This window comes from Mercenaria mercenaria, unplaced genomic scaffold (assembly GCF_021730395.1).
Source record: "Mercenaria mercenaria strain notata unplaced genomic scaffold, MADL_Memer_1 contig_2129, whole genome shotgun sequence".
Lineage (NCBI taxonomy): Eukaryota > Metazoa > Mollusca > Bivalvia > Venerida > Veneridae > Mercenaria > Mercenaria mercenaria.
In genome coordinates, this window is record NW_026460168.1 from 1 (window position 1) to 68047 (window position 68047).

General features: G+C 36.0%; 1 protein-coding gene across 1 annotated transcript; it reads right to left on the bottom strand.

The window, feature by feature from the left end:
- Window positions 1-7260: 7260 nt before the first annotated feature.
- LOC128552193 (uncharacterized) lies at window positions 7261-39839 on the bottom strand (the record flags this gene model as incomplete). Its single annotated transcript, XM_053533216.1, has 3 exons — window positions 39664-39839; window positions 23944-24280; window positions 7261-7596 (listed from the first exon to the last, which is right to left on the bottom strand). Coding segments are annotated over exons 1-3 (817 nt in total), but the record flags the coding sequence as incomplete, so codon positions are not given.
- Between the last annotated feature and the right edge of the window lie 28208 nt (window positions 39840-68047).

Sequence of the window (68047 nt, forward strand, 5' to 3'; positions counted from 1 at the left end):
AGAGAACCAATAGAATACAGTAATGTAATAAAAAATTATTTGCAGGGTTTGCCTTGAATAGTATATGTAGTTATATTCAGTAAGAATCAATTCATTGAAAATATTGTGGGTTAATCAATTGTAACAAGAGGGTCATGATGACCCTGGATCGCTCACCTGAGTAATATGAGCTACATGTTTCAAATGTCAAACTGATAATAAAATATTAAGAAAGTCAGTAGGTCACATTCATGGTCAATGAAGTTCAGTTTTTCGATTTGTGTGCAAAACTGTGTATGTCATCAAATTTCAAGGCTGTATCTTAAAAAACAAGAAAGAAGGTCAGTAGGTCAACGTCACAATCAAGTGACCCCAGGGGCATAATTTGATCAATTTTGGTAGAGGACTACTAGACAATGCATCATACCAAATATCAAAAGCCTAGGTCGTATGGTTTCAGACAAGAAGATTTTTAAAGCTTTTTCCTATATGTCTATATAAAACTTGGAACCCCCAGGGCAGGGCCTCTTTTCACCCAAGGGGTACAATTTGAACAATTTTGGTTGAGGACCATGAGACAATGCTACAAACCAAATATCAAAGGTCTAAGTGTTGTGGTTTCAGACAAGAAGATTTTTAAATTCTTTTTCCTATATAAGTCTATGTAAAACTAGGGACACCCGGGGCGAGGCCATATTTGACCCTAGGGGGATCATTTGAACAATCTTGGTATAGGAACACTAGATGATGCTACATACCAAATATCAAAGCCCTAGGCCATGTGGTTTTGTATAAGAAGATTTTCAAATTTTTCCCTATGCAAGTCTATATAAACCATGTGACCCCCGGAGCGGGGCCATATTTGACCCTAGGGGGATGATTTGAATAATCTTGGTAGTGGACCACTAGATGATGCTACATACCAAATATCAAAGCCCTAGGCCATATGGTTTTGTACAAGAACATTTTCAAAGTTTTCCCTAATTATAAGTCTATATAAACCATGTGACACCCAGGGCGGGGCCATATTTGACCCTAGGGGGATAATTTGAACAATTTTGGTAGAGGACCACTAGATGATGCTACACACCAGATATCAAAGCCCTAGGCCCTGTCGTTTTGGACGAGAAGATTTTTAAAGTTTTTCCTTTCGGTTGCCATGGCAACCAGAGTTCTGCATGGAATTCAATTCTTTGAATGAATATGAAAGGGAGCCATCCAAGGATCATTCCTGTGAAGTTTGGTGTAATTCTGCCTAGTGGTTTTCAAGAAGAAGATTTTTTTAGAAATTGTTGATGCACTACGCACGACGGACAACGCACTATGCACAACGGACATCAAGCAGTCACAATAGCTCACCTTGTCACTTCATGACAGGTGAGCTAAAAATAACTGGATGCGTGTCCACTGGTGCCTCCACTTACCGTCATTGTATGGCCATATGTTACTTACTGATAATGCAAGACAGTGCAAACCTTCATATTATCTTTTGCTGGAGGGGAGGGGGGATTAGAGATACTTGAAAACAAGAGGGTCATTGACCCTAAAGCGCTCACCTGTGTACAAGGCTTCAAGTGTGTTTGTATAAGTACAGTTAGGTTTCTTCTATGTTAGCCTATATTATTATACACATGTCACAAACACTTTTGAACCTAGGGCAGTAATTTGAACAATTATGGTAGACATTACAAATCTGATATCACACGCCATGTATCAATGCTCTAGCTATTATTGATTCAGAGAAGGAAAGTGACCATGCCCCCTGGCAGCCATGTTTTTTGACGAATCGGAATAACTTGATCTATTTGGTAGAGGGACACACAAGAAACATTCGTGTAAAATTATTTTAAAATCAGGCTTGCAGCTTCAAACAAGAAGATTTTTAAAGTTTCCACTATATACATATGGGGAAAAGTGACCATGCCCTCTGGCGGCCATGTTTTTTGACAAATCAAAATAATTTGAAAAATCTTGGTAGAGGGTCACACAAGAACTATTTGTGTAAAAATATTCTAAAATCGGGCCAGCAGTTTCACACAAGAATATTTTTAAAGTTTTTACTATATACATATTGGGAAAAGTGACCACGCCCTCTGGCGGCCATGTTTTTTGACAAATCAAAATAATTTGAAAAATCTTAGTAGAGGGTCACTCAAGGACCATCTGTGTAAAATTACTATAAAATCTGGGAAGCAGTTTCATACAAGAAGATTTTTAAAGTTTCCACTATATATATATATATATATATATATATATATATATATATATATATAGGGAAAAGTGACCACGCCCTCCAGCGGCCATGTTTTTCGACAAATCGGTATAATTTGAACAAGGCAGTCTGAAAGACAGCTAAATCCCCTGCCACTGCTATGGATAGTGAAAGGGTAAACCCTTGACGTTTAGCTGTGACCTGGACCTTGAACTGACATGGCTGACTCATGAATTCTGCGCAACGGCTGGATGAGGTGATCATTTGACCCAGGTTTCATGAAAATCCTTCAAGGGGTTTAGGAGATACAGACCTCAAACCTTTGACCTTGAGTTGTGACCTTAACTTTGAGTTGACATGGCTGACTCATGAGTTCTTGATGAGGTGATCATTTGACCCAAGTTTGATGAAAATCCTTCACGGGGTTTAGGAGATACAGAGTGGACACAAAACAGAAGGCTCAAACCTTTCACCCGAAGTTGTGACCTTGACCTTGAGCTTGACCATGGCTGACTCATAAGTTCTGCACATAGTTTTGATGAGGGGATCATTTGACCCAAGTTTTATAAAATTCCTTCAAGGGGTTTAGGAGACAGAGAGCGGACACGAAATGGAAGGCTAAAACCTTTGACCTTGAGTTGTGACCTTGACCTTGAGCCGGCATGGCTGACTCATGAGTTCTGCACATCGCCTTGTTGAGATCATCATTTGACCCAAGTTTCATATGAATCCTTTAAGGGAACAAGTGAATGAAGTATTGCCATGCAATACAAAGTCCCCTACTGGAAGGCACCTAATTTTCTCTACTGCAGTATAACATCATGAACTGATATCTGTCAATGACGTATAAACAATATTGTACTATTATATACAATATGTTATAACAACACACCTGGATTAAAATGTGCATATATAAAAACCCACAGTTGTTTTCATATTGAAATGTTTTTGCTGATTATAAAAAAGTTATCATATAAGTTATTTATAGTACCAACAAAGGGAAATTAATCTTAAAAAAAAAAATCTATATAATATAAGTCCACAAGAAACTCTTTACCAGGTAGAGATAGGTCAAAATACAAAAAATGGATGTAACATGCATGTTGTACCACAGAAAAGTGGTCTCGATTTTTCTCTACAGCCAATAATAAAAAAGTTACAATAAAATCTATTTATAGTAACAACAAAGGGACGTAATTCTAAAAACAATGGTGCCTCATGGTGGTGAACATTTGGTCCAAGTTACATCAAAATTCCTCAATGCATGAAGAAGAAATGCTCCGGACAAAGTCATTCTTGAATTTGACCTTTGACCTCTAAATATGACCTTGACCTTAGACCTAGGGACCTGGTTTTTGCGCATGACAATCCGTCTTATGTTGGTGAACATTTGTGCCAAGTTACATCAAAATCCCTCCATGCATGAAGAAGAAATGCTCTAGACAAAGTCATTCTTGTGTCTGACCTTTGGTCTCTAAGTGTGACCTTGACATTAGACCCTGGCTTGGGTTTTGCGCATAACATGTTGTCTCATCCAGGGGAATATTTGTGCCAACTGATATCTAAATCCTGTTTTGCATGACAAAGTTTTAGACTGGACAGGAAAAAAATCCTACTGACCTTTGATCTCAAAGTGTGACCTTGACCTTTAAGCTAGGGTACTGGGTGTTGTGCACGACATGTCATCTCATCATGGGGAACAATTATGCCAAGTGATATTGTAATCCCTTGATGGATGACAGAGTTCTGGATCGGACAGGAAATTTTTTTTATTGACCTTTGACCTCCAATTGTGACCTTGACCTTTGAGCTAAGGGTCCGGGATTTGCGCACGACATGTCGTCTCATCATGGGGAACATTTGTGCCAAGTAATATTAAAATCCGTTAATGAATGTCAGAGTTATGGACCGGACACGAAACAGACCCTGTTCATGCTATGTTAACATTTGACTGCAAAGTGTGACCTTGACCTTTGAGCTAGGGATCTGAAAGTTGTGCATGACACATCCTCTTATTATGAGGTACATTTGTGCCAAGTAATATTAAAATCCCTTCATGGACGGCAGAGTTATGGACCGGACAGGAAAAAAGCCCTGTTGACCTTTGACCTCAAATTGTGACCTTGACCTTTAAGCCAGGTGTCTAGGTTTGCGCACGACACGTCGTCTCATCATGGGGAACATTTGTGCCAAGTAATATTAAAATCCCTTCATGGATGGGAGAGTTATGGACCGGACAGGAAAAAAGCCCTGTTGACCTTTGACCTCCAACTGTGACCTTGACCTTTCAACTAGGGGTCCGGGTTTTGCGCAAGACACGTCGTCTCATCATGGGGAACATTTGTGCCAAGTAATATTAAAATCCCTTCATGGACGGCAGAGTTATGGACCGGACAGGAAAAAAGCCCTGTTGACCTTTGACCTCCAATTGTGACCTTGACCTTTGAGCTAGGGGTCCGGGTTTTGCGCATGACACGTCGTCTCATCATGGGGAACATTTGTGCCAAGTAATATTAAAATCCCTTCATGGATGACAGAGTTATGGACCGGACACGAAATTGCGGACGGACGGACGGACAGACGGACGGACGGACGGAATGACGGAAAAGCGCATTCCTATAGTCCCCGAAACTGGTTTTCAACCAGTAGGGGACTAATAAGGAGATACAGAGCAGACACAAAATGGAAGGCTCAAACCTTTGACCTTCAGTAATGACCTTAACCTTGAGTGGGCATGGCTGACTCATAAGTTCTGCACATCGCCTTGATGAGGTGATCATTTGACCAAAGTTTGATGGAAATCCTTCAAGGGGTTTAGGAGATATAGAGCGGACACAAAATAGAAGACTCAAACCTTTCACCCTAAGTTGTGACCTTGATCTTGAGCCGGCATGGCTGACTCATGGGTTCCGCACATCGTCTTGATGAGGTGATCATTTGACCCAAGTTTTATAAAATTCATTCAAGGGGTTTAGGAGATATAGAGCGGACACAAAATGGAAGGCTCAAACCTTTGACCTTGGGTTGTGACCTTGACCTTGAGCCGACAAGGCTGGCTCATGGGTTCTGCATATCGTCTTGATGAGGTGATCATTTGACCCAAGTTTCATGAAAATTCTTCAAGGGGTTTAGGAAATATGGAGCGGATATGAAAGTGTTACGGACAGACGGAAGGACGACGGAAGGAGGGACGGACGGAGACCATTCCTATAACCCACCACCACTTGTGGCGGGGGATTAAAAATCTTGGTAGAGTGTGACATAAGGACCACTTGTATGAAATTATTTCAAAATTGGACCATCGGTTTAGGAGTAGATGTCGTTTGAAGTTTTTTCTATATTTAGCTCTGGCAGCCCCTATGTGCAACCAAGCAGAATCATTTGAACAATTTTGGTGAGGACCATTCAAGGAACATCCATGCCATCAAAATCCATTCAGTTGTTATGGAGGAGATGTCGTTTAAACACAAATGTTGACGAGGGACGGATGACTTGACGCACGCACGACGGACGACTGACACAGCGTGATCGCAATAGCTCGTCATGAGCACTTTGTGCTCAGGTGAGCTAAAAAAACATCAAGAAACACAAGATACAAGAAATCTGGAAGGTTAAATAAGAGCTGTCAGAGGACAGCAAAGTTTGAATTTTCAACAACCTTGTTGATTGAATGAAAATAAGTCGAAAAAGGAGCATGATTTTGTAAAAGTGTAAAACAGAGCTATGGAACCTGTTTAATGCATGTAAACTCATCACAGTGGATAAGTGTGTGAAGTTTCAATCCATTCCCATTAGCAGGTACTTACATACAAAAATTGCAGAGTCAAGAAAGGGGCATATCTTTTTAAAAATGCAGAACAGTTATGAACCCTGTGCAATTGTCAGTCCAATCCAGTCAGTGGGTACTGAGATACCAGCTTATATACAAATATTAACCAAATCTGGGCGCTGACGCACAATGTCGTGAATCAAATAGACATACTTATACAATCCAGCTAAAAAATTCGTTTTTATTCATCAGTGAAGAGGAGTAGAGTGGTGTGTTTTAAGGTAAGATTTTACTAGTTCAAAGGCTGTAAGTCTGGTTTCCTGAATGAAACTCCAGATATAACCCCTTTGGCACAACTTCATATGCTGAATAAAACCCTTAAGGTTTCATGACCCTAGGTCAAACACTCCTTGAGATGCATGTGACACAAACTTTTAGGCCATTTTATACAATATTGTTTTTAATAAGGGCCATAACTCTGGTCTGGCGGTGTAAACTTCCAAATGAAACCCCAGGTGCACATAATCTTCCTATTAGGTTTCATGAAACTCAGTCAAATAATTTTTAAGATATGTGAGACAAACTTCTAGGTACTTTAAGATTATTTTTTACTAATTCAAAGGCAACTTAACATGCTGAATAACATTCTAATATGTCTGATGATGGAAGGCCAATAATTTTGAGATAAGTCGAGCACAACCTTATACTGTAAGTCCTTTATTTATAGTTTTGACTAAATGAAATGCCGTAACTCTTAACCTTATTGAGATAAATCCGAAATAAAACCACAGGTACACAACTTCACATGTTAATAATGTTGGTTATATCAGTAGGTTTGATGATTGGAAGTATCAATGTGTTGTTTCTTAAGATACAGCTTGATAATTAGCTGCATGCTGCATGCAAAACTTTAACCAATTTTAACAAAATGTTCTAAGTTGAAAACGAGCTGTAATTTGTAGTCAATTCAACCAAGAGTTATCTAACTTTATTATTTCAGTAGGTATGATGACTAGAAAGCCTTGTGTGAAGTTTCTTTCCAATACATATAGTGGTCCCACAGATACAGCTTCAATTAGATGCATGCAAAACTTTTAAACATGTTAAATAGGGTCATAATTTAAGTTAAACCTAATTTAACAGTTATCTAACTTGGTTATTTCAGTAGGGTTGATGACTAGAAAGCCATGTGTATAGTTTCAATGCAATACATGCAAAAATTTAACTAAGATCAGATGCTGACATGCGAATGAGTAGAACAGCTCTCATTATTTTTGAAATAGTCAACCTTGGAACTTACTATGTAATGGCATTTGTCCATCAGAACATGGATTAGGCCCATTAACACAAAAGCCAACAATGTTAAACTGGAACTGTGAATCTGCTTTGATGAAAGACTTGTTTTCTGGATTAAAGTCACCAGTAGTAAAGTCACACATGAAAAGTTGAGGGTGACTACTGTCTCCTTCCCTGTAAAGTTTGAGTCCATCTGGAATACGATCAGGTGCGAAATGTTCGTCTTTGCACGCATCATAGCATCTTGATGGTGTTTCCTGGTAAAAACCCACCTGACACTGTCCAACAATAATTCCAACATAACCATTGCTCATGTTAGATAATATTCTCCAACCAATCCCTGTAAAAAATTTAGTAACAAGTAAAGTTCTGCATCTGCTAAAAATTTCTTTGTCATAAAATTTCTATTATAACAGGAGAGCCATAGTGAGCCTTATATCCCTTACTAGTTCAAAGCTTAAACAGGTGAAACATTGAACATTTCATCAAATTACTTTGAAAACTGTTCTGCAGATTCAGAGGCTGGTCTTTTTCTACCTGTCCCACAGCTAGGTTCTTAATGCTAATTAGGATAATTTTTTCCCAATTTAAAGCAACCAATTTTAAGTCCAAAGAAACAAGAAAATATTGGTAACTAGAATGTGTCTGTAGGACACAGGGTGTGCCCCCCACTGGTACATTTGTCACAAATAAGGGGCAATAATTCAAATGTTTGCAGTCTTAATGGGGTAAAGCCTCAACAATTATTTTATGCAAAGGATTCATTACTTTTGAGCTATGAGCATCACAAACAAAAAATCCACTATTTTGGCTATTTCAAGGGCCATAACTCTGTAATAAGAGCTAAGATTCTCAAGAAGAATGCCAAGTGTGCAAGGTCACATCACGATAAAGACTCCAGCAAGGTTTCCTGAATTTACATCTAATACTTTTTGAGCTAGGCACATAATTAGGTGAAAAAGTGCATTTTTTTACTATTTCAGGGGCCATAACTTTAAAAAAAAAAAGGGGTGAAGCCAGCCAAAAAATTAGAGGTGTGGAAGTTTATATCATGATAAAGACTTAATATGCAAGTTTACAACCATTTATATTAAATACTTTTTGAGCTAGGTGTGTCACAAGGTGAAAATGTACATTTTTGACTATTTCAGGGGCCATAACTCTAAAAATAGGGGGTGGACCCAAATAAAAAATAGGAGGTGCGCAAGTTCATATCATGATTAAGACTCATGCAAGGTTTCATGAATCTATATCATACTTTTTGAGCTAGGCGTGTCACAAGGTGAAAATGTGCATTTTTGACTATTTCAGGTGTCATAACTCTGAAAGTAGGGGGCGGACCCAAATAAAAAAATAGTAGGTGCGCAAGTTCATATCATGATTAAGACTCATGCAAGGTTTCATGAATCTATATCAAATATTTTTTGAGCTAGGTGTGTCACATGGTGAAAATGAACATTTTTGACTATTTCAGGGGCCATAACTCTAAAAATAGGGGGTGGACCCAAATAAAAAATAGGAGGTGCGCAAGTTCATATAATGATTAAGACTCATGCAAGGTTTCATGAATCTATATCAAATACTTTTTGAGCTAGGTGTGTCACAAGGTGAAAATATGCATTTTTGACTATTTCAGGGGTCATAACTCTGAAAGTAGGGGGCGGACCCAAATAAAAAATAGGAGGTGCGCAAGTTCATATCATGATTAAGACTCATGCAAGGTTTCATGAATCTATATCAAATATTTTTTGAGCTAGGTGTGTCACATGGTGAAAACGTACATTTTTGACTATTTCAGGGGCCATAACTCTAAAAATAGGGGGTGGACCCAAACAAAAAATAGGAGGTGCGCAAGTTTATATCATGATTAAGACTCATGCAAGGTTTCATGAATCTGTATCAAATACTTTTGAGCTAGGCATGTCACAAGGTGAAAATGTGCATTTTTGACTATTTCAGGGGTCATAACTCTGAAAGTAGGGGGCGGAGCCAGATGAAAAATAGGAGGTGCGCAAGTTCATATCATGATTAAGACTCATGCAAGGTTTCATCAATTTATATCAAATACTTTTCGAGCTAGGCGCGTCACGAACTTCGGACGGACGGATGCATGGACAAGACCAAATCTATATGCCCCCACCACTCATGGGGGGGCACAAAAACCATGGATGCTCCCCAAAATAAGGTTATTGTGTATTAAATGAACAGACATGAGAAAGAATTGACCTCATGACTGATATGGCAGAAAAATCAATATCAGGGGAAACAACAGCTATATGGTATTGGTAATGGGTGACTGGCATTGCGATGTCAATATCTATTGCCTCTGGGTATTGTCACCAGGATGTTTATTTGAAGAGGTTTTCCATAAGAAATTAAACAAGCATAATTGACATGCACTTTTAGTTACAAACTTTGTAAAAGAAGGGACTTTTCATAAGAAATTTAAAAAGTAATTTTTACCAAAACATTACTTAATATATAGTTTCTTAAATGTTATTTTGTATTTGTCTTTCAAGTCACAAAATATCAATAAATAAAAAAAAAAATTTTTAGAACTGACATTGTAAAATCATGTCCATTTATAATAGTTAGTTCTGCCCTTTTTCTGAGTGACATATAGTACATGTTATCATTGACAAATGTGTGAGACCCCAGCTTAAAATCCTGATAATGACCTTGTTATATTTTTTACAACCACGTCAATTTTTTAAGTCATAAAAATACATTATATAAGTTGTGGTTATTTATTGTTTTTTTTGAAATGGTTGATCACAATTTATACTATTACATGTGTAGATTTTATTTGATTTTTTTTTTTTTTTTTTTTTTACTCTAAAATGGTTCGATATCATACGAATATCAATTAAGTAATTCTTTATATATCAGGAAAGTAAGAAATTAAATGATTAAAAAAATATGGTACGTTTGTAGAGTAAATAACATGGAGACTTGTGTTACCATTGGTCAAATTGATCATTTTCTCTTTCTTTTAAAAAATATTGGCAATCAGCGTGGTACAGGTAATTTGCCATTTTCAACATGAATATAACTACACAAATTTTAGCAAACTGTTGCAAAATAATAATTAAAGAAAAAAATGATGCAAGAAAGTAAAACGGCATTACAATTATATTCAAAACGCATTTATAGCCTTATCAGTGTTGTATGTCTGTGTTGTTTTAACGCTCCTTATTTAGTGGTAATTGGGGGGGCTAATAAAACGGATATATATGCGTGATGGATCAACAATTTGTATCAGCTTTCATTCATTAAGATTACAGTATAGAAACGACATTCATGTAAAATCATTTTAAACTGAACATGTATAATGACAATTTTCATGGTAACTGAAAAAAAACAAGAGGACCATGATGGTCCTGAATCGCTCACCTATCCCCACATGACCCAGTGTTGAAATGAGTATGACGTCGTTATTTCTATTATTTGACATAGTGACCTTGTTTTTGAGCACGTGACCTAGATATCATCAAGATAAAAAATTCTGACCAATTTTCATGAAGATCCATTCAAAAATATGGCCTCTAGAGAGGTCACAAGGTTTTTCTATTATTTGACCTAATGACCTCGTTTTTGAAGGCATGTGACCCACTTTTAAACTTGACCTAGATATCATCAAGGTGAACATTCTCACCAATTTTCATGAAGATCTCGTGAAAAATATGGCCTCTAGAGAGGTCACAAGGTTTTTCTATTTTTCGACCTACTGACCTAGTTTTTGACCGCACATGACCCAGTTACGAACTTGACCTAGATATCATCAAGCTGAACATTCTCACCAATTTTCATGAAGATCCATTGAGAAATATGGCCTCTAGAGAGGTCACAAGGTTTTTCTATTTTTAGACCTACTGACCTAGTTTTTGACCCCACGTGACCCAGTTTCGAACTTGACCTAGATATCATCAAGGTGAACATTCTGACCAATATTCATGAAGATCTCATGAAAAATATGGCCTCAAGAGAGGTCACAAGGTTTTTCTATTTTTAGACCTACTGACCTAGTTTTTGACCGCACGTGACCCAGTTTCGAACTTGACCTAGATATCATCAAGGTGAACATTCTGACCAATTTTCATGAAGATCCATTGAGAAATATGGCCTCTAGAGAGGTCACAAGGTTTTTCTATTTTTAGACCTACTGACCTAGTTTTTGACCCCACATGACCCAGTTTCGAACTTGACCTAGATATCATCAAGATGAACATTCTGACCAAAATTCATGAAGATATGAAAAATATGGCCTCTAGAGAGGTCACAAGGTTTTTCTATTTTTAGACCTACTGACCTAGTTTTTAATCCCACGTGACCCAGTTTCGAACTTGACCTAGATATCATCAAGATGAACATTCTGACCAATTTTCATGAAGATCCATTGAGAAATATGGCCTCTATTGAGGTCACAAGGTTTTTCTATTTTTAGAGCTACTGACCTAGTTTTTGACCCCACGTGACCCAGTTTCAAACTTGACCTAGATATCATCAAGGTGAACATTCTGACCAATATTCATGAAGATCTCATGAAAAATATGGCCTCTAGAGAGGTCACAAGGTTTTTCTATTTTTAGACCTACTGACCTAGTTTTTGACCCCATGTGACCCAGTTTCGAACTTGACCTAGATATCATCAAGGTGAAAGTTCTGACCAATTTTCATGAAGATCTTGTGAAATATATGGCCTCTAGAGAGGTCACAAGGTTTTTCTATTTTTAGACCTACTGACCTAGTTTTTGAGCGCACGTGACCCAGTTTCAAACTTGACCTAGATATCATCAAGGTGAACATTCTGACCAATTTTCATAAAGATCCCATGAAAAATGTGACCTCTAGAGTGGTCACAAGCAAAAGTTTACGGACGGACGGACGGACGCACGGACGACGGACGCTGCGCGATCACAAAAGCTCACCTTGTCACTTTGTGACAGGTGAGCTAATAATCATAAAACCAGTTCAAATTTTCACGAAAGTAAAATTATATTTCCACACAATGAAAACAAAATGATCATGATCATTTTTTTTCTAATTTCATAAAAAGTTAGTCGATATCATGAAAACATACGTATTGCTGATGCAGTTTAAAACACGGACTAAAATATTTTTATATTTATCTTGCATTCATGGAAAATTTATCTATTAACATGATATATCTTTAGTTTTTATTAAAACCGTCATTATTGTTGCAAAAGTTTCATGAAAGTTAAATGGTGGAAAATCAATTCTGTTTTAAAACCAGGCATTTTATTTACAACAAAAAACACACTCTTGTACATGAAAATCCTCCGGACATAATTTCTGCCTTTAATTTGACCTATTATCTTTTTTTATTCGTTTTTATTTGGCATGACTGACACTGATATATAAATGAAAATTAAAAAAGGTAAGAACAACAACATAAGAAGAAATGCGCATTTCTTTCTTTTTAGAACTAGGATATTAACTGCAATATTTAATTGAATTTCTCATGTTGTAAAATTTGTGATATTAACACAAACAGACTAATTCACAAAGTAAAATTGATTTAAAACTTACACTCACTGTGTCGAATAAAACATTCAATCACACATTAACTAAACTGATTAAATCATATACTTTAACCTTTTGATCACAATACCGCATGTTCACGTGACATGTCGTCTGCACATGATGCTACAACAACAACTTCGCAAAGAAGTTAATTATTTTTCCAAATTAGTGGAAATTAACCATCTAAGAACGAATCAAATTTTTATTTCACAAAAATGAAATAAATATCATTCAAAAGATAAATTTATTGAGAGCAAGAAACCTTTTGCACCTAAGCTTTCATATTAATGGTTTTATCCAAAAAAATTACTTTTAAGAAACGCACAAATTATTATGACATTTTTACAAATTTTATATGGAAAATAGAAGGGGAAAGATGACGAGATGATGGCATTAAACATCATGTTAGGAACGAATCAAAAATAAAACTAAAAATTAATTTAAAAATACCGTGTGATGAATCAAATGTTGAACTTTGGTAACATTTTTGCACCTAAGGTTTCTTATTTTTAGTAATTTTGTTATTAAGTAAAATGTGTACGTGCCCTTCTTATTTCTATATAGAAAATCTGACCGCTATCGATTATTGGCCGGAGGAATATTCTTCAGTATGAGTGGAATTTACTGACTGGGTACATATCATTTACTAAATTAAATAATTTAATGTGAATAATCAAAGGGCAATATCTCATTGGAAAAGCATTTCACCAGAACATGAAGAAAATATGTGCACATCCTCGAGTGATGCATCCTATGGATGTTCACTGAATTCCAGCCAGTGGTTGCTAAGTATTACTCCTGACTAGGATGCCGCTATAATTTACTAATGTTGAATAATTTAAGGGCAATAACTCTATTAAAACAGGAACATGAAGATAATATGTACATCTCCTCTTGAGAGTGAAGCTTGCTAAAAATAGAATTCCGGTCACTGGTTGATGAGGACTACTCTATGGTACCATATTATACTAATGTTGAATAATCAAAAGGCAATAACTCAGTGAAAACTTTTCCGACCAGAACACAAGGACAATATGCACATCTCCTCTTGATAGTCAAGCTTCCTATAAATTTTGCCTAAATTCCTTTCTGCTATATCCATAGAGCAGAAAGTGACCTACCCCCTGGTGGTAATATTTATTTTGGCAAAACTGTATAAATTGAACTTTTTTTCGTTTTTTTTTCTATTTATAGCAACAGTTACCTTGACCTTGATACCAGCAGCTCAAAATATAACTGCAGCCTCTCTCCTAACAATAGTCACTTTTCACTTTAAACTTGACCCTAAAACAAAATTCCAAGCTAGGTCATTGTATAAAATTCCTACACACCCAAGTTTAGTAACATATTGTCCAGAATCTGTTTTCTATTTTCAGTACATGTAATAGTAACCTTGACCTTGACCTCACCAGCTACAAATACAATTTCAACCTTTCTTTCCTCAAAGGATGTCAATTAGACTGAAAACCACCTGCTGCATGCTAAGTGTTACACAGACCAACTTACGAAGTAATACTGGGTTATAAAAGGAGGGATCCAGCCTGCATAGTGACCATTTCCACTGTATATAATACCTACAGTACTGTATACCATACTAAGTGTCTAGGTCTTTTCAAGTTTACTCTCCATTTACACAACATAAGGTATTTCACATTGACAAAGCCAATTTAATATATTGCATCAGCCAAATTTACCTACCTACAACTTTTAGTACACGACTGTAATTTGACTTGTTACTACTTACCAACTTTCATTCAATAATCAACCGTGTTAGTCCTGGTTAAAAATTAAAGGTGCATTTATGGCTTTGTTATGTTTGTTTCACTTTCTGTAAACATATCAATTACTGCAACAAGCTTACATTAATTAAAACATTAAACACCAAACAAGAGGGCCATGATGGCCCTATATCGCCCACCTGAGTTTAGTTGCTTACTTGAACAAATTCTTTTCTAAAGCTTCAAAAACAGAAACTAGTTGTGTAGGTCATGGTTAAGCTTATTTAAGATAACTACTGAAATCTGTTAAACAAAAGGACCATGATGGTCCTGAATCGCTCACCTCTTCCCACATGACCCAGTTTTGAGTATGACGTCGTTTTTTCTATTATTTGACATAGTGACCTAGTTTTGAACTTGACCTAGGTATTATCAAGATAAAAATTCTGACCAATTTTCATGAAGATCCATTGAAAAATATGGTCTCTAAAGAGGTAACAAGGTTTTTCTATTATTTGACCTACTGACCTAGTTTTCGAAGGTACATGACCCTGTTTTGAACTTTACCTAGATATCATCAAGGTGAACATTCTCACTAATTTTCATGAAGATCTCATGAAAATTATGGCCTCTAGAGAGGTCACAAGGTTTTTCTATTTTTATACCTACTGGCCAAGTTTTTGACTGCACGTGACCAGGTTTCGAAACTGACCTAGATATCATCAAGGTGAACATTCAGATCAATTTTCATGAAGATCCATTGAAAAATATGGTCTCTAGAGAGGTCAAAAGATTTTAATAATTTCAGACCTACTGACCTAGTTTTTTACCGCACGTGACCCAGTTTCAAACTTGACCTAGATATCATCAAGATGAACACTCAGACCAACTTTCATACAGATCCCATGAAAAGTATGGCCTCTAGAGAGGTCACAAGGTTTTTTTTATTATTTGACCTACTGACCTAGTTTTTTAAGGCACGTGACCCAGTTTCAAACTTGACCTAGATATCATCAAGATGAACAATCTGACCAATTTTCATGAAGATCCATTCACAAGTATTGCCTCTAGAGAGGTCACAAGGTTTTTCTATTTTTAAACCTACTGACCTAGTTTTTGATCGCAGTTGACCCAATTTCAAACTTGACCTAGATATCATCAAGATGAACTTTCAGACCAATTTTCATGCAGATCCCATGAAAAATATGGCCTTTAGAGAGGTCACAAGGTTTTTCTATTATTTGACCTACTGACCTAGTTTTTGAAGGCACGTGACCCAGTTTCGAACTTGACCTAGATATCATCAAGATAAACATTCAGACCAACTTTCATACAGATCCCATTAAAAATATGGCCTCTAGAGAGGTCACAAGGTTTTTCTATTATTTGACCTACTGGCCTAGTTTTTGGCGGCACGAGACCCATTTTCGAACTTGACCTAGATATCATCAAGATGAACATTCTGACCAATTTTCATGAAGATCTCATGAAATATATGGCCTCTAGAGAGGTCACAAGGTTTTTCTATTTTTAGACCTACAGACCTAGTTTTTGACCGCACGTGACCCAGTTTCGAACTTGACCTAGATATCATCAAGATGAACATTCTGACCAACTTTCATACAGATCCCATGAAAAATATGGCCTTTAGAGAGGTCAAAAGGTTTTTCTATTATTTGACCTACTGACCTAGTTTTTGACGCCACGTGACCCAGTTTCAAACTTGACCTAGATATCATCAAGTTGAACGTTCTGACCAATTTTCATGAAGATCTTTTGAAATATATGGCCTCTAGAGAGGTCACAAGGTTTTTCTATTTTTAGACCTACTGACCTAGTTTTTGAATGCACGTGACTCAGTTTCGAACTTGACCTAGATATCATCAAGATGAACATTCTGACCAATTTTCATGAAGATCTTGTGAAATATATGGCCTCTAGAGAGGTCACAAGGTTTTTCTATTTTTAGACCTACTGACCTAGATTTTGAAGGCACGTGACCCAGTTTCGAACTTGACCTAGATATCATCAAGATGAACGTTCTGACCAACTTTCATAAAGATCCCATGAAAAATGTGACCTCTAGAGTGGTCACAAGCAAAAGTTTACGGACGCACGGACACTGCGCAATCACAAAAGCTCAGCTTGTCACTTTGTGACAGGTGAGCTAAAAATTATACAGGTGGTCCATATCTCTTTGCTGTAGCTTCAAAAACAAGAAAGTAGGTCAGTAGGTCAAGATTAAAACTATTCAAGATGAGTATTGAAATTTGCATTAAACATTATACACATGTGGTCCAAATTTCTTTGCTGTAACTGCAACAAGAGGGCCAAGATGGCCCTAGGTCGCTCACCTAAGAAACACTCCATAACAGTGTAAAACATGTTTGACCTAGTGATTTCATGGAAACAAATAATCTGACCAATTTTCATTAAGATTGGACCAAAAAATTGGTCTCTTGCGATAAAACAAGCATTTTCTTAGATATGACCTAGTTTTTGACCCTAGATGACCCATGTTCAAACTCGACCTAGATTTTATAAAGGCAATCATTCTGACCAAAATTCATGAAGATCAACTGAAAAATACAGCCTCTATCACATACAGAAGTTTTTTCTTTGATTTGACCAAGTGACCTAGTTTTTGACCTCAGATGACCCATATTCAAATTCGACCTAGATTTCATTAAGGCAATCAACCTGACCAAATTTCATAAATATCAACTGAAAAAAACAGTCTCTATCGCATACACAAGATTTTTCTTTAATTTGACCTAGTGACCTAGTTTTTGACCTCAGATAACCCATATTCAAAACCGACCTAGTTTTCATCAAGGCAATCACTCTGACCAAATTTCATGAAGATCAATTGAAAAATACATCCTCTATTGCATACACAATGTTTTTCTTCGATTTGACCTAGTGACCTAGTTTTTGACCCCTGATGACCCACTTTCGAAATCAGCCTAGATTTTATCAAGGTAATCATTCTGGCTAAATTTCATGAAGATCAGTTGAAAAATACAGCCTCTATTGCATACACAAGGTTTTTCTTTGATTTGACCTAGTGACCTAGTTTTTGACCCCAGATGACCCATTTTCGAACTTGGTCTAAATTTCATCAAGGCAATCATTCTGACCAAAATTCATGAAGATCAATTGAAAAATACAGCCTCTATCGCATACACAAGGTTTTTACGTGATATGACCAGTGACCTAGTTTTTGACCCCAGATGATCCATTTTCGAACTCGGCCTAGATTTCATCAAGGTAATCATTCTGACCAAAATTCATGAAGATCAATTGAAAAATACCGCCTCTATCGCATACACAAGGTTTTTCTTTGATTTGACCTAGTGACCTAGTTTTTGACCCGAGATGACCCATTTTCGAACTCGGCCTAGATTTCATCAAGGCAATCATTTTGACCAAAATTCATGAAGATCAATTGAAAAATACAGCCTCTATCGCATACACAAGGTTTTTCTTTGATTTGACCTAGTGACCTAGTTTTTGACCCGAGATGACCCATTTTCGAACTCGGCCTAGATTTCATCAAGGTTATCATTCTGACCAATATTCATGAAGAAGAATTGAAAAATACAGCCTCTATCGCATACACAAGGTTTTTCTTTGATTTGACCTAGTGACCTAGTTTTTGACCCGAGATGACCCATTTTCGAACTCGGCTTAGATTTCATCAAGGTTATCATTCTGACCAATATTCATGAAGATTAATTGAAAAATACCACCTCTATCGCATACACAAGGTTTTTCTTTGATTTGACCTAGTGACCTAGTTTTTGACCCGAGATGACCCATTTTCGAACTCGGCCTAGATTTCATCAAAGTTATCATTCTGACCAATATTCATGAAGATTAAATGAAAAATACAGTCTATCGTATACACAAGGTTTTTCTTTGATTTGACCTAGTGACCTAGTTTTTGACCCGAGATGACCCATTTTCGAACTCGGCCTAGATTTCATCAAGGTTATCATTCTGACCAATATTCATGAAGATTAATTGAAAAATACAGCCTCTATCGCATACACAAGCTAAATGTTGACAGACGACGGACGACAGACGCCAGACGACGGACGACGGACGACAGACATCGAGCGATCAGAAAAACTCACCTGAGCATTGCTCAGGTGAGCTAAAATCAAGAAAGTAGGTCAGTAGGTCAGGCTTAAGAAAATTGAAGACAGTATTGAAATCTATATAACAAGAGGGCCATGAAGGCCCTGTATCGCTCACCTGACCTATTGACCTAAAGATCATCAAGATCAACATTCTGACCAAGTTTCATTAAGATATGGTCATAAATGTAGCCTCTAAAGTGTTAACTAGCTTTTCCTTTGATTTGACCCGGTGACCTAGTTTTTGCCCCCACATGACCCAGATTCGAACTTGACCTAAAGATCATCAAGATTAACATTCTGATTAAGTTTCATGAAGATACAGTCATAAATCTGGCCTCTAGAGTCTTAACAAGCTTTTCCTTTGATTTGACCTAGTGACCTAGTTTTTTAACACACCTGACCCAGATTTAAACTTGACCTATAGATCATCAAGATTAACATTCTGACCAAGTTTCATTAAGATATGGTCATAAATGTGGCCTCTAAAGTGTTAACTAACTATTCCTTTTATTTGACCCCCGTGACCTAGTTTTTGACCCGACATGACCCAGATTCGAACTTGACCTAAAGACCATCAAGTTTAACATTCTGACTAAGTTTCATGAAGATATAGTCAAAAATGTGGCCTCTAGAGTGTTAACAAGCTTTTCCTTTGATATGACCTCGTGACCTAGTTTTTGACTCCATCTGACCCAGATTTAAACTTGACCTAAAGATTATCAAGATTAACATTCTGACCAAGTTTCATTAAGATATGGTCATAAACGTGGCCTCTACAGTGTTAATTAGCTTTTCCTTTGATTTGACCCGGTGACCTAGTTTTTGACCCGACATGACCCAGATTCAAAATTGCCCTAAAGATCATCAAGTTTAACATTCTGACTAAGTTTCATGAAGATATAGTCATAAATGTGGCCTCTAGAGTGTTAACAAGCTTTCCTTTGATATGACCTAGTGACCTAGTTTTTGACCCCACCTAACCCAGATTTGAACTTGAGCTATAGATCATCAAGATTTGACCAAGTTTCATTAAGGTATGGTCATAAATGTGGCCTCTAGTGTAAACTAGCTTTTCATTTGATTTGGCTTGGTGACCTAGTTTTTTATCCTACATGACCCAGATTCAAACTGGACCTTAAGATCATCAATATTAACAATCTGACCAAGTTTCATGAAGATACAGTCATAAATGCGGCTTCAACAGTGTTAACAAGCTTTTCCTTTGATTTGACCTGGTGACCTAGTTTATGATCCCAGATAACCAAATATCGAACTCGTCCAAGATTTTATTAAGGGTAACATTCTGACCAAGTTTCATTAAGATTGGGCCAAAAATGTGACCTCTAGAGTGTTAACAAGCTTTTTCTTTGATTTGACCTGGTGACCTAGTTTTTGACCCCAGATGACCCAATATCGAACTCGTCCAAGATTTTATTGAGGGTAACATCCTGACCAAGTTTCATTAAGATTGGGCCAAAATTGTGACCTCTAGAGTGTTAACAAGCTTTTCCTTTGATTTGACCTGATGACCTAGTTTTTGACCCCAGATGACTTAATATCGAACTCGTCCAAGATTTTATTGAGGGTAACATTCTGACCAAGTTTCATTAAGATTGGGCCAAAAATGTGACCTCTAGAGTGTTAACAAGCTTTTCCTTTGATTTGACCTGATGACCTAGTTTTTGACCCCAGATGACCCAATATCGAACTCGTCCAAGATTTTATTGAGGGTAACATTCTGACCAAGTTTCATTAAGATTGGGTCAAAAATGTGACCTCTAGAGTGTTAACAGTCAAATTGTTGACGACGGACGGACGGACGGACGGACGACGGACGACGACGGACGCCGGACACAGGGTGATCACTAAAGCTCACCTTTGAGCACTTCGTGCTCAGGTGAGCTAAAAATTATACAGGTGGAAAAAATATGCTGTAGCTTCAAAAACAAGAAAGTAGGTCAGTAGGTCAAGATTAAGACTATTCAAGATGAGTATTGAAATCTGTATCAAACGTTATACAGGAGGTCCAAATTTCTTTGCTTAGCTTCAAAAACAAGAAAGTAGGTCAGTAGGTCAGACTAAAGAATATTAAAGATGAGTATTGAAATCTGTATAAAAAATTATACATATGGTTCGAATTTCTATGCTGTACCTTCAAAAACAAGAGGGTCATGATGACCCTGGATCGCTCACCTGAGTAATATGAGCTACATGTTTCAAATGTCAAAATGATGATTTTTAGAAATTTTTTGGAAAATTTTCCGATGTACAATCAAGTAACCCCTGGGGCGGGGCCAATTTTACCCCAGGGGTCATGATTTGAACAAAGTTTGTAGAAGTCTACAAGGCAATGTTACATATCAAATATCTAATATCTAAGCCTTCTGGTTTATTTTTAGCAAATCTATGAAGATTTCCCTATGTACGATCAAGTAACCCCTGGGGCTGGAGGGCTGGGTCAATTTGACCCTTTGAGGGGGGGGGGGGGGGGGGGCAAGATTTCAACAAATTTTGTAGAGGTCCACTAGGCAATGCTACAAGTCAAATACATAAGCTCTAGGCCTTCTGGTTTGAAGATTTTTCTATGTACAATCAAGGAACCCCATGGCACGGGGTCATGATTTGAAGATTTTCCTATGTAAAAAAAAGTGACCCCTGGGGCGGGGTCAATTTTGACCCCGGGGTCATGATTTGAACAAATTTTGTAGAGGTCCACTAGGCAATGCTACATGTGAAATATCTAAGCCCTAGGCCTTTTGGTTTATTTTTAGAATTTTTTTGAAGATTTTCCTATGTAAAATCAAGTGACCCCTGGGGCGGGGTCAATTTTGACCCCGGGGTCATGATTTGAGCAATTTTAGTAGAGGTCCACTCGGCAATGCTTCATACCAAATATCTAAGCTCTAGGGCTTCTGGTGTTTGAGAAGAAGATTTTTTAAGATTTTCCTATGTAAAATCAAGTGACCCCTGGGGCGGGGTCAATTTTGACCCTGGGGTCATGATTTGAACAAATTTGCTAGAGGTCCATTAGGCAATGCTTCATACCAAATATCTAAGCTCTAGGGCTTCTGGTTTTTGAAAAGAAGATTTTTAAAAATTTTCCTTTCGGTTGCCATGGCAACCAGAGTTCTGCATGGTATTCAATTCTTTGAATAATTTTGAAAGGGGGCCACCCAATGATCATTCCTGTGAAGTTTGGTGTAATTCTGCCCAATGGTTTTCAAGAAGAAGATTTTTTTAGAAAATGTTGACGGACACATGACGCAAGACGGACATTGAGCGGTCACAATAGCTCACCATGAGCCTTTGGCTCAGGTGAGCTAACAAGAAAGCAGGTCAGTAGATCATGATTAAGACTATTCAATATGAGTATTGAAATCTCTATCAACAAGAGCTGTCCGTAAGACAGCGCGCTCCACTTTTCTCAGTGCTTGACTCTGAATTTGAGCTTTGCCAGTAAAAAAAAACAATCCAAGATAAAAAGGGGCATAACTCTGTTAAAATTCAAATTATAGTTATGAGAATTGTGTCTCCTGGTGTAGACTTCGATAGTAAATAATACTTTGAGTTTCAAGTCAAAAGCTTTATTAGTAACAGAGATATTTGACTTTAACAAAAATTTTAACAAAAAAATCTAAGTTAAAAGGGGCATAATTCTGTCAAAATTCAATCAGAGTTATGGGGATTGCTTCTGCTGGTGTAGACTTTGATAGTTAATAAGTATTTTAAGTTTCAAGTCAATAGCTTTGATAGTAACAGAGATATTTGACTTTATCAAAAACTTTAACCAACGCCGACGCCGGGGTGAGTGCAACAGCTCTACATTTTCTTCGAAAAGTCGAGCTAAAAATTATATATTTGGTCCAAGTTTCTTTACTGTAACTTAAAAAGTAGGCCAGAAGGTCATGATTAAGACTATTCAAGAGGAGTATTGAAATCTGTATCAAACATTATACTTTGGGTCCAAATTTCTTTGTCACTGCTTCAAAAACAAATGTCTTTGTAAAACAGGCACGTGGGCATGGCCTATATTGACCACAGGGTAATGACTTGAACAATCTTGGTAGAGAACCTCTACAGCATGCTACATACAAAATATCTAAGCTCTTGGCCTTACTGTTTCAGAAAAGAATTTTTTCCCTATATAAGCCAATGTAAAAACTGATGACCCCGGGGCACAGTCAATTTTGAACCCAGGGTCATGACTTGAATAAACTTGATAGTTAACCTCTAGACAATACTAAATACCAAATATCTAAGGTCTGGGCCTCATGGTTCTGGACAAGAAGATTTTTGAAGTTTTTTCCTAAACAATCTTGATGGAGAGCAACTAGAGCATGCCACATACTAAATAGCTAAGCTCTGGGCCTTAAGGTTTAAAACAAGATTTTTTAAAGGTTTTTCCCTATACAAGTCTATTGAAACCATGTGCTTCCAAGCAGGGCCGTTTTTAATCCCAGGGGGATAATTTGAGCAGTCTTGGTAAAGGACTACTACACAATGGTACATACCAAATATCAAAGCCCTAGGCCATGTGGTTTTATATCAATATATTTTCAAAATTTCCCTTTTATAAGTTTATATAAACCATGTGACCTCCAGGTCAGGGCCATATTGGACCCTAGGGGAATAATTTGAACAAACTTGGTAGAGGCCCTCTATAAGATGCTACAGACAAAGTATCAAAGCCCTAAGCCAAGTGGTTTTGAACAAGAAGGTTTTTGAAGTTTCTACTATATGCATATAGTGAAAAGAGACCATGCCCCCTGGCAGCCATTTTTTTCGACGAATTGGAATAATTTGAACAATCTTGGCAGAGGGTTACACAATAACCATTTGTGAGAAATTATTTTAAAATTGGGCCAGCAGTTTCACACAAGAAGATTTTTAAAGTTTCCACTATATACATATAGGGAAAAGAGACCAGGTCCCCTGGAGGCCATGTTTTCTGACAAATCGGAATAATCTTCATAGTCTTCGTAGAGGATCTCACAAAGACAATTTGTGTGAAATTATTTCAAAATCGGACCAGAGTTTAAAGAAGAGACGTCTTTGAAAGATTTTTCTATTTTTAGCCCTGGCGACCCCAATGTGCAATCAAACGGAACTGTTTCAACAACTCTGAAAGAAGACCACCCAAGGAACATACAGGCCAAGCTTCATCAATTCCACCAAATGGTTTCACAGGAGATGTTGTTTAAAGGAAAATTTGGACAGTGAGTGAACACAATGTCTCACCCCAAGCAATTTGTGAGCTAAAAGGTGAGCTAAAAAACTAACCTTCAGGACAACTTATATCTTGTGGCAAACACACAAATTGCATTTCATCATCACTGTTCAAACACACTAAATTCTCTCCGTCATTACAACTGTAATTGCAACTCATATTTGCCCACACGTAAAAATCGTAGTCTGATGTTGGGCAAGTAGATCTAGAATAGGAAGCTTCACAGGTAGATGTCAGATGTGGTATTTGACAGACTGTCTCCTCCTTCATATCTTGTATACTTCTCCCTTTTGACTCACTGACATAACAGCTTTTGGCTGTATCTTGTATTACAGCACCCTGTACCACAGCAGAAATAATTGCGAGCAATAGCAGATATATCCACAACATCTGAAAAGAAAGTACCCAGAATAAATGACAGAATCTACATGAACAAAATGGCAATTATTACAGTAATCATCAGATTTAATAACAGCCACTTAGTCATAAAGGTGCAAACTAAGTGGTTTTACATTGATTGAAGGTCAATTTGTTAAATATGTTTTTTTTTTTAAAAATCGGTGTGAAAAATGTCTCTAAAATAACTACAGCTATCACTGAAGGTGATAAATGTATACCCGCTCCCCACTCCCTTGCATGCACTGACACAGTACATTGCAATTTGATGCACACAAGATTGCATAATTATGTGGACTTTATGTATATAGACTCCATGTATATAGTCTAGTAACAAACAAGAGCTGTCAAATATCTAAGATCTAGGCCTTCTGGTTTATTTTTAGAAGGTCCACTAGGCAATGCTACATGTGAAATATCATGGGGGTTCAAGAATATGTCCTTGAAGCAGACTTAACACTTCCTGCTCCCACTTAGGCGTTAAATATCGGTCAGTCTGATGTTAATGTAATGTGTATAATAAGTTTTCTTAATACTTTTAACAATTTGAAATAATGTCTTATAGGTTTCACATTTGTTTTTATTTTTAAAGCTTTACAACTTTGTGGTCTGTGTACTGAAAATCCGGGTGTTTTTATTAAATGTAAAGATTAATATTTTCACTTTGTGGGTAAGTTGCTGTGAATTTGAACTGACTGAAAATTAAAGAGGCAGCACCATAAAATCAAATTAACACTGGTATGTCAACTTGTCATTAGAGATCATTTATGTCTCATGTATAATGCCCCATATTTTGTTGCATAATTGTTATAACTCACATTACATAATGTGTAGATAATACTCATATGTCTCAAAACATATGAGTTGCAGTTTCAATTGTTGTATAAAATATTCAACATGTAATTTACAAATTTTAATTGTTGTATAAAGTTTTTCCTTTCATCATTTAAAAATGTAAAAAAAAATGTATAAAAAAAATATAACAATAAAATAAAGGAGATTAATAGAAATGGAATCTATAACATTTCTGTGTTTCAACAACATTTTTAGTTGTTTGTATAAAGATATATTTTTCAAACTTTGGATTATGACACTTTGTACTAAGCTGTTACTTATTCTACTTATAATTTTGAGAACTTCCTCTTTTGAATGTATAGCTAAATTAAGAAATCAACCTAAGTATTTGACTTTCAAAACTGACTAGCACCTTTTTGTCTAGAGCATAATTTATGTTTTATGAAAACATACTAATTGATGGCTTGTGAACAAAATGTATTTTCAAGTAAAATGTCATCAAGCTGTTTGCAGAACTACTGCAAACATCCTCTTACTGGTGATAACTTTTTAGCTTTTTCAAAAGAATGTTTGTTTTCAAGCTTTTAGCACCTAATCCCTGGGATGCTCACTTTTTCATATAAAACTGAAGCAAACCTAGAGTCCAGCATAACCATTTTATGCTCGGAATTGAAGAGTTAATAAAAGTGTTACAACTCTAGGATTTGCTAACTTCTTTTTCCAGGTATGTTGAATTAAAATTATTGTCGTCATTTCTTATTCTTTTTCATAATGAATGTTGTAAGCAAAATATTTAATTTCATTTGGTATTAGCTCTTTATGTTATTTTACAGAAAATATGTACATTATTATTTGAAATTAAGTGAAATCAGTTCAGATCAATTGCCATTACAATATATTGGAATTTTGTTAGTATTATACAGTTCAAATTGGCTGAATATGAAAGTTTACAGATTTGATACAGTCTGCATACATAACAAAATGTTGCATTGTACATTTAAAATGTCTTGTATGCTTATTGCAATTGATTCATAAAAATATTTCCTTTTATATTCACCTTGTTAATATGTCATGTACAGTTTAGTTATGAATCTACACTGTTTTATAATATCATAATCTACATAGGTTCTATCTGAAAGTTGTAGAGACAAATTGTATTCAAATATTCTCTGTATTTAAATGAAAGTAAATTCATTCTCTTAAAGAATTATTTTTATAATAGTAAACTTAATGTGTTGACGTGGTCAACCTCTCATACGAAAAAGCGAGTTAAATAAAATATTATTGTATTCCCCATATATTTCTAAAACAATGATGCTTTATATCATAATCTGTATACAATGCATGTAACATCTTTGTATTGTATATTGTATTAATATAACCATTTTATGCTCGGAATTGAAGAGTTAATAAAAGTGTTACAACTCTAGGATTTGCTAACTTCTTTTTCCAGACCAGATCTGCCTCTGTTACGTAATTAGTAGCTGTGTGTAAATTGGGTACAACTTCGCGGCATTAACGGATGATAATTTCAAGGAATATATGAGAAAACAGCTATAATAATTAATTAGGCTGATGGAAAATTGAAGGGACATGTCTTATCACAAGGGCATAAATTCTGACATCTCACAGTAATTATTATTATAATTTCTATATTATTCAAGACCTCATTGCATTAAGCTGTGAATGCAGATCTTCCCAATTAAGTTTAGGAATAATTATACTGTCTATATCGATCCTTATTTTAAGAATATAGTCTGAAAACTTGCACAATGATAAAAGGATTTTCCAAGGAAGGCATTTCAATATTAAAAAATACAGTAAAGCTAAATAAAAGCACTGATTGTCACAATAAAAAACAAGAGCTCTGCCAAGCGGGGCAATATACACCCAAAGGATTACATCATAGGATGGGAGCAAAATTTAAAGAACTTGACTGTTGTAGCCCAAAGGAGTGGAACAACAAAAGGAAAACTTCAAAAAACAAATCTAAGTCCACCAAAAAAAATATTCGAAGTCCACAAAAAAATCCTTATCAGGTACAGGTATGTAAATATACACCTAAAAATTAGAGGTACCATCCACGTTGTACCACAGAAAAGTGGTCTCACTTTTTCCCTAGGGCCAATAATAAAACAGTTTCAACATAAGCTATTTATAGTAACATAAAAGGGAAGTAATTAAAAAAAAATTATTGTAATTGAACTAACAAGAGGGTCATGATGACCCTGGATTGCTCACCTGAGTAATATGAGCTACATGTTTCAAATGTCAAACTGATAATTTCTAGAAATTTTTTTGAAGATTTTCCGATGTTCAATCAAGTAACCCCTGGGGCGGGGCCAATTTTAACCCCGGGGGTCATGATTTGAACAAAGTTTGTAGAAGTCTACTAGGCAATGTAACATATCAAATATCTAAGATCTAGGCCTTCTGGTTTATTTTTAGCAAATTTATGAAGATTTCCCTATGTACAATCAAGTAACCCCTAGGCCTGGGTCAAGATTTGAACAAATTTTGTAGAGGTCCACCAGGCAATGCTACATGTCAAATATCTAAGCTCTAGGCCTTCTGGTTTATTTTTAGAAAATTATGAAGATTTTTCTATGTACAATCAAGTGACCCCTGGGCCGGGGTCAATTTTGACCCCGGGGGTCATGATTTGAACAAATTTTGTAGAACCCGTAAAGTACAGTACCGTACCGTACTATCGCCGACTCCATGGCAGGCCCTAATGCCGGTAACGGTTGTTGTTTTTTTCGTCGTTTTTTAGTTTATTTGGGGAAATTGACCCCGGGGGTCATCATTTGAACAAATTTTGTAGAAGTCTAATAGGCAATGCTACATGTCAAATATCTAAGATCTAGGCCTTCTGGTTTATTTTTAGAAAATTTTTGAAGATTTTCCTATTTAAAATCAAGTGACCCCTGGGCCGGGGTCAATTTTGACCCCGGGGGTCATGATTTGAACAAATTTTGTAGAACCCGTAAAGTACAGTACCGTACCGTACTATCGCCGACTCCATGGCAGGCCCTAATGCCGGTAACGGTTGTTGTTTTTTTCGTCGTTTTTTAGTTTATTTTGGTCCGTTTATGTTTGTCCGTTTTCACTTCGCACCCGACGAATTTAAGGACTATTTGCCATCTTTTGTACATTTTTTCCTAAATTCAAGTAGTTTTCAAGTAGTTTCTGACTGTTACAAAATTCAAGTAGTTTTCAAGGAGTAGGCATCAAATTCAAGGACTTTTCATGGCCTGTGCGAACCATGTCAATTTGACCCCAGGTGTCATGATTTGAACAAATTTTGCAGAGGTCCACTAGGCAATGCTACATGTGAAATATCTAAGCTCTAGGCCTTCTGGTTTATTTTTAGAATTTTTTTAAAGATTTTCCTATGTAAAATCAAGTGACCCCTGGGGTCATGGTTTGAACAAATTTTGTAGAGGTCCATTAGGCAATGCCAGGGCTTTCGGTAGGTTCTGAAACTCGAAAGTCATTGACTCTTCAGCCTAAATTTTCAAGGGTCAAGATCAGCTTTTCAGGGGTCAAGCTACATGTATACTGTTATTAATGCAACTCACACAGACATTATCTAAAACCAGTACATTAGTCATAACAGATTTTCTTAATTAAGCAATTCATATTTTAGTTATCTTATTTTGCACACTGCCTAAAAGTGGGTGGGGTTTAGTGCTTTACATGCTTTTATTATCAGCAAATTCTTCTAAATAAGAGCTACTTTGGCAACAGTGATCATATTTTTTTTCCGTAAATTCAGACGTTATATTGGCTTCAGGGTTGTAGTAATGCTAATGCTAATGCTAATGCATTAGTAATGCATTATTTTTTTCAAATAATGCCAAGTAATGATTAATGCCACAATTTTAGCATTGAAAATAATGCTAATTTAATGCCAAAGTAAGTAATGCTAATGCTAATGCTTAGCATTACTTAGGCATTATTTTTTGTATCACTGGAAAAAACATAATACACATGTATGCTGTTATTTACACAGGTTATAGCAGTTCTCTAATAGATTGTTGTTTGATTTTAATAAACTGTCTAATGGTATAATTGCCTTTTGTTCAATGTACACCTGAAAGATTTTGAAAAATACATTTAAAACCTGGGACAACTCCAAAGTGCATATTTATAATAGCCATAGAAGTGTGACATAATTAGATTTGTCACCCAAAATATCAAACAGAATCTATTATCTTTTGACACCTTTTTATCAATTAACACTATGCCACTGATAGTGATGTTTAAGACCTTAAGGCAGCTAGCTTTTACATGTCATGTTAAATTAGGTTGTTAGAGAGTCATTAAACAGGTACTTGACTTTCTCTAACAATTTAAATGCTCATGCATGCTGTACTTCAACATAAGGTTTTGTTTTTGTTTTTTTTTTATAAAGTAACGGTAAATGAAAAAAATCAGATATAATACAAGGAAGTCATACATGTATTTACATAACTTTTCATGTTGATGACCTAGGTAAACTAAAATGATTTAATGAAAAACTAACAGTGTATGTGATAATAACATGCAATGATTCTCAAAAAGTAATGGTAATGCTAATGCTAATGCACCCTATGTAATGCTAATTTAATGCATTATTTTGATAAAAATGAGTAATGCTAATGCTAATTTAATGCCATCTTTTTCCAAGTAATGCTAATTTAATGCATTACTTTTGCAAGTAATTATTAACAACCCTGATTGGCTTTTTATTCAGATTGTACTAGAAAAATCTTGTAAGAAATGATAAAAATGTCCTGATAAAAATGTCCGAAAATGGCGGTCTCGAAAACAAGTGACAAATACGGAAAACGAAAGTAACATTTGAAATTCTTGAAAAAATAACTGTTTTAAATTTCATTTTCTCATCATACCACGTATAAGTTCTGCTTATTTAATTTGTTTTGGCCCAAACAAAGCCTCGGCAATGATAATAAATTTGCTATAGACCATGACGGTCGACCGGCTCATGTAATCGTATCGAGCACACAAAATAATTAACAAGTGGTACAAACACGATAATCTAAGGCTGCATTGTTTATCAATTAACTTTTACACATTGATCAATAAACACCTTTGATAATGACAAAGCATATCGTACTAAATACAAACCGCGAGATAATCACGTGTCATTTGGCGCGTGGCGTGACTGACATCTGTCGGTACCTAATTAACATACAACGCTCCGCCTACTGCCAAATTTCCACTTGTGCTGATGAACAACATTGAAATTCACTGGGATTTTGATTGACAGGGGGCAGAACTATCGAACTTGAGACGCATCAAAGTAAATTTCCGCGAGTCAAGCCGACGCACGTGGCGTAATTTATGTGGGTCAAATACGAGTTTTTCTCGATTTTTCGCGGGTCAAAACCCGGGACCTCCAGTCAGCCTAACGCCCTGAATGCTACATATCAAATATCTAAGCTCTAGGCCTTCTGGTTTGTTTTTTTTTAATTTTGAAGATTTTCCTATAGAAATCTATGTAAAATCAAGTGACTCCTGGGGCAGGGTCAATTTTGACCCCGGGGTCATGATTTGAACAACTTTAGTAGAGGTTCACTAGGCAATGCTACATGTCAAATATCTAAGCTCTAGGGCTTCTGGTTTTTGAGAAGAAGATTTTTAAAGTTTTTCCTTTCGGTTGCCATGGCAACCAGAGTTCTGCATGGAATTCAATTCCTTGAAAAGTTTTTGTAGAGCTTCACCGGATGCCAGACAGCGAGTGATCAGAAAAGCTCACCCTGAGTCTTTGGCTCTGGTGAGCTAAAAAGAGATCTGCCAAATAAAAACAAGAGCACTGCAATGCAGAGCAATATACACAAAGCAAAGTCATACATGACCTTTGACCCTTAAGTGTGACCTAAACCTTGAAGCAAGACATCCGGAACAAGCGCTCTGCACATCGTCTCAGTGTGGTGAACATTTCTGCCAAGTTTCTTTGAAATCCTTCCAGCAGTTCAAGAGTTACAGAGCGGACACGAAACAAACTGATATGACTTTTGACCCCTAAGTGTGACCTTGACCTTGAAGTGAGTCGTCCGGAACATGCGCTCTGCACATTGTCTTGGTGTGTTGAACATTGTGTAAAGTTTCTTTGAAATCCTTCAAGGGGTTCAAGAGTTACAGAGCGGACACAACAAAGTGATATGACCTTTGACTTCTATGTGTGACCTTGACCTTGAAGCTAGACATCCAAAACATGCGCTCTGCACATCGTCTCAGTGTGGTGAACATTTGTGTCAAGTTTCTTTGAAATCCTTCAAGGGGTTCAAGAGTTACAGAGCGGACAGACGGACACCAGTGTCATAACATATGTCCCTTCGGGCGTATAAAAACGAAACAAACATAACAATCATACAGTCCATAAATAAACTGACACACAGAAAATGCACTTTAGAACAGTCCTTACAGCTAGTCCCATATTTTCAAGTCATAGGATATCAATAAATATAGACTAGAACTGTCACAGGAGTGACTCATACCCCCACCATATGGTCTTGTCACAGAAGAATGGCAACCATAAGTAATCTTAAAAACACTTAGAATAATATAAAAATGTCAAAAAAGCTTAATACTTAAAAAGAAGTTTACTCGTCTTTGGAGTACTTCATCCTGGGCTTCCACATATAAGTAATACTAGTATAATTATGTGCCCTGAATGAGGGATGTCAGAGGTAAATATAAAAAATCTCTAATATTAGAGATACACTAAAAGTGAATACAAAAAAAGTGTCTTACCGACCCATGTTACCACAGAACTAGAACTGTCACAGGAGTGACTCATACCCCCACCATACGGTCTTGTCACAGAAGAATGGCAACCATAAGAAATCTTAAAAATACTTAGTCTTTGGAGTACTTCATCCTGGGCTTCCACATGTAAGTAATACTAGTATAATACTAGTATAGTAATACTAGTAAATATATTAAATCTCTAATATTAGAGATACACTAAAAGTGAATACAAAAAAGTGTCTTACCGACCCATGTTACCACAGAAAAATGTATTTACTTTTTACATAGGACTTATAATAAAAAAGTTAGAAAAATACCTAAAATATTGAAAATCTAAAAATAGGATTTCTAAAAATAGACTAATTCCTGGAATTTAAGGTGAAGAAACTCCATACAAAAGTTAAAAAAAGGTTACTTCCCTTTGGCTCTAAGCCAATCAGAATGAGATATAGTGAAAATACATCAAAATTAACCTTAAATTCTAGGTAAAAGGGGACACAATTCAAGAAAAATTAGTGTCAGAGTTATGCACCTTGTGTCACATGATGTGGGTGATGAGGTGGAACATCTATTTTAAGTCTGAATCAAATCCATTCAGTAGTAACTGAGATATAGTGAAAATACATAAAAATTAACCTTAAATTCTAAGTAAAAAGGGGCATAATTCATGAAAAATTGGTGTCAGAGTTATGCACCTTGTATCACATGATGTGGGTGATGAGGTGGAACATCTATTTTAAGTTTGAGTCAAATCCATTTAGTAATAACTGAGATATAGTGAAAATACATCAAAATCAACCTTAAATTTAAAGTAAAAGGGGACATAATTCATAAAAAATTTATGTCAGAGTTAAGCACCTTATGTCACATGATGTAGGTGGTGTGGTGGAACAACTATTTTAAGTTTGAATCAAATCCATTTAGTAATAACTGAGATATAGTGAAAATACAACAAAATTAACCTTAAATTCTAAGTAAAAGGGGACATAATTCATGAAAACTTGGTGTCAGAGTTATGCACCTTGTGTCACATGATGTGGGTGATGAGGTGGAACATCTATTTTAAGTTTGAATCAAATCCATTCAGTAGTAACTGAGATTTAGGCCAGCATTTTTTAATTTTCTGGTTTACGGGAGCGCCGACCCTATTTTTTGACAAAACAAAATAAAAATAAAAGTCATCTTCAGTACTTTTATTTTCATTTTACCCGCCGACCGTCGGTAATTGCTGCTGCCAAAAATAAAAGTTTAACTGTATGGTAGAGGTTTTTAATCTAGATCAGTAGACGCATGAAAAATGGCAGCCTGCATGAATGTAAACTGTGTGAAATTAAATTGGAAAAATATACAAGTTTACAGACAATAATCTTTGGAATGAGTTGACAGAGATAACAAGTATTGTAAACAATTAGATCTGAGTAGAAATTACAGCACCTACATCTCAACATTAGGAGTAATCACCTACGAAAAATGACCTTCACTATCAACACATCAACGCTGTCCAGATGTTGAAAAATCTGGCGTATCACATGTACGAGATTTGTTGTCTGTATATTATAATTGGACAACGATCAAATTCATGTGGGACTGTCAGAAAAATACCACAATTGATAAAAAAAGGGAAAGAAACCAAAGAAATGGCAAAATGGAAGAGCAAAAGTGAGTATCAGTGTATCAACTTGCTAAACTTTTTTTTTACTTTGAAGTCTTGAGGGTTAGAGAAGAAAAAATAACTAATACCACAATTTTCAGTAGTTCTGTTCAAAACAATGTGCAATTTCAATGTAAAATGACATGTCCCTGCAAATGCTTGACAATGATAAGTGTGATAAAATATTCAAACCAGTCAAAATAATTGGACCGTCAGATTAACGGTTGTTTAATATTTGTGACGGGCAATCTAATCCGAGTGGAGTTATTGGCCATATATAGAAAATTATCTCAATATTTCCGAGAGGATCGCGTCGAACTAGTTTGACTAAAGTTCTAGCCTGGTACTGTAACACAAAAGATAATTATAAAATAAACTCCGAGCAATATTGTCATGTTCACCTAATTAAGTATACCGACAAAATCTGTAAGAAGACCCTTTGAAAGTATGTTTGGGACAAACATTCAGACACTATATGCCACATGTGCCTTTGACACTGAGGAACACATGTCCATATCCAGTAATAAATGTTTTTTCGGACTCCTAACTTACTAATTCCAAGTCCCATCTCGGTGAAGAATCGTATAAATCTCCGATAATGTTGTCTGAACATCAGCTGATAAGGTTGTTATTTTGTACACATTTTAGCTGAACCACAATTCAGATTGTTTTGACTTGTCGTACAGTATAGGTGGCACTGACAGTCGGCAAAATATAAAACAATATTCAAGCCACTGAAACTTAACCAAAGCAATTTAATTTTAAAGCCAGTGTGCATACTGATAATATTTATCAATTCGTAATTTTTCATTTCTAGTATGACAATGCCTGTCTTTTAAGACTCCATCTCCAGCCAATTAATATGCATGTATGCAGGATGCAGACCTAAAGTAGTCATTGCATATCCCCATTTTAAAGCAGTTTTTATTCATGTTAAAATAATAAACATTATGCAGTGGTCTTATGATATGATAATGTCAACTGTGGTATATGTATATATATTATTTCATAATGAAAAATGTTTCCACAAGTCTATTTTTACTACAAAATACTTTAAATAGATACATACAAAAACACAAACAGTGCATATCCTTGGTGACTTTGAAAATGGCATTATTCATATAAATTACACATAAAGAAAACAATATTATACTGAGATGATGAGATATAAACCAGTTCAGAATAGTTCATTTGTGAGTGTGTATGCAATTTAAGCTTGCAAGCTTTTGTTTTCTGTGGTTTACAAAAAATAAAAAAATTGTATCCTTTTGGACGTTTTATTTTTATTTATTTGGTTGACTGCTCAAAATTGGGACTTTTATTTTTATTTTTATTTGTCCCCCCCCGACCCAAATTTTTTGAAAAATCTCCCGTAAACCAGAAAATAAAAAAATGTTGGCCTTAGTGAAAATACATCAAAATCAACCTTAAATTCTAAGTAAAAAGGGGCATAATTCATAAAAAATATTGGTGTCAGAGTTATGCACCTTATGTCACATGATGTGGGTGATGAGGTGGAACATCTATTTTAAGTTTGAATCAAATCCATTTAGTAATAACTGAGATAGAGTGAAAATACAGCAAAATTAACCCTAAATTCTAAGTAAAAGGGGACATAATTCATGAAAACTTGGTGTCAAGAGTTATGCACCTTGTGTCACATGATGTGGGTGATAAGGTGGAACATGTATTTTAAGTTTGAATCAAATCTATTTGGTAATAACTGAGATAATAGATTTCGGGACGGGACGGGACGGGACACGACAGCGCGACAAAACTGACTCCTATATACCCCCCTCAAACATGTTTGGTGGGGGTATAAAAATGTATTTACTTTTTACATAGGACTGATAATAAACAAGAGTGCCAGAATGACACAATATACGCCCGTCACAGCAAATTTCTTTACTCTAGCACCTGTATTTGCAGGTGGAATTTTAATTTTGTGGTTGTTTAGTAATCATTGTAATTCTTTTGTTTTTCTAATTCCACAAAAAAACTCCTTACCAGGTAGAGATACCTTAAAATACACCTAAAATTAGAAAGTAACAACAACGTTGTACCACAGAAAAGTGGTCTTGGTTTTTCCCTACCGTCAATTATAAAAAAAGTTACAATATAAGTTATTTATAGTAACAACTAAGGGAAGTTAATCTTTAAAAAAAAAAAAAAAAAAAAAAAAATCCAAAAAAACAAGAGCTGTCTCCATAGGATGACACATGCCCCCGATGGCACTTTGAATAGTTATGGCCGATGTTAGAGTTTAGGACCTTTGATCTACACAGCTGGGTCTTGCGCGCGACACGTCGTCTTACTGTGTCACATACTCATGCATAGTTATTTTAAAATCCATGCATGAATGACAAAGATATGGACCGGACATGCCCATCAATGCACTATCATGAAAAATGACCTTTAACGTCTAAGTGTGACCTTGACCTTTGAGCTACGGACCTGGGTCTTGAGTGTGACACGTCGTCTTAGTGTGGTACACATTCATGCCAAGTTATTTGAAAATCCATCCATCGATGACAAAGATATGGACCAGACACGCCCATCAATTCACTATCCTTTAACGTCTAAGTGTGACCTTGACCTTTGAGCTACGAACCTGGGTCTTGCGCATGACACGTTGTCTTACTGTGGTACAAATTCATGCCAGGTTATTTGAAAATCCATCCATCGATGACAAAGATATGGGCCGGACATGCCCATCAATGCACTATCCTTTAACGTCTAAGTGTGACCTTGACCTTTGAGCTACGGACCTGGGTCTTGCGCGCGACACGTCGTCTTACTGTGGTACACATTCTTGCAAAGTTATTTGAAAATCCATCCATCGATGACAAAGATATGGACCGGACACGCCCATCAATGCACTATCCTTTAATGTCTAAGTGTGACCTTGACCTTTGAGCTACGGACCTGGATCTTGCGCGCGACATGTCATCTTACTGTGGTACACACTCATGCCAAGTTATTTGAAAATCCATCCATCGATGACAAAGATATGGACCGGACATTGCGGACAGACCGACAGACAGTTCAAAAACTATATGCCTCCCTTCGGGGGCATAAAAATTGTAAGTCCACATAAAAATCCTTACCAGGTAGAGACTGGTCAAACTACACCTCAAAATTGGATGTAACATGCATGTTGTACTACAGAAAAGTGGTCTCAATTTTTCCCTACGTCTAGTAATGAAAAAGTTACAATATAAGCTATTTAAAGTAACAACAAAGGGAAGTAATTCTAAAGAAGGGAACTGCGCATGACACTTGGTCTCATGAGGGTGTATAATTGTGCCAAGTTACATCAAAAACCCTCTATGCATGAAGAAGAAATGCTTCGGACAGTCATTCTTGTATCTGACCTTTGTCCTCTAAGTGTGACCTTGACCTTAGACCTAGGGACCTGGTTCTTGCGCATGACACTCAGTCTTGTGGTGGTGAACATTTGTGCCAAGTCAGGGACTGCGTTTTAGGCGAAGTTGAGCGAAAACTTCGCTTTAAAATATTTCACTTCGCCCTTCCCGCCCAGAAAAGCGAAGTTCAAGTCGCCCTAAAATTGGATGAAAGTAAAACATAATCGGCAATAAAGTGCGCCGATATTATACATCTCGGTTATGTAAAGTCTGTAAACACAATACGCAATACACAGGATGTCACCGGGAGGCACGCGCGGCGAAACGTGTTCATGACAACAAAAGATGATCACTCGATTTCAGATTGACGCCGCATGATAAGCTGCTAATTGTTTGCATTTAATGTGATTGCAGTAAACGATAATTAAAGAATGAAAGAGTAATAATTAAAGCTGACCGACATCGGAGATCAGAGAGCCCGAAAACTTCGTAAAACGGCGATAATTAACTTCCGAATTACAAACCTAATTACGTGTCAGTCGGCGCGTGGAGTGATTGACATCTGTCAGTAGCTAATTAACATACGACGCTCCGCCTACTGTCATACTTAAATTGTGGCGGCGAACAATTCAAATTCGCCGAGATTTTGATTCATAATGCAGAACTTCGAACTCGAGACGCATTTCGCGGATCGAGCCGACGCACGGGACACATTTTTTGTGCGGGTCAACTACGAGTTTTTCTTGATTTTCGCGGGTCAAAACACGAAACCTCGGGTCAACCGAACGCCCTCGGTACTTGTCTTATCCAGTTATTCTTGTTTTCAGATAAAAATCGTTTCGAAATTTTTATTGCCATCACAGTGTAGACTACCCGTTACTCCCGACGTTTATTTTTCAATTGGGATCTGCTTACTATTCATTTTAATCTGCATTTCTCTTTCATTAAAACAGATATAAGTTAAATATATGGCCCTTGACAAACTATTAAATTTGTTGTTTGATAAAAAATAGCAGACAACTATTTTAGTTAATTCTGAAATGTGTTAAAGGGAGGTAATACATTTAACCAATTTTTAGATTTTTTATGTCAAAATATGTAGTTTTAAAAAATATTGCCCCTGATTTTCAAGTATTTTATCTACTGATCAATACAAATAACATTTCATTGTAAGATTGAGAGGTTTTTAAACTCTGTAGTTTGTCAAATTGAAGGACATAAAAAAATTTAAACTCAGAATGCTCACATACCTGAAAAAGCTGCTCTAGGAAGGAAAAAAATTAATCCAAGAAATATTAAGTACTGATTATATGAGGAAAGATTTGTTGTGTCAAGTTGTTAAACATTTTGCAGTAAAACAGTACAAATATGTACTGTATTGTTGAAACATTGCACCATTTTTATTTAAGTCATAGCAAGATAATACTACAAATGGAACTGAATAAACATTATTATTGTTATTTAATGCATGTAAGCAATGTCCTGTCTCACGTTTGCCGAACTTCTCCCAAAATTTCAAAACTTCTCCCTGTTTCCCCAGGAGGGAGAAGTCACTTCTCCCTAAATTTCCAGGCTAAGGTAGTCCCTGCAAGTTATATCAAAATCCCTCCATGCATGAAGAAAAAATGCTCCGGACAAAGTTTTCATTCTTGTATCCTTTGACCTCTAAGTGTGACCTTGACCTTAGACCTAGGGACCTGGTTCTTGCGCATGACACTCAGTCTCATGATGATGAACAATTGTGCCAACTTTCATCAAAATCCTTCTATGCATGAAGAAGATATGCTCCGAACAAAGTCATTCTTGAATTTGACCTTTGACCTCTAAGTGTGACCTTGACCTTAGACCTAGGGACCTGGTTCTTGTGCATGACACTCCGTCCCATGATGGTGAGCAACTGTGCCAAGTTTCATCAAAATCCCTCCATGCATGTAGAAGATATGCTCCGGACAAGGTCTGTGGACGCCGCCCACCCATCCGCCCGCCATGGGCGTTCCCATAATACGTCCCGTTTTTCAAACGGGCGTATAAAAAGTTGGAAAACTATCAAAAATATTGAAAATCTAAAAATAGGATTTCTAAAAATAGACTAATTCCTGGAATTTAAGGGGAAGAAACTCGGTACAAAAGTTAAAAAAAGGTTACTTCCCTTTGGCTCTAAGTGAATCAGAATGAGATAAGTGAAAATACATCAAAATTAACCTTAAATTCTAAGTAAAAGGGGACATAATTCAAGAAAAATTGGTGTCAGAGTTATGCACCTTGTGTCACATGATGTGGGTGATGAGGTGGAACATCTATTTTAAGTTTAAATCAAATCCATTTAGTAGTAACTGAGATACAGTGAATATACATCAAAATTAACCTTAAATTCTAAGTGAAAAAGGGGCATAATTCATGAAAATGTCAGAGTTATGCACCTTGTGTCACATGATGTGGGTGATAAGGTGGAACATCTATTTTAAGTTTGAATCAAATCCATTTAGTAATAACTGAGATAATAAGATTTCGGGATGCGACGTGACGGGACGGGACGCGACAAAACTGACTCCTATATACCCCCCCTCCAAACATGTTTGGTGGGGGTATAATAAAGCTCTTTCCTCAATTGCTCAAGGGATACACAGCTGAATTTTGATGACATTATCGGATGCTTTCCAAATCTACTAATGTAGTTTGAAGTGACAGTGACTGAATAATGATGTAACTAATGTAAACAAACTTTTCTAGGACCTATTCGCATGTAGTGCCACCTATACACGCACCTGTTTAATCAGGGGAATTAACTGACCGATATCGCTCATTACCTTTCCTTTGCTTCTGAGTGTCTTTGTCTGTACTTTCTCAATCATCTCTGTATTACAAACACCAAATTCATGTAAGGCATCTGATGTTTTCACACCAGGTTCAGGCAAGTCATCTGATGTATTCTTCCTACACTTCTCGTACATATCACACTGTACCTCAGAACCTGTTTAAACAAGTGAATGAAGTATTGCCATGCAATACAAAGTCCCCTACTGGAAGGCACCTAATTTTCTCTACTGCAGTATATAACATAATGTACTGATCTGTCAATGATGTATCAACAATATTGTACTATATATACCATATGTTATAATAACACACTTGGATTAAAATGTGCATATATAAAAACCCACAGTTGTTTTCATATTGAAATGTTTTTGCCGACTATAAAAAAGTTATCATATAAGTTATTTATAGTACCAACAAAAGAAAATTAATCTTAAAAAAAAAAAAAATAAATAAAAATTATAAAAAATCTATATAATATAAGTCCACATGAAACTCTTAACCAGGTAGAGATAGGTCAAAATACACCTAAAAATTGGATGTAACATGCATGTTGTACCACAGAAAAGTGGTCTCGATTTTTCTCTACGGCCAATAATAAAAAAGTTACAATAAAATCTATTTATAGTAAAACAAAGGGCCGTAATTCTAAAAACAAGGGTGCCTCTTGGTGGTGAACATTTGGTCCAAGTTACATCAAAATCCCCCAATGCATGAAGAAGAAATGCTCCAGACAAAGTCATTCTTGAATTTGACCTTTGACCTCTAAATATGACCTTGACCTTAGACCTAGGGACCTGGTTCTTGCACATGACAATCCGTCTTATGTTGGTGAACATTTGTGCCAAGTTACATCAAAATCCCTCCATGCATGAAGAAGAAATGCTCCAGACAAAGTCATTCTTGTGTCTGACCTTTGGTCTCAAGTGTGACCTTGACATTAGACCCTGGGCTTGGGTTTTGCGCATGACATGTTGTCTCATCCAGGAAAATATTTGTGCCAACTGATATTTAAATCCTGTTTTGCATGACAAAGTTATAGACTGGACAGGAAAAAAATCCTACTGACCTTTGATCTCAAAGTGTGACCTTAACCTTTAAGCTAGGGTACTGGGTGTTGCGTATGACACGTCATCTCATCATGGGGAACATTTATGCCAAGCAATAATGTAATCCCTTGATGGATGACAGAGTTATGGATCGGACAGGAAAAAAACCTTGTTGACCTTTGACCTCCAATTGTGACCTTGACCTTTGAGCTAAGGGTCCGGGATTTGCGCATGACACGTCATCTCATCATGGGGAACATTTGTGCCAAGTAATATGAAAATCCCTTAATGAATGTCAGAGTTATGGACCGGACACGAAACAGACCCTGTTCATGCTATGTTAACATTTGACTGCTAAGTGTGACCTTGACCTTTGAGCTAGGGGCCTGAAAGTTGTGCATGACACATCGTCTTATTATGAGGTACATTTGTGCCAAGTAATATTAAAATCTCTTCATGGACGGCAGAGTTATGGACCGGACAGGAAAAAAGCCCTGTTGACCTTTGACCTCCAATTGTGAACTTGACCTTTAAGCTAGGGGTCTAGGTTTTGCGCATGACACATCGTCTCATCATGGGGAACATTTGTGCCAAGTAATATTAAAATCCCTTCATGGATGGGAGAGTTATGGACCGGACAAGAAAAAAGTCCCATTGACCTTTGACCTCCAATTGTGACCTTGACCTTTGAGCTAGGTGTCCGGGTTTTGCGCATGACACGTTATCTCATCATGGGGAACACTTGTGCCAAGTAATATTAAAATCCCTTCATGGATGGGAGAGTTATGGACCGGACAGGAAAAAAGCCCTGTTGACCTTTGTCCTCCAATTGTGACCTTGACCTTTGAGCTAGGGGTCCGGGTTTTACGCAAGACACGTCGTCTCATCATGGGGAACATTTGTGTCAAGTAATATTAAAATCCCTTCATGGATGACAGAGTTATGGACTGGACACGAAATTGCGGACGGACGGACGGTCTTTCTAACGAAACGGTATTTATGTGACACCCCCATTGTTGTCTCTATTGTTCTAACAGTCACATAAAAAGAAAAAGGTCACATAAACAGAACGAAATGAATGACATCAAAGAGAAAGTACCGTTATGCAGTCACTTAACCATCATTCCGCGGGCACGGACAGACGGAAAAGCGCATTCCTATAGTCACCGAAACTGGTTTTCAACCAGTAGGGGACTAATAATGTTAAAATACATGGTTGGTAATAATGGCCAAACTACTAAAGATAACATGTCTGATAGGCATTTTTACATTATTTTAGTGGTGGTGGGGGGCTGGATATTTGAGCTTTATCTACATGAGTAATGATTAATTTCAAGAGACTTAAACAAATCTATAGTACTATAGGCAATTGGACTCATGCTAGGAGGTTTATACTCACATTATATATTTCTAGAGATAAGTACAACATAAAATAGGTAAGAAGCATTGCAGACATACATACACGAGACTCACTGACTGATGGACAGACAAGGGTGTAAAATGAGTTTCTGAACCATCCTACAGGGTTTCAAAGCAATATATGTAACAGTTTTTGAGAAATTGTCATTTCTGTGAATTTTCAAAGGCGTCAAAAAATCTAAACAAGAGCTACATGTATCTGTAAGACAGCCAATGCTTGACTACTTGAATTTATTTGTCCCTGAAGCAGGAAAATATTACCCTAAATGCTAAACTATCTATAGAGTTTCAACCCAGTATCAGCATTAGTTTTGGAGATAGTAACTTGCATGCAACCAGAAGTTTTAAATTCAAAAGGGGACATAATTTGACCAAAATGAATGTCAGAGTTATGGGACTTGGCAATTAACTAGTTTTATAACCCCAAAGGCACAATGTGAAGTTTCAATTTAGTCTCATTTGTTCTGCAGATAGTAACTTGCACCCAAAACTTTAACCATAATTTTCTAAGTCCAAAAGGGGCCATAATTTGCCACACATACATGTCAGAGTTATGGGACTTGACCCAGTGAGGTTGGTAATTGATTTAGAAAAATAAAAAACAAGAGCTGTCCGTAAGACAGCCAAGCTCAACTATTCGAAATATTGTCACAGAAGCAGGAAATTATTACCCAAAATGTTAAATATCAAAAGAGTTTTAAGTTCGAAACGGGACATAATTTGACCAAAATGCATATCAGAGTTATGGGACTTGATGCTATCAACTAGTTTAATAACCCCGAAGAAACATGTTAAGTTTCAATTCCATATCTGCATTAGTTTTGGAGATAGTAACTTGCATGTAAAACTTTAACCAGAATTTTCTAAGTCCAAAAGGGGGCATAATTTGCTCAAAATACATGTTAAGAGTTATGGAACTTGACCCAGTGAGGCTGGTAACTGACCTAGAAAAAGAATGAATAAGTTTCAAAGCTATATGCCTTTTGGTAATAGCTGTATGTACTTGCACGCAAAACTTTAACCAGGATTTTCTAAGTCCAAAAGGGGGCATAATTTGCCCAAAATACATGTCAGAGTTATGGGACTTGATTCTACCAACTAGTTTTATAACCCCAAAGACACATGTGAAGTTTCAATTTAATATCTGCATTAGTTTTGGAGATAGTAACTTGCATGTAAAACTTTAACCAGGATTTTCTAAGTCCAAAAGGGGGCATAATTTGCTCAAAATACATGTCAGAGTTATGGGACTTGACCCAGTGAGGTAGGTAATTGATCTAGAAAAAGAAAAAATAAGTTTCAAATCAATATGCCTTTTAGTAATATCTGTATGTACTTGCACGCAAAACTTTAACCAGAATTTTCTAAGTCCAAAAGGGGGCATAATTTGGCCAAAATACATGTCAGAGTTATGGGACTTGACCCAGTGAGGTAGGTAATTGATCTAGAAAAAGAAAAAATAAGTTTCAAATCTATATGCCTTTTAGTAATAGCTGTATGTACTTGCACGCAAAACTTTAACCAAAATTTTCTAAGTACAAAAGGGGGCATAATTTGGCCAAAATGGAGGTCAGAGTTATGGGACTTGGTGCTATCAACTAGTTTTATAACCCCGAAGACACATGTGAAGTTTCAATTCAATATCTGCATTAGTTTTGGAGATAGTAACTTGCATGTAAAACTTTAACCAGAATTTTCTAAGTCCAAAAGGGGGCATAATTTGCTCAAAATACATGTTAGAGTTATGGAACTTGACCCAGTGAGGTTGGTAATTGACCTAGAAAAAGAATAAATAAGTTTCAAAGCTATATGCCTTTAAATGATAGCTGTATGTACTTGCATGCAAAAACTTAACCAAGGTGTGACGCCGATGCCGACGCCGACGCCGACGCCAGGGTGAGTAGAATAGCTAGACTATTCTTCGAATAGTCGAGCTAACTAGAGTTGTCACAAGAGTGACGAATTATACCCCCACAATATGGCTTTTGTCACAGAACTAAGCCAATGTCAAAGCTGAACTTGCTTGACCTTTGACCTACTGACCTTAAAATCAATAGAGGTCATCTGCTGGTCATGATCAACCTCCCTATGAAGATTCAAGATCCTCGGCCCAAACATTCTCAAGTTATTTGTCTAGGAAAGTGGTATATTTACAGATTATTAGACCCGCCCGCTTAGCTCAGTAGGTAGAGCGTCGGTCTACGGATCGCGGGGTCGTGAGTTCGATCCTCAGGCTGGGCGTATGTTCTCCATGACTATTTGATAAACGACATTGTGTCTGAAATCATTAGTCCTCCACCTCTGATTCATGTGGGGAGGTTGGCAGTTACTTGCGGAGAACAGGTCTGTACTGGTACAGAATCCAGGAACACTGGTTAGGTTAACTGCCCGCCGTTACATGACTGAAATACTGTTGAAAAACGGCGTTAAACCCAAAACAATCAATCAATCAATATTTACAGATTATCTGTAAATTTACTGATAATCTATAAATTTCAGGGGTTTTTTTTCAGTATTTTGGGAATGGTACAGGTACCCGTGCTATTGGGAAAAAACTGCGTCGTTTTTGGTCAAATTGGGACATGTTTATGAAGCACATTTTATAGTAGTTAATTCAAAATAACAACTGAAAAGGCTCTGAACTCTCATTAATACTGTCATTCAATTATCACTTTACAGAACAATCTCTCTGTTTTTAGCATTCTTGAACTTTTCAATAACATCTCATATGAGGATGAACGTGTAGATTAACTCGTCGGTAATGGCAGTTCGCCAGACTCAACAGAGACAGACCTCTCCTCCGCTTTATTGCTTGGCGATGCATACTCTTTTTCTTAAAGAAAGCATTTCATAGATTCTTTTCTTCTTTTCCGGCTGCCTTAATCTTTTTCAGTAGTATTTGCTGTTGTGCGACATTTTCTCAGTAAAACGGGAATTGATGCAAGTAACAATTGTATCTCCAATAATCGAGTAATATTCTATTTCATCCCCAAACCCGCATGCTTTTACAACGGTAGTTAAGAAACGTCCGTGTGTGAAAACAGATGGAGAGTATTTATATTTATGGTGCCTATAAAATTTATGCAGTTGTAAAAAACACAATGCGGTGCATTTCATTTCACTGCCAATTTACTTTCAATTTTAATTTTTGGAAATGGAAATTTTTTACTGACGACTGGGAAAAATTTACACTTTTTGGCATTGGGAATGGTACCGTATACTGGTTTCGAAGCAGTTTCCGTCATAAAATGAAGGTTTTTAAAATATCTTTTTTCTTGAACGTTTCAGTTTCGTAAAATGCTCCCAAAGAGAACACCTTAGCTCTTCTGCTTTATGAAAACATGAATATCAATAGTGTCTAGCGCACGTGATAACACACAGAGGGGCTCCAAAAGGGGTGAATAAATAGAGCTGAATCAGTTGACTACAGAAGCAGTTTCCGTCATCAATTTTTGTTTTAATATTTATGTACATTTTAACAGTGAATACGACTAGAAAAGCACCATCCGTGTTTTTTTAATCTTTCTGGTGAAATTAATTAATACAATTTTAAGAAATTTGAATATTCATGTGTTAAATTAGGCTTGTTGAAAATAGGAGGTAAAAAGAAGCAAAACCCGAGACTCTAACTCGCGATCTCATGCTTGTGAAGCCGATGTTCTACCGATGCACAAAAATGACTCATTTTTATCTTTATTATGTATTTTTGGTAAATCATCTGGTTTTGACTGCCAAAAGGAGGAACTTTCAACTTAGTTGGCGATTACGGAGTTATTCTTTGCGCATGCGCATTGGTTGCACGTGAAATCCCCCATGTGCGGAATGTAAACAAAACAATTATGGAATGAACAATTCGAGTTTTCTTGGAAAGTTTTTACCCTTTGTTGCCGAAATTTCACAGAGCTCTGGATTGCAGGGTAGCGTTATGGAAACAATCTCGACTTCATTGTGAAGAACGTCACGAAACGTAAAATAACGCGTTGACGGATACTACTAGCCGATGGAAACTGCTTCGAAACCAGTATCGGTACCGCTCTTATAAAAAAACAACCGAATTTACAGACTTTTCAATCTGTAAATTTACAGATTGTGTGTATGAAAACTGATGACGTTACATTTATTCCCAAAACCGCAACTTGAAATTAATTGGTTTATTCACAGTATGCATAAATTAAAGTCATTTGTGAGTTTCAGCCATTTTTATTGATTCTGAGTTTTTGGCATTTTCAAAAAAATTAAAGTCAACAGAAATGACTGAAAGTTACAACTGACCTTTATTTATGCATACCACAAGTATCCAAGGATAAATCAATTAATTTCAAGCTGCGATTTTGAGTCCAAGTACGATTTTTGGGTTGTGACACCTTATGTACCAGTCACTTTAGGCGTAAAAAAAAATTGTTTGTTTTCGATGGCCCGACCTACCCTAAACTTTTTTAGCGGTAAAGTCGGGCCGCATATTTTTGTGACGCCGCGCAGTAAAAATCGTGCCGTATATGTTCAACTATCTGCACACTAAACATCAAATATAACAATATGATGTCAGACATCAGGCCTCGACCTTAGCAGTGGACCGTCGGACCGACGCAACCAAAATATCGGCAGGTCCACTATGAAAAGTCACGGTCTGCAAATAAAATAAAACCCTTAAAAGTGAAAAATAGGGGGAAAATCGTACCCATATCGGCAAATTCACAAAACCAAAGTTGATTAAACATTGGCGAGTTAAAGTCAGGATAGCACGAATGGACTGCTCCACCGACCGGCAAGTGGTTTTTACGTGGTCACTTTACCAAAATCAGAAATAACATCAGGCAAAATTACCTGGATTGACTGGAATTTACCCGCGAATCGTAAAAGTATCAAAACGTCATGCTGGTAATTTTCCATTCCACAAGCACATGCGCCCTATCGTAATATCTAATTTACATCGCAGTTACTTTTGACACAAAAAACGCGCATAAATACAGTTTGAACTCTATAATAAGTTTAATAAGATATCGACAGGAATGTAGGCAAAACTCTTTAAAACAATCAAATTTTCATATAATGTTTTGTAAAATTTCAAACAGCGCGATCTCGATTATTCATTTCTTTCTTAAAGTAAATAAACGGTACATACTATGGTAATAAAATTCAGACTTTTGACCAGAAAGTACAAAAAACACAATTAAACAAGAAATATCTTTAAAAATGATGGTCGGCGAGTTGTAAAAAGGAAAGAAGTTTATGAATTTTTCATCTAACATTCATCTTTCATCTAACATTTTTCAAATTGCAAAACTAAACACCGCACTTTAACAATTTAAATGGTTCTCTCTTAATTTTTCGCAAAGGTTTCGTAGGGTTGCAATTTTTGTTTTGTTTATCTTTAGACGAATAATTACAGCAGTAGTTTGATGAAGATTCATGAAGCGGTTCATGAGAAGAGGTCATTAAACGTGTTTATATTTTTAGCTAAATTGGTCCCTATCCCCATTTGTAACAAAATAGTAGGAGACCTTACGATATTGCTACACAAAATCCATTACATTTTAGTGGTTAATGCGAAGAAAGGCATATCTACTTTTAGCTATAGTGGTCCCTAATAGGGCCCAAGTTCCTATATAAATAAATTTGGAAGAGGACCTTATAATGATGCTCCAGACCAAGTATGACAAAGATCCACCAAGCTGTTCATGAGACGCTGTATAAAGGCTTTCTAGTTTTAGCTCTAGCAGCCTCTAAAAGGGGTTAAATGTCCTAGCTGAACAAAGTTGGCTGCGGGCCTAATAAAGATGCTACAAATCAAGTTTGATTAAAATACACGAGAGAAAATCAATTAAAGGATTTTTTATTTATTATTTTTATTTATTTCTAAAATAGGCCAACTGATCCCGCTTTAACAAATGCATATTCGCTATTCATGAATCTTTGGACAATGACGTCACACCTATAAAAAAGTGAAGGTCAAGCAAAACATACAATTGTAATTATTTCAATATTGCTGTTTCATAAGCAAAGTTTGACCGTAGTCATATCACATTGATAAACTGTATGCAGAGTACCTTCATTTCAGTGTAATGAGATTCAGTCATTATATAGCATATATATAATAAAACAGATTTCAACTGAGTTCAATATTTGCGTACCATACTAAAGAAAAATATTCACATATAATAAATCAGTTAAATAATTTATAACAACTATATCAAAGCAAACAAGTACTCATTTTAATATGCAATCTGAATAAGTCACAAAAGCAAAAAACCTTTTCATATACAGATGACAATTGTAACAAGGAAAATCTTTTAAAAAGCACTTCTCTACATAAAAGACTCTTATCACACCCTTATTCATGTGATACGCAGACCGTATTCAGCTCTTTCTTTAATTTGATATACAGGGTTCTAGCCAGGATTTTCTGAAGGCATGTTGCAGAAGGATATTTTTTGACGAGGAAAGGGGTGGGTGCGGGAGGGGTATCCCCTCCTGCATGGGGGGGGGGGTATGGGGGTCACCCCAGAAAATTTTGTGTTACTACAACTCATTTTGGTGCATTCTGGTGCATTTCAGAGTGAAAAACATAGTGGTATTTTCAGTGATTAATAAGCATCATTTACATGTACAACATTGTTGTACATTATCTTTATCTTGTTGAACAAGAAAAGATATTAGGTCATAAAAATCCTATGGAGTTATTTGCTGAATGACAATTAAAAGTTCATCAATTTTAAGTTGCTAAAAATGTTCATTTACTCTGTATTGTACATAAAACAACACAATTTTAGCACTGCACACAGATCTATTTGTATTTTAAAGTTTATGTCTTCTATTTCTGCGGAGTTTATTTGCTGAAACTTTATCCATTTTAAGTTTTTGAAAATGTCAACAGTTTGTTGTACATACATGTAAAACAACACAATCTGAGACTGTCATCCAGGGAAACGCTGGTTTCCATTTTGGATCAATGCCTAGACAAGCTTACTGTCGCTGAGTGGCTGTTTTTTAATTTCTGACTTTTGCAGCCACTGCGACCGTCACAATATAAAACAAACTGTATACGTCGGATTAGTTCGACTAGATCAATGCCCGATTTCCTTTGGCCATTTGGCGTGGCTGGGAGGGATTCTGAAATTGTGACCGGGGCCTCCGTGGCCGAGTGGTTAAGGTCGCTGGCTTCTTATCACTTGCCCCTCATCGATGTGGGTTCAAGCCTCACTAGGGGTGTTGAATTCTTCATGTGAGGAAGCCATCCAGCTGGCTTACGGAAGGTCAGTGGTTCTACCAAAGTGTCCGTTCGTGATGAAATAATGCACGGAGGGTATTTCAAACTTTTCTCTACAAGTTCTATTTTGAAAGTGACGACAGAAAACATTAATTCTTGCATTTTCTTTTCGATATTCCGCCCGAGAAAACACATTTCATACATGTGAAAAACATTAATATTACGGCGATAATTGTTCAAAAGCATTTTACCGTGTTGCACAATTTTTGACTTAATTCCTTACATTGTCTTTCCTTGATTGCGAAAAACATTCGGACGATAATTGTTGAATCATCTGTCATTATATCTAATGACATGTATAATCTTAAAACTTGCGAAAACAGTCACTTTCATGTACACATCACAAGATACCGCCTGTCAAAGGATTTAAAGGCGGAGCTATGATGAAATTTACGTCACACGTTCCACATATAGGAAGCTGTCATTGGTTTATCGGTTCGCTTTACCTAAACTATCGGGTAGCACGTGGAAGCTTTTCGAATACACTATCGAATTAATCGGGGTGTTTATTGGGATGATTTTATGACATGTCGCTTCGGCAATTATGGGATGACGGGGGAAATAAGGGATGTCGAATATACAACTCAAAGCCTGGAGGCATGTCGCACACGACAGGCGATAATAGCCTGGCAAGAACCCTGATATATGTTGGTATTTGAACAGGTTTTTATCATATTTATTAAACTTACTTATCATTTTGAGATATATCAATATTCTTGCTAAATATACTGAGCCAAAGTTAGCTATAAAACTGTGAACAGCGTTGTTTAGGATAAACGCTTTGTCTACATTTCACTCAGCGTAGCACAATCAACAGAGTGAAAGAAATTGACACTCTCGTCCAATCAGGCAGAGTGTTGCATAAATCTTCCATTTTGATAAATTATCTATAATGCGTTATTAAGTAGTTTGATTTGCAAACTGAAGTCACACGGCATAGGTAACGAAAACGAATTTAGACGGCATCGCCGAAAAATCTTAAATAATGAAAAAGTGGCAGCAATTTAAATACATGGAGTAAAACGATTTTTGGCAAACAGATTTCTGTTAGCGCGGCAGAATAGGTTACATGACCTCGTGAACGTAAATAGAAATGTGGTTTTAAAATAAAGCAGTATGATGTTGTTGCGGTTTTTAATAATTTTAAATGATTCTTTGTACATGTATTTTTTGACAAAACACTTTGTTAGATATTCTTCTCGAATAATAATGTAAATTTCTTGAGGGCAAATAGGTCACAGAGGTAGGATATCCACTATCATCGTTCACGGTTTGACACATTTACATGTCAGTTTATTCGGGATATTGCACATTCGCTTTTAAAAGATTAAAGAAATACTGTTGAAAAAAGGCGTTAAACCCAAAACAAACAAACAAACAAACAAATAAAGAAAAAACTTTTCAATTTAAGGAATCGAGACAGTACGATCAGACAGTGATGTCACATGGCGCGAAAACATGACGTAATGCCATGACAATCTCGGGCAACTTTGATCTCCACTTCTGATGCCTTTTACCGACACACTTCTTTAGCTTTTTTGTTAATTGATGATGAAAACAAAGCCAATTACTTAGTTTATCATCTGAATAATTACCGATAATTGTTAGTTTTTTTTCACTTTCAACACGGTCGGGTGGATGGTGATTATTGTGTCCATATTTTGGGACACTTTTAAAAATAATTATTTTTCGGGACAACAGATTGCTACATTCTTCCATTTTTAATTATTTTAGAAATAAGTCCTGTTTCTTTGAGTCATATGAAGTTATGACGTCTACAACATCACAATTTATGTGATAGAATTGGAGGTCCACTAAAGTTTGAGCAGGTCTACTAGATTTTAGCAGTTGGTGGACCTGCTGGCAACTGCTGAAAAAAGTCAAGGTCGAGGCCTGCAGAGTCATGAAAAGTCAGTTTTTAGATGCGATTTGTAGTAGTAAGACCTTAAACAACCACTTGTAGCTTTATTAATTCACAGTTTGGGCATACCAGCCAAAACTCCTTTGTCTGGCATTTCCAGTTAATCCAGAATTTTAGATTTGGGCAGGGGTGATGGTATTAATCTCAATGCAGCTTATAGATGCAAATCATATTCCTGGCTAGTGGGCTTTTACTTGGTTTTAGTTTGAAATATAAATGTTAGTTGGTGAATAATATTCAATGTATTATTTAAAGAGAGAATCCACAGCAAGATTTCATTCAAGTTTCATGTTTAATCAAATATAAACCCTGTTCTCTGCAAGTAATTGCCAACTTCTCCACAAGAATTAGCGGCAGAGAATGAATATTATAGGACACAACGATCTTATGACCACTCAACCCGTAAATCGACTGCTCCTACCTACTGAGCTAATCGGACGGGCTAACCTGGAAATGAAAAAAACAAAACAAAACAAAACGCAAACATGTAAATCAAGTATTTATTTCGTAATATTAAAATACACAATCAAATGGCATTTTATATTGCTAAAACATCATCAAAGTCATTGTACATTCAGGTGTAAATCCAACATAACAAATATAAGGATGCATGTTTATAAGGTTTATAATCTCCCTGTTTGAAACTACGATGGTGTTAGGTTTAAAAAAAAAAAAAAAAAAATCTACCTACCTACCTACCCTATTTTTTTTGGCCATGTCACTGGAAACAAACAATTTTTTTTTTAGGCCTTATGTACCAGACACTTTATGTACCACTTTGACACTTAGTGTACCACCTATATAGTAATTGTATCTCATAGAGTAGCACTGTGAATATGTGATAATTACCTGTGAAAACAACTTTGATTTAATCAGCTTAAGTCCATAGAATGTTGAACATTTCTATGGGAAAAAGTTAAACTTTACCTTATTAATTATGAAAATTAACATTTTAAAATTTAGTAAAAAACATTTCAAGTAACATAAAATGTAACATTTTCATCAAATTAATACAAAAGTGATCATCCACTATATATCTTATATGTGGTACATAAGGTGTCCAAAGTGGTACATAAAGTGCTGGTACATAAACAGGCTGGTAACATTGACCGATCGGGCTTTTGAAATAAAAACTAATATTTCTTGAAAAATAATGAAGATATTTCTTTCAAACTTGGTCCATTTATTAAGCATAACAAATGATATAAATTAGAATAAAAATAACTTGCTTGCCTTCAGTTTTGGTAGAATTATTTCCCCTTTTCAGATTTTTATGATGCATAATCTTTGAAGTCCAAAAAAAATATGTTCTAATGCTAAGTTTAAAACAAAAAAAGGGTTCAATGGCTTTCTAATGCTCTAAATTATTGCGCTAGTACATGAATGTATACATTTTACTGTGCTTTCACTTAAAACATTATCAGGTCTAGGAAAGTGGAATATTTACAGATAATCTATAAATTTACAGCTTTTTCAATCTGTAAATTTACAGATTGTGTGTATGAAAACAGATGAAAATACATTTCTCCTCAAAACCGCAGCTTGGAATTAATTGCTTTATTTACAGCATGCATAAATTAAGGTCATTTGTGGGTTTCAGCCATTTCTGTTGACTTTGAGTTTTTGGCATTTTAAGAAAAATCAAAGTCAACAGAAATGACTGAAAGTTACAGTTGACCTTTATTTAAACATAACATAAGTAAATCAATTAATTTCAAGCTGCGATTTTGTGTCTATATATAACTTTAGCAGTTTTCAAACACTTGATCTGTAAATTTACAGATTGAAAAATCTGTAAATTTATAGATTTTCTGTAAATTTACAGATAATCTGTAAGTACTCCACTTTCCTAGACCTGATCATAGAGAAATGTTAGTTCTTAAAAAATTGTTCATACATCTGCACTAGAAACAAAGTATTTACCCTAAATATATTGAATAAAGGTATTGGCGCACAAGTTTGGAGCAATAGAAAGCCATTGAACCCTTTTCTGTTTTAAACATTGTATAAAAACATAATTTTTTTGGACTTCAAAAATTATGCATCATAAAAATCTGAAAAAGGGAAGTAATTCTAACAAAACTGTAGGCAACAGAGTTATTTCTATCTTAAAAAGCATCATATGAAAGAAATATCTTCATTATTTTTCAAGAAATATTACTTTTTATGTCGTAAGCTCGATCGGGCAATGTTACCAGCCTCAGATAAAGTGACACATTCTGATTTTTGCAGTTTTCAAACATTTGATCTGTAAATTTATAGATTGAAAAATCTGTAAATTTATAGATTATCTGGCGCCGATTATCTGTAAAATTTATCTGTAAATATACCACTTTCTTAGACCTGAAAATATTCATGTAGAGTCAACTCGCCAAAAGAGAATCACTGCCAATAGCGGGTCACTTGAAAATAAAATATGAATCTCTCTTAAACATATTAGAGTATACAATGTTTAAGTATCCAGTAATATAAACTTATCACTTAGCAATTACTGGCTCGAACTCGAGGGTCCCGTGGAAATTAGTTTGAGTTTTCCGTTGTTCTAGCCATCCAAATGGCGGCCATTTTGTATTTGGGAATTCGAGGGCATGCCGTGTTACAAACCTTGCATCGTAATATATTGTCATATTGTACCTAAATGTGTGTATGATACGATGATAAACAAAAAAAACAAACTAACGTTGAAATATGCTTTATTATTCATTTTAAAACATGACATAGATACGAAATGAAAAATAAAACACTATTATAATTATAAGAATTTGGTGAAAACAGCATCAAAAAGAAAGACATGAATAGCAAACCTTTATGAATCATAATCCAGTACAAATATTATCAAATACCGGTAAATTGCTTTCCAGCAGCCGACTTAGCTATCCCCCTGTTTCTTGGTCCTTTACTAAGTTGTTCAGCCATGCTAAACCAGTATGAAAGTTGACATTGGATCTCCCGTTTTTATGCAGAAAAAAAGACAGACATTGCTAAATTATTTTAGATATTTTTATTGGTATAAATCAAAGCCCATTAAAGTCACTTTGATTTATTTTTTTGTCATATACCTACGCTAATTAAAATTAGAATAAGCCAAGTAAATTTGGTCCGAATCAGCCATGGTCCGAGTCAGCCTGTATTCTTTTACAGCTTATGGAATACAGGCTGACTCGGACCATGGCTGATTCGGACCAAATTTACTTGGCTTATTCGGCCCAAATTGTTTAAGTTTTCCTGACACTGATTTTTTTGAGTAAAAATAAAATTTATGAGTATTAAGTTTAATGTCTGTTGCAAAGAATAATTAAAGTCCTTATTTAAATGCATAAATGATGCATTTTAGTTTGTCAAAACTTCTTACCTGCTTCTAACCCTAACTTCTTACCTATATTTTATGTCCTTTCTTCAAGTTAAACCTCTATATAATCTATAATCACCATTTTTTTCTGAAAATTGCTGAACCATCTTAAATTCATGGTCATTATTGACTGTTAATTAAATGTTTGAGGTCTGAATCAGCCAAAATATATGGTCATTATCTACTTTTATCCAAAGTATGTGGTCCGAATCAGCCAAAATATTTGGTCCGAATCAGCCATGGTCCGAATCAGCCACGGTCCGAATCAGCCTGTTTCCGCTGTAAAAATTATGCATGCGCCGGTTAAAGGGGAAGCTTGGCGAATGTAAGGCAGAGGTGTGAAAAACTCTGTAAACACAAGCGATTCCGGCGACAAATTGTCTGTTCGACTGAATAGGTGTAATTATCACTGTAATTAAGCCGAGGGGACCACCAAATGAGTTCGAACGATCCGAGGTAGAACTATATAGAATAAAGAAGGAATTTATTCGGGACCGGGCGAAGAGTTCGAGCAATCCCGGGTGTTCGAAAGATCCGAGTTTCGAGCCATTGAAGTTCAACTGTATTACACAAAAGAAGATGGATCTAATCTAATGAGTTTGAGTTCCATGAGTAGAAAACTCTTGCAATCATGTTTCCTGACTTGGAATTAGCACTCTTGAATTTTTCGAAGTAGAATAATTTTGAGCATACCCCACAGTTTCTTAGATAAAACCACACAAATTTGGTACCATTTTGAAGAGTGAAACACACACTTTCATAGAAATAATATGATTATGAAATTTAGATTGACTGACGAAAAAAAGTGTCATCAAGCAGAGGTGGCCATTCAGCCAATAGAGGGTCACCCATATAAGGGATTATCCAAAGGATGTTTATTCTGCTTAAAAATACAAATCGATGGTTGATTTGGTGTAATAATGGTTTGAACTGGCAAATTTAGATAAATGAATAAGGTTCTGTGCATCAATATTTTGATTTTAGAATCAGATATAGCTGGTGCTAATTATGCTTAGAAATACAACTGTGAAAACTAGCGCTATATTCCTTTTACCTACTGGTTGCCGACCCAGATTCGGACAATTTCACAAACTTTTCATCTGTCATATTTTAATTTTTAATTCAAGATTCATGAAATGATACCTGAATCAAGTTCAGTTCTCCGGTGTCGCTAAACACAAATTTGTTTGTATATAAAAAATAAACTGAACACGTCACTGAGGCCCGAAAGAGGGTACGTAAATTTAACGTTTTCAGAGTGTTGCTGGACCCAGAAATCGGACAGTAGGAAAATACTAATTATCATCACTTCTGTTTGGGATAATCACGTTTAGGTCGGTTTTAATGATAAAAAGACATTTGAAGTATTGTTAACCTTGTTTACATTCAACTGTAAATGTTTGATGCTGCTGAGAGTTTGAAAAATCCAGCTGGCCTGCATACGACGCAAAATTTTAGGTAAAACAAGTTGGTTTAAACGCATTTAACTTGTGGTATTAATGGGAAAACATTGATACTTGTTTTATAACAAGCAATTTTCTCGTCCGCATTTAGCAGATTGTAGATGAGTTCCCCGTGAATAATGTTGGGGCATCAAAACATGTATGCACATGCTCACTGAAAGCACATGCAGCTTCCCCCAGTGAGAGCTGTCACAACATTTCGTGAACAAATGTAAATATTCCATTTTTAAAAGTTTAACTTACTGATTTGCATTTACTGCATATGATGTTGCACATAATGCAAACGTCTATGTACTTGTCAAGAAATTACGCCAAAATAAGCGTTTACGCGACTGTTCGAATTTCTGGGTCGTCCAAAATTCTGGGTCGCCAACCAGTAGTAACTCCCATTTGAAATGTAAACATTCTGATTCTGATTATATTCTGCCTTGAAATGTTTATTTCCAATACCACACTCATGCTTTGTCAGAAAAAAGACTATTTTAAATGGATAGAAATTTAATAATAAACTAGGTGACCCTCTACTGGCAAAAGTGACCCCTTACAGAAATATTATAGTTTCCCGCGAACACTTGCTGCGATCATGCCGCGAATATCCGGCGAACATGCCGCGAACACTTTTGAAACAATTGGTATAATTGTTCCTGGGATGTTCGTTTGGTGTTCACTTTTCACATGCAAATTAGTTTTGCCACGAACAAGTTGCCGCGAACTTCCCGCGAACAAGTAGCTGTAAACTTCCCGTGAACAAGTTGCTGCGATCATCCCGCGAACTAGTTGCTGCGAACATCCCGTGAACTAGTTGCTGCGAACATCCCGCGAACTAGCTGAAAACCATCACTACAGAAATTGTGTACAAAAAAGCATGTACAGAAAAAGTGCAAAAACAAATAAATTAATAGGAATCAGGGATCTAAATTTATGAATAAACTTGAACAGAGGTTGTAACAAATTCAAATTGTCAATGTCTGAACTTTTTCATATCATATTTGGAGCATTTTAAACAAAGTTTTAATGATAAACTATGTTTGAATTTTAACTGTTGCTTGTCATTTCAAAAACAGTGTCTGAGTGCATGTGTTCATTTCATCCCAATGTTTTTTTCTTCACAGAGTGCTTATAAGTTATATGTATCACTACAAATCACTCATAGTTTTACATGTTAATATCGGACTTATGAAGCTTAGAAATTGTCAAAATAAGCTAGTTTTATATTTGTTTGGAAGTGTCTAGGGGTACGGATCCGTACCTCTAGAATCTGATTCTAGAGGTACGGATCCGTACCTCTAGACGAGCCTGTTAGGGGTTTTCTAGGAGTACGGACCTCCGATTTTCTAGAGATTAAGGGTCATTTACATTTCAAATTTTGTTGAAAATGAAATAACAAATAAGAATTCACCAGAATTCACCTTAAACTTGGGTCTAAATGGTTTACAGATAACAACGTTCACCCGATTTGTTACATTTTCTTTTGAAACGTAAATAACCGAGGAACACCGAATAAATCATGATGATTCGAACTGGCAGAAAAAAAGATATAAAGATTAAACAAACTAGAGCTATCACTAAAGGTGATGAATGTACCCCCCGCATGCACTGACACAGTACATTGCAATTTGACGCACACAAGATTGCATAATTATGTGGACTGTATGTATATAGACTGTATGTATACAGTATAGTAACAAAAAACAAAGTCCCATAACTATGCAGAATATTTATCTAAAAGAATGTAACATGCATCATGCACAACTAGGGTTGGTACTGATCACTTGTGTGAAGTTTCATTAAATTGTGTGTAAGGGTTTGGTAGATTAGGCACGCACAAGATTGCATATGCAGACTGTATGTACATAGTATGTTAACAAAAAAACAAAGTCCCATAACTCTGCAATTTTTGTCACTGAAAGAACCTAACATGCCCCATGCACAACTACTGTTGTTACTGATCACTTGTGTGAAGTTTCATTAAATTATGTCAAGGGGATGAGGAGAGATGGTGTGCACAAGATTGTGTCTATGTATATAGTAGTGTAACAAAAAAACAAAGTCCCATAACTCTGCAAAAAATTTTTCTGAAAGAACCTAACATGCCCCATGCACAACTACTGTTGTTACTGATCACTTGTGTGAAGTTTCATTAAATTGTGTCAAGGGGATGAGGAGAGATGGTGCGCACAAGATTGTGTCTATGTATATAGTAGTGTAACAAAAAAACAAAGTCCCATAACTCTGCAAATTTTTTTTCTAAAAGAACCTAACATGCCCCATGCACAACTACTGTTGGTACTGATCACTTGTGTGAAGTTTCATTAAATTGTGTCAAGGGGATGAGGAGAGATGGTGCGCACAAGATTGTGTCTATGTATATAGTATAGTAACAAAAAAACAAAGTCCCATAACTCTGCAAATTTTTCTTCTAAAAGAACCTAACATGCCCCATGCACAACTACTGTTGGTACTGATCACTTGTGTGAAGTTTCATTAAATTCTGTCAAGGGGATAAGGAGAGAGAGTGCGCACAAGATTGCGTCTACGGACAGACGGCCAGACGGACAGACAGACAGACAGACAGACAAAGAGGGTACGTAAATTTAACATTTTCAGCGTGTTGCTGGACCCAGAAATCGGACAGTAGGAAAATACTAATTATCATCACTTCTGTTTGGGATAATCACGTTTAGGTTGGTTTTAATGATAAAAAGACATTTGAAGTATTGTTAACCTTGTTTACATTCAACTGTAAATGTTTGATGCTGCTGAGAGTTTGAAAAATCCAGCTGGCCTGCATACGACGCAAAATTTTAGGTAAAACAAGTTGGTTTAAACGCATTTAACTTGTGGTATTAATGGGAAAACATTGATACTTGTTTTATAACATGCAATTTTCTCGTCCGCATTTAGCAGATTGTAGATGAGTTCCCCGTGAATAATGTTGGGGCATCAAAACATGTATGCACATGCTCACTGAAAGCACATGCAGCTTCCCCCAGTGAGAGCTGTCACAACATTTCGTGAACAAATGTAAATATTCCATTTTTAAAAGTTTAACTTACTGATTTGCAATTACTGCAGATGATGTTGCACATAATGCAAACGTCTATGTACTTGTCAAGAAATGATAAAAAATTACGCCAAAATAAGCGTTTACGCGACTGTTCGAATTTCTGGGTTGTCCAAAATTCTGGGTCGCCAACCAGTAGTAACTCCCATTTGAAATGTAAACATTCTGATTCTGATTATATTCTGCCTTGAAATGTTTATTTCCAATACCACACTCATGCTTTGTCAGAAAAAAGACTATTTTAAATGGATAGAAATTTAATAATAAACTAGGTGACCCTCTACTGGCAAAAGTGACCCCTTACAGAAATGTTATAGTTTGCCGCGAACACTTGCTGCGATCATGCCGCGAATATCCGGCGAACATGCCGCGAACACTTTTGATACAATTGGTATAATTGTTCGTGGGATGTTCGTTTGGTGTTCACTTTTCACATGCAAATTAGTTTTGCCACGAACAAGTTGCCGCGAACTTCCCGCAAACAAGTAGCTGTAAACTTCCCGTGAACAAGTTGCTGCGATCATCCCGCGAACTAGTTGCTGCGAACATCCCATGAACTAGTTGCTGCGAACATCCCGCGAACTAGCTGAAAACCATCACTACAGAAATTGTGTACAAAAAAGCATGTACAGAAAAAGTGCAAAAACAAATAAATTAATAGGAATCAGGGATCTAAATTTATGAATAAACTTGAACAGAGGTTGTAACAAATTCAAATTGTCAATGTCTGAACTTTTTCATATCATATTTGGAGCATTTTAAACAAAGTTTTAATGATAAACTATGTTTGAATTTTAACTGTTGCTTGTCATTTCAAAAACAGTGTCTGAGTGCATGTGTTCATTTCATCCCAATGTTTTTTCTTCACAGAGTGCTTATAAGTTATATGTATCACTACAAATCACTCATAGTTTTACATGTTAATATCAGACTTATGAAGCTTAGAAATTGTCAAAATAAGCTAGTTTTATATTTGTTTGGAAGTGTCTAGGGGTACGGATCCGTACCTCTAGACGAGCCTGTTAGGGGTTTTCTAGGAATACGGACCTCCGATTTTCTAGAGATTAAGGGTCATTTACATTTCGAATTTTGTTGAAAATGAAATAACAAATAAGAATTCACCAGAATTCACCTTAAACTTGGGTCTAAATGGTTTACAGATAACAACGTTCACCCGATTTGTTACATTTTCTTTCGAAACGTAAATAACCGAGGAACACCGAATAAATCATGATGATTTGAACTGGCAGAAAAAAAGATACAAAGATTAAACAAACTAGAGCTATCACTAAAGGTGATGAATGTACCCCCCGCATGCACTGACACAGTACATTGCAATTTGACGCACACAAGATTGCATAATTATGTGGACTGTATGTATATAGACTGTATGTATACAGTATAGTAACAAAAAACAAAGTCCCATAACTATGCAGAATATTTATCTAAAAGAATGTAACATGCATCATGCACAACTAGGGTTGGTACTGATCACTTGTGTGAAGTTTCATTAAATTGTGTGTAAGGGTTTGGTAGATTAGGCACGCACAAGATTGCATATGCAGACTGTATGTACATAGTATGTTAACAAGAAACAAAGTCCCATAACTCTGCAATTTTTGTCGCTGAAAGAACCTAACATGCCCCATGCACAACTACTGTTGTTACTGATCACTTGTGTGAAGTTTCATTAAATTATGTCAAGGGGATGAGGAGAGATGGTGTGCACAAGATTGTGTCTATGTATATAGTAGTGTAACAAAAAAACAAAGTCCCATAACTCTGCAAAAAATTTTTCTGAAAGAACCTAACATGCCCCATGCACAACTACTGTTGTTACTGATCACTTGTGTGAAGTTTCATTAAATTGTGTCAAGGGGATGAGGAGAGATGGTGCGCACAAGATTGTGTCTATGTATATAGTATAGTAACAAAAAAACAAAGTCCCATAACTCTGCAAAATTTTTTTCTAAAAGAACCTAACATGCCCCATGCACAACTACTGTTGGTACTGATCACTTGTGTGAAGTTTCATTAAATTCTGTCAAGGGGATGAGGAGAGATGGTGCGCACAAGATTGTGTCTATGTATATAGTATAGTAACAAAAAAACAAAGTCCCATAACTCTGCAAAATTTTTTTCTAAAAGAACCTAACATGCCCCATGCACAACTACTGTTGGTACTGATCACTTGTGTGAAGTTTCATTAAATTGTGTCAAGGGGATGAGGAGAGATGGTGCGCACAAGATTGTGTCTATGTATATAGTATAGTAACAAAAAAACAAAGTCCCATAACTCTGCAATTTTTTTTTCTAAAAGAACCTAACATGCCCCATGCACAACTACTGTTGGTACTGATCACTTGTGTGAAGTTTCATTAAATTCTGTCAAGGGGATAAGGAGAGATGGTGCGCACAAGATTGCGTCTACGGACAGACGGCCAGACGGACAGACAGACGGACAGACAGACAGACAACCTGAAACCAGTATACCCCCCCTTACAACTTTGTTGTCGGGGGGTACAAAAAAATGTTAAATATCTTGAGGAAAAACTATTTTTAAAGATAATTAACCCTTTGGGTATTTATGTTTTCCAAACATTTGGTAGCCGTTACGAGATACAAGGGACGTTTTCACAAACAGTTTCTTTTACTTAATGTCGGTTAATCTATTATTAAACTATCAGTTCCGCGCCGATTATCATTATATCTTGTTAAATAACAAAATAAATAGGTGCATATTATTATGCTTAATTTATTTTTTTCTGCTGAATTTCAAACAGAATTCATTTAAGGGTTACAAGCACTCATTTATCTGTTATCAACAGTTTATTTTACAACAGACTTATCGGCACGAAACAGTGTATTCATTTGGAGTTCCTCGGTTATTTAGGTTTTGAAAGAGAAGGTAAACAATCGGGTGAACGCTGGTATCTGTAAACCGTTTAGATTCAAGTTTTAAGTGAACACTGGTTAAGTCTTATTTTTTATTTCATTTTCAACAAAATTTAAGATACATATAACCCTACATATCTAGAAAAAGGAGGTCCGTACCCCTAGAAAACCCCTAACAGGCTTTTCTAGAGGTACGGATCCGTACCTCTAGAATCAGATTCTAGAGGTACGGATCCGTACCCCTAGACACTTCCTATTTGTTTTTAGATAATCTGATACAGCTCCGCAAAAGGTTAAGCATATCTTATTTCATTTTCAAAATTCCTTATGTTTATTGAGATTTATGAGTATAGATATTAAACATAAATTTTCTGACTTACCACAAAAAAGTATATATTCCTATCAGCCTCTAAGAATCACTTATGAAAACTGTCTATAATGCACACAGATTTCCTTCTAAACATGTCCAGAATATCTGGTTATAATTAACTTATCAGACTCATACTGTGAACTTGCAGATAATGTTACAAATTAATTGATCTACAATTACCTGCTCTTATAAAAGGTCTTCATTAACAGTTTACCAAAAGATTATAATCTTTTAAGTTCTTCTCGCGAACATGCCGTGATCATTGGTCTTCCTGCGAATATCCCGCGAACTAGTATCAAACCAATCGCGGCATGATCGCGATAGCAGCGAATATCCCGCGAATACTTCCTGCGAATAGGTATGTTCGCGGCATGTTCACAGCTTTTTGACCATTTCGTAAGGGACCCCCTATCGGACAGGTTTAAGGTAACTTGACAGGGAAAACCAAGATGGCGTCACGAAATTAGGGTTGGTCACATTATTTACTCTTATAGACGATATGCTGCTACAGGGGTCTAAAGATGCATTTTAATTATTTAACACACACATAAACACTTGTGAAAATGCATTTAACTTATAAAAACATATAATCAAACGTTCTGAAACTCACCGTGAAATCTAGTCAATTTTTGTGTGCATTCTGCAGAAAAGTTATGTATCCAAACTGAAAAAAATTTATATCCTCATATCTTAGAATGTGTCCTTCAGGTGCTCCACCTATGAACAAAAGAACTTATCCACTGAGTTTTATGCTTTTTGCTCTGGAATTTCATCAGTAAATTATAAATTTCTATATTTTACAACCCTGCTTGCAGTATGAGGGTCGTTAAAAAAATTCAAAGTACATGTAAGTTTACTTTGTCTTTATTTCTGAGACTTTACATCCTCACATATTAAGAGTTTTGAGTGATGTGTTCATTTCTTAGTAATTCTACATTGTTTGTATTTAAATTTTATAAAACGTTTACAATTTTTTCAACCTGTGTCCTAGTTCAAATGTGTGTGCTACTGTTTGAATAACCCTCAATGTCAAAACTTTACTGACTTGCATGGAAATCTCATGGAAAGTGTGGATCTTAGGCCATACTAAATTAATGTATGTTTAATGTAATTGATAAAGTACATTTTCTTGATTTTCTGTTGCCTCCAAAAAATACAGAGACAGTTTAGATAAGGATTTTTTTCATTTGAACATGAAAGTGTAATAAAATATAATGTAATATACCCAAAAATCAGCTATGTTTAGGTTCATTTTCCATTCATAGGACTGGGTGAGTTTTACAATAAACATTATTTTTGAAATTGCATAGCCCCTTGTTACTGAATTTATTTGCAATAAAATATTGAAATTTATAATTTACTGATGAAATTCCAGAGCAAATAGCATAAAACTCAGTGGATAAATTCTTTTGTTCATAGGTGGAGCACCTGAAGGACACATTCAAAGATATGAGGATATAATTTTTTTTCAGTTTGGATACATAACTTTTCTGCAAAATGCCACAAAAATTGACTAGTTTTCATGGTGAGTTTCAGAACATTTGATTTTATAATTTTATAAATTAAATGCATTTTTACAATTGTTTATGTGTGTGTTAAATGATTAAAATGATTTTTAGACCTCTATAGCAGTATATTGTCTATAGAGATAAATAATGTGACCAACCCTAATTTCATGACGCCATCTTGGTTGTTCATGTCAAGTTACCTTAAATATTTCATCATAACTTCAGACGTAAAAGATAGATTCAAATAAATCAAACATTTAAATGAATGTGAGCAATAGTTTTAAGTGTTAGTAAACATTCTTCACCACATGCTATATGCTTTTTTTTTTTTGTTTAATATAAAAAAATCCATTTTTTTCACACAAAATTTGTGACAAATATAGATTCTACTTTTTACATGTTAGTCAAATGAAAAAATAATAATGATAAAAAATCCTGTCACAGTATCAAAACACAACCTACCAAGCAATTTCTTGTTTCTCCTGTAAATTCAACTCCTTTTACATTTTTTAAGGTAAAAACTGTCACAAAAAACAAAAAACGTGACAAATTTCATGAATGTTTGTAAACAACGTGTGTCGGCCATCTTCACCTAAATACGTCGTTATTGGTCTCGCCGTATGTGGAATCCCGGTGCGACATGCGTTTTGTACGGAATCCTGTTCGTGCCACTTAAATTGTCGCCTCGCCAACACGCGACAACGCGATAATTATCGCGTTGTCGCCTTGTCCGAAAACATACTTACATGCGAGATTTAACAATCCTCGCGAGGTTAAGAGGGCGACAATTATCGTCTTAATTGTCGCTTGTCTTTTTTAAACCTCGCATCGTGAAATTGAAATCCAATAGACATAGTTGCGAGAATTAGTAAAACCGGCATTATCCTGTTATTTGGTCCGCGGACCAGAAACTTTCCGGTCTTATTTTCTTGTATTAATGTAACTTTCTTGAAATTATTTATCGGTGTTTCTCACCGTATTGGGGTCAAAAAGTAGTCCATCCTAAAAAGTAGTTCCTATAGTGTTGCCAAAAAAGTCCCTAATGTCTTTTTCATTCCTCAGGTGACTATAGTCTGTATCAAAAGACTAATGCTATTTATTCCGTAAAGTAACCGAATATAAAAACTACTTACATGTCAGTTAGCAGTCCAAAATTACTTCCGCAGCAAATGAACAACGAAATATCCAAGTTTTAAAAGAGCAGTTCCAGCACAAAATTAGTAAAGTCTTTATTCTGAGATACTGTTTACGTACACACAAAAAAAAATCAATATACTCGTACCGATTATTTGTGACATTAAATGCATACAAATTGTATTTCTTTTCGTCAAACAGACGGAATAAATCGCGAAAATGTTTATATCCTGCTCTCATCCCTGCACAAATTTGTCAGATAAGCCCACTCTAGAAATATATCTGGATTTAATCCATTGACATACACGAATGCAGCTAATAATAAACGATCAAAATGTTTAACACCTATCTTCCAAAACAGTCTTCTAATTAGCTTTGGCCACTTTTTTAGCATCTCCAATAATGTCTTGTATTATCATCCAGTGTGTGTAATTTTTCTTCTGTGATCGCGTGCTTTCCAAAAGCTAACGGCCCAATTGAAACTTGCAACCCAAAATCAAGGCATATTAACATCTCTGTTAACTATTGTTAATGGGTTCATTCGACGTACATGATTATCTTTTGATCTGAACGTTTAAATTATGGGTAAACATTGTCTGCAGAATGCCTGACCTCTCTATAATACTCCTGGTATTTGGTCCGCGGACCAAATAAATTTTTTCGTCGCTATATATACTCCTGGTATTTGGTCCGCATCTGAAAACTTCTTTTATTAACGAATTTTTTTAAGAATGTCACCCCCAAAAGACTACCAAGCCCCATTTTCTGAAAATATGCTCCCCAAAAGAAAAACCCCTTTTTCCCCGGGGGTACTTTCCCCCTTTTAAGGCATTAGAATGAATCTATTGGAAAAAAATTTCGTCTCTCTATATATACTCCTGGTATTTGGTCCCCGGACCAAATAAATTCTTCGTCCCTATTAATACTCCTGGTATTTGGTCCCCACCTGAAAAACTTCTGTATTAACGAATTATTTTAAAATGTTTACCCCCAAAAGACTACCAGCCCCATTTTCTGAAAATATGCCCCCCAAAGAAAACCCTTTTCCGGGGATACTTCCCCCTTTAAAAGGCATTAGAATGAATCTATTGGAAAACAATTTCGTCTCTCTATATACTCCGGTATTTTTGGGCCGCGGACCAAATAAATTCTTCGTCCCTATATATACTCCTGGTATTTGGTCCGCATCTGAAAACTTCTATATTAACGAATCATTTTTAAAATGTCACCCCCAAATGACTGCCAAGCCCCATTTTCTGAAAATATGCCCCCCAAAGAAAACCCTTTTCCCGGGATACTCCCTTTTAAGGCATTAGAAAGAATTATTGGAAAACAATTTCGTCTCTCTATATATACTCCTGGTATTTGGGCCGCGGACCAAATAAATCTTCGTCCCTATATTACTCCTGGTATTTGGTCCGCATCTGAAAACTTCTATATTAACGAATTATTTTAAGAATGTCACCCCCCAAAAAACTACCAAACCCCATTTTCTGAAAATATGCCCCCCCAAAAAAAACCCCCTTTTCCCGGGGATACTTCCCCTTATAAGGCATTAGAAGAATCTATTGGAAAACAATTTCGTCTCTCTATATATACTCCTGGTATTTTGGTCCCCGGACCAAATAAATTCTTCGTCGCTATATAAACTCCTGGTATTTGGTCGCATCTGAAACTTCTATATTAACGAATTATTTTAAAAATGTCACCCCCAAAGACTTACCAAGCCCCATTTTCTGAAAATATGCTCCCCAAAGAAAACCCTTTCCCGGGGATACTTCCTTATAAGGCATTAGAATGAATCTATTGGAAAACAATTTCGTCTCTCTATATATACTCCTGGTATTTGGTCCGCGGACCAAATAAATTCTTCGTCCCAAATTTTACTCCTGGTATTTGGTCCGCACCCGAAAACTTCTGTATTAACGTTTATTTTTAAAAAAGTCACCCCCAAAAAACTACCATGCCCCATTTTCTGAAAATATGCCCCCCAAAGAAAACCCTTTTCCCGGGGATACTTCCCCCTTTAAAAAGGGATTAGAATGAATCTATTGGAAAACAATTTCGTCTCTCTATATATACTCCTGGTATTTGGTCCGCGGACCAAATAAATTCTTCGTCCCTATATATACTCCTGGTATTTGGTCCGCATCTGAAAACTTCTATATTAACGAATCATTTTTAAAATGTCACCCCCAAATGACTGCCAAGCCCCATTTTCTGAAAATATGCCCCCCGTAAAACCTCGCATTGTCGCATTGTCGCACTGTCGCTTGGGATTATATTTCTGGACAAATTTGATCGATATAATTCTTCCTGGGTATTATTTATCAATACACCGGAACAAATTTCTAATGACAGTCTCTGTGCTGAACACCACTAAATCCCACTGTACTTTATTTCACATAAATAAAGTTTTCGACATTTTTTAGCATATCAGATTTTCAGAGACTTATCGCTTTTATAATATCTGAAGTTTGTGACAAAAAGACAACATTGTTCGTCCGTATGTACGTAATTTAGGGTAAAAGCTGTATTTCTGTACTTTCCATACGGAAAAGTTCGTGTTTTTTTATTAACTTCAAAATTGTAGAATGTTCCAGCACAAGATATTTTTTAATGAATATCTTTTTATAAAATAAACTAAATGGTCTAAAAGATATGTAATTTATAGTTTTTTACGCCAAGGTTTCGTCGGGGACATCTAAAAGTGTACATTTTTGGTGAAAATAGGGCATAAATTTTTTCATATACTAAATAGAGGGGTGGGCCTTGTCAGAGAAGCTATATCTTTATAACTTGATGTCTGATTTTAATAAATGCAAAGAGCAAGCCAGTACCTCGAGGAAACAGGTCAAGTCAGGTTCGAACCCGGTCGGCTAGGGGTCAAGTCATAGGTCAAAGTTCGGTAATATTCTCAAAATATGAAATTTTCACA